Consider the following 72,089-nt stretch of genomic DNA (forward strand, 5'->3'; position numbering starts at 1 on the left):
CTTGGGCTCAGAGGGTCACGATCCCAGGGTCCTGGGATCGAGCCCCGCATCGGGCTCCCTGCTCCGCGGGAAGCCTGCTCTCCCTCTCCCACTCCCGCTGCTTGTGTTCCTGCTCTCGCTATCTCTGGCTCTGTCAAACAAACAAACAAACAAATAAATAAATAAAATCTTTAAAATATAAAAAATAAAAATTCATCTTAGCGGCTGCTCTGTTCCGACTCAGAATCCAGCCCCTTCCAAGGGTCGGATTTAAAAGGGCCCAAGCTCCACGACTTAGCGGATCCCGGGGCGGGGCGGGCCCCGTTGCCTAGGAGATGGGGGGCGGGTCTGGGGTTTAGAATCTTTGCTACCCAATGACCGGCACTTCCTGGGGGCGGGAGGAGGCGAGGGCGCGTCGCTCGACGCGACGTCCAGCAGCCAATCAGAAAGCAGGGCGCCCATTCAAACTGCGGCCTCAGAGGGAGCCGGCGGTGGAGGTTGTGAGTGGTGTGGACGTCTTCCAGGAGGTCTTCGAGAGTGGGGAACCCTGCAGAGGGGCGAAGAATCTGTGCTGTGGGGGCGTGCGGGCGGCTTTTTTACCGGCGACCGCTGAGGTGCGAGCGGAGGCCTTAGCGCGGGGTCCCCCACCGGCCCCGAAATCCCGGTTGGCGGCGAAGGGGTCCCCGGAGAACGCGCGCGGGCGGCGCCTCTGCGGGGACTGGGCAGCTGGACTTCAGGGCCCCTCGGCCCTCAGCCTCACCCACTGAAAGGCTCGCCCAGTCGTTTGGCATTAAGAGGTACACTCGCCGTCCCAGCCCTCGGAGTGACTAGCTGAGAACCCATCCACCGGGATCTTTTGGTTCTGGTTGTGACTTAATTTCCTTCTTTCTATTCATTTCACTCCTCTTTAAACTCCGGTAGCGAAACTTCCCGAACAAAAAGCCCTATCTATTTGTGTAAGTAGCAAATAGTTTTTAGCTGCGGTAGAATTTCCAGAATCTTTTCTTGCCTTTAAATTTATTTCCGTAATGGGAACATTCTATATTTTTAGTTAAAAGGTTGAGGGCAGGTGCTTATATCCTGACGATTTTTTTTTTTTCTTTTTTGGGGGGTGGTGGTGGAAATGATTATTACTTATTTAGAACTTTAAATTACTTAAAAGTTACCTTCTATTATATTCCTGCATAGCAGGATCTATGGAATAGTTTGAGCAAGTGTCATTTTACAAGTTAGAACCAGGCATGCAGATTTAAAGACTTGTTTACATCAATATTACCAGTTTGGTGCAGAGTTGACTAGAAGCCAGACCTTTTAGCTGTCACTGCTGTTCTTTTTCTTTTAAACCATTAATGCTGGATAGATATTGTTGACATATTTATATACACACCTGTCTACTTTGTTGTCTAACTGCTAGAGGGCAAGCTGTCTACTTATCTAATCTTGCATAATTTTTCTCAACAGAAGCAATTAATTTACTTATTGTAGTTATTGTCTATGGTATTTATTTGGGAATACTCTGTTTTGTGACCCCTCTCAAACTAATCTCCATGAGGCATTCCTGTATTTAACATACATTCAACAGGTGTTACCAAATGCTTTATCCAGTCTTTGATTTAGGTGCCAGGGTTTCTGTTAGTCCCTCTCCTAATCTGCAAACAGGGAGTACTAAATAAAAATCTTTGCTGACATGCACATTCCTCCTCCCCGCCCTTCCTCCCCCTCTTTTCCTTATTGTGTTAAAATATACATAACATGTATTATCTTATCTGTTTTTACGTATACGTTTTAAAGTGTATATCCTTAAATACATTCACATTGTTGTGCAGACATTACTACCATCCATCCCCATAATCCTTTGTCATCTTGTAAATCTGAAACTCTGTACTTATTAAACAATAACTCCTCATTTTCCCCTGGCCTCAGCCCCTGGCAACCACCATTATACTTTCTGTCTTTGTGATTTTAACTACTCCAAGTACCTCATATGAGTGGAATCATACAATATTTGTCTTTTTGTGACTGACTTATTTCACTTAGCATTATGTCTTCAAGATTCATCCATGTTGTAGCATATTGCAGAATTTCTTTATAAGGCTGCATAATATTTCATGGTATGTAAATACCACATTTTGGTAAGCCATTCATCAGTCCACGGACACTTGGGTTGCTTCCATGTTTTAGCTATAGCGAATAATGCTGCTATGAACATGAGCGTACAATGGTCTCTTCAAGACCCTGCTTTTAGGGCGCCTGGGTGGCTCAGTTGGTTTAGCGACTGCCTTCGGCTCAGGTCATGATCCTGGAGTCCCGGGATCGAGTCCCACATCGGGCTCCCTGCTCGGCGGGGAGTCTGCTTCTCCCTCCGACCCTCCCCCCTTTCATGCTCTCTCTCTCTCAGTCTCTCTCTCAAAAAATAAATAAAATCTTTAAAAAAAAAAAAAGACCCTGCTTTTAATTCTTTTGGTTAGATAATCCAGAAGTAGAATTTCTAGGTCATATGGTAATTCTATTTTTAGTGTTTTTGAGGAACTTCCATATATTTTCCACCAGTAGTGCTCAAGGGTACCAATTTCTCCACGTCCTCGCCAATACTTGCTTTTTTGTTAGTAGCCATTGTAATGGGTGTGATGTGGTATCTCATTGTAGTTTTGATTTGCATTTCCCTAATGATTAGTGATGTTGAGTATCTTCTTATGTGCTTATTGGCCATTCGAATATCTTCTTTGACATGCACTGTTTGTATCTTTTAAGTCACTTGGCCTCTTCGTCCTGATATAATGGAAATCTGTGTATTCCTCTAGACTAAGAAAATGGGAACAGGGTCTTGTCTTTGAAATCCATAGTATCTATCAGAGGGCCTGGCACATAATAGGGACTCAGTAAATATTTGTTGCATAATTATTATAAACTCTTTGAAGGCAGAGATTTGTCTGAAGCTGCTTGGGAACAGTATCTGAGGAGGAGATTGTGGTTTATTCTAACGTATTCATTTCTCTGGGAAGTTACTTTCATAATGGAAGGTTCTCATATTTTTTAATGCCTGTTGATAGTCTTACAATATAATTTTTTTTTTTTTTTTACAGTTTAGCAGATAATTGGAAACTGATACATAAGATATGGCTGGAAGTCAAATGAACGTCTAAAGAAGAGCTTCGGTTCTTCACCAACATTCTTTTTTAAAACAACTTGCTGCCACAATGTCAGTATACACCGCACATAATAGAAATAACAGGGATATCCTTGGTATACCTTCTTCCCAAAAGAGTTCATCACTGAATGTCCTCACCCATAGTAGCAGACGTAAGCTGCATTTGAATTCGGGTATGTCAGAATGTGAAAATGATGATCCGTTATCGAGATCTGCAAATAAAATCAGAGACATAAATAGTACTTATGTGATTTCTGCCTGTAAAAAAACAGGAGAGGTACCTCTTACCCCTGACCCTCCTGGTAGGTTGGCACTTCAGAGAAGAGTTACAAGGAACAAAGAATCATCTTTGCGTGGCAGTGAGTTGGGGGACTCAACTGAAAAAACTGCAGAAACACGTCTTACGTTACAACGTCGTGCTAAAACAGAATCTGTGGAAAAGTGGAAAACAGCTCAAACAGAATCTGTGGAAAAGTGGAAAACAGCTCAAACAGATTGTGTGAAAAAGTGGAAAACAACACAGAATGTGGGAAGCCCAACAGAAAATGATTGTGCTTCCCTGGAAATGAGGAGAAAGGTAACAATTGTAAATAATGGTAAAGACTCTTCTGTTGCATCTTTTGGACCTTTAGCCAAAGACCGAAAAGACACTGAAATGATGGCTGATGAAAAACACAAAGAAACGTCTTCTGCCCTCCTTGAGGCAAATGAACATGTCACACTTCAATACTTAAGTAATAGAGCACCCACTGATTGCCAGAGTCAGACTAAAGTTGTTCCATCCGGACACTTGGCAACAAAGCCTCTTCAGAGCAAGTTGAACATCAAAGTGCCAGGAACAGGAAACTTGCATCATAGAAGTATTGGGAAGGATATAGCAAAAAATTCAAATAAATTTGGAAGCTTAGAAAAAAGAACACCTACAAAGTACATTGTAGGACACAAATGGACACCAAAGTGTGGCACGCCACAGCTTTCGAGCCCAGCTGCATCGATACTGAAAAATAGGGTGCCTAGCCTCCAAGTTAAACAAAAGCCAAGAAGTTCTCTTCTAGCAAATGAAAAGGAAAGGTCACAAGAAAATACACTCCTTCTTGAAGAGGAAACAACAGGTCGGAACACCTCGATAGAAACAGACCCCTTAAAAGTAGAGAACAGTCAAGTGACAGTGGCAATACGTGTGAGGCCTTTCAGCAAGAGGTATGTTACACCTTTTAAAGTCTAAGGCCAAACTACTGACATGTGATGTGTCTAATTCCACTGTGCCTTTGGAAAGTGAGTGCATTCATGCATCTTCAAGCTTGGTGGTGGCATTTCTATGTAGGGAGAAATTTTAGGTTTAGTTGTAGAACCCTCATTATTTTTGATGATTGGGTGTAAAATTAAAACATTGAAATCGCCATCTTTTGCAAATGTAAATTTCTTTAGATCTGCTGCTTTGAAAACGTCAGAATGACTTAAGTCTATAATGCAGTCTGCTTTCAAATCTGCAATGTATGGCGGGCTCCTCTGTGTTTCCCTTAAAAAGAGCACTTGTTAGGTCCCTTATTCCCCAAAGAGGTCCTTCCAAAACTCCATCCAGCGTAGTATCATCCTCGTCATCACTGATATATAGTAGTTATAAATGCAGTGCTTTATTAGATTTGATGTTGATGGTAAAAAATCTCTCTCCAAAGTGATTGTGGATGAGATAGTCACAGATTACAGGTAGGGCTGAGAAAGATGGACATGACAAAATGTGAATGTGGCATCTAATTATTTTTGAATGTTTTGTGGGGTGACTGCGAAAAAAATTGAGAGTTAGTAGTTGTTAACTCTGTTGTATATCTAAGCAAGATGTGAGAGTATATGGTGACTGCTGCCATGGGGGAAGGAACCCTTAGTTTAAACCTAAAGGGTCAGTAAAGGTAAGTAATACAGTGCTTTAAAGGCTGTTCGTGAAGATGTGGGGTTAGTGATAAGTGAGAGAACTGAGGGTGAGTTGGCTGGAGAGAATGGGGAAACCTCAAAGACAGGCCTCAAGGATCATGATAGGGCAAGAGGCAACAGAAAGAACAGAGCTGGTAGGAATAAACCCCACGATGGATGACTACCCTGAAGAGAACTTAGAACGGAACCAAGTACCTGAGTTCAGATTCATCAGACAAGCCATGCAAACTGGGCTGATAACAGGGGTGGTGGGGCACTTGTCACATTGAAGAGGCAGGTGAATTCCAGAATAAATTCTGGTCTAAAACAGAGTTGGGGGCAAAAAGGGATATCTGGGCCAGACAAGGTGATAATATTTTTCTGCAGATGTAAAGTAAATGAAAGATTTCTACCTAAGTCTGAGCTGGAAGAAGGATGCACATGAAAATCCATGACTTTAAGGGAGATAATCTAACGGAGGGACCTTTGGATTAACAGTAACAGTAGGCAGTAGCCCAAAGAGATTTATGATTGAGACTTATATTTAACTGAGTTTGTTGAAATTATATTTGCATTTCATGTCAGGTTTATATAGATCTGCACCTCTGAAACATCTTTAAAATATATTAAAAAGTTTCCAGATTTGGACTGAAGAGTATAGGTAGATTATAGTAGGTGGGATGGACGAAGGGAGAGCTCAAGAGAAAAAGGAAGATGGAAAATCCTGTAAAAGTAGGATGATTTTTCAGACAACAGATCTGGGACTCCATTTTCCCTTTAAGTGGTGGCACTGGAGCTGTAGGAAATCTATATTTGGAAACCCACTATAATTACGTTAGCTGGTCTACATTTTCCACATAAAACTAAATTATCTTGCTCTGGAGGAATGTTGTATTTAACTAGTTTTGAGGTTCTTATTATATTCTATGGAATAATACTCAAAATAATCACGGTAACTTTATATTTTTCTCTGTGCTTCTTTGTAAAGAGAGAAGGTTGAAAAAGCATCCCAGGTGGTCTTCATGAATGGGGAAGAAATAGCTGTGGAACATCCTGACATGAAGCAAGTTTATAATTTTATTTATGATGTTGCATTCTGGTCTTTTGATGAATGCCATCCCAACTATGCTAGCCAGACGACTGTTTATGAGACGCTAGCAGTACCCCTCCTAGAGCGTGCCTTTGAAGGCTACAATACCTGTCTCTTCGCTTACGGTCAGACCGGCTCTGGAAAATCATACACGTAAGTGTTATTCCAAGTACAGTTATTGAGAATGTTTCAGTCTTTGGTGAGAAACAATGTAGTTTTGAAACCACACAGATCTGGGCTCAAATCTCATCCATTTTATATACCGGTTCTGTGCAAACTTGGGCACGTTACTTAACCTCTGAGCTTCAGCTTATGCAAGAGATACTGTTTACTTTGTAAGTGTCATTGGCCCATTTTACTGTACGTAATATGTCTTGTGTAAACCCAAGCCTGGAGAGGTTATTTTGTAAATATTATTGTGAGAATTAAAAGTAGCCATCTAATAAATGGTATATATATATTAAAGCCTCTGCTTGTACTCTCTCACAACTCTCTGAATTAGATACCTCTTATTTATTCCCATTTTATAGAAGAGGAAATTGAGGTTTACTGGGGTTAAGTATCTTGTTTAAGGTCACAGAGCTAATAAGTGGTGAGATCAAGATTTGAACTCAGGAAGATCTGACTTCAGAGCCTAGGTTATTAGATATTAATAACACAGTTTAATTAGCTTGCTTCCCATTCACTCCCCCAACCCATTTCCCCAAAGAGAATTTTAAAAAAACTAATTAGTTTTATCAACCCCCCACCCCTGCCATTCATTATGTATTTTCCAGGATGATGGGACTTAGTGAAGAACCAGGAATAATTCCAAGGTTTTGTGAAGATCTTTTTGCTCAAGTAGCCAAAAAACAAACTCAAGAGGTATGTTCTCATCTGTAAGCCTTCATATTAGACTAGGAAACAGTCAAATTAAAATCAGAGTCAACACCACTAAGGAAATAATGGAAGATGTAATTTTAAGTTCTAGGTCATTCTCCTGTGGAACAATGGTATGGAGGAGAGGTTGGAGATTCAAAATTTCAAAATAAATTCTCCTTTTTGGGCAGTGATAGAAGGATCATCTCTTCTGTCTTCTCTAGCTTTTTCGGCTTTATTACTTTTATGTATGTGTAGTGGTTTATAATGTGGCAGTTATATACCGTTACATGTTTGTAGTCAGGTGGGTACACAGACTTAACTAAGGACAGTAGACATAAACTTCAGAACAACGTGAAGCTGAAGTTTGAACCTAGATTCAGCTTCGAAAGCCATGCTCTTTACGCTGCCCTACACCTGAAAAGTCTGTACTGGCTTCCCTTTTCTCTTAGTCCTTCGTACATGCAGCCAGTATTTACTGGGCACCCGCCGTTTGCCGAGCAGTAGATCACTTTTCCCCAAATTTGCTTGATCATAAGAATTACCAGAAATGTGTCGGGGCAGTTTTTCGTGTGTGTGTTTGATTGTGTGTGTGTGTGTGTGTGTGTGTATACACTTGCTAAAAAAAAATCTCTCCTGGAGATTCTGATTTAGTTGATCTGGGCTACAGCTGAGAATTTATAGTTTCCGTACTTTCCTCCTAGTGATTGTTATGATAAGGGAAATTGGGGAAATACTGTGCAAGATTTGGGAATATGGAGTTAAAAGACCCAGTCCCTGTCGTTAGGAGAGTATAATGGAGGAATGAATCAGTAAATAGCCAAGTACAATCAACTTACTGCTAAATAAATTAAAATAAATACTATGATAGAGTAAGAACAGTGCGCTTTGAGAATATATAAGATTAGAGGGAGCCAGATTTTCTTAGATGAGGGACAACTGAGCTTATTTTTGAAGGAAACATAGCAGTTATTAGCTTGGTGAAGAGGCGGAAGGACATTCTAGGCAGTGGGAGCAGCATGTGCAAAGCTTTGAAAGCAAGAATGTAGGGAGCCTTTGGGAATTTATAAATTGTTTACTTTGCTTTAAGCATGGAATTTGAGAGTGGAGGGTGACAAAAGATGAAACCAGAGAGGCAGGCAGAACTCAGCTTGTGAAGGACTTTATGACCCCTGCTTCCAGGAATCTAGAAAGCTATGGAAGGATTTTAAGCAGGGAAGTCAAGTGATCATCTTTGCTCTTTAAAAAAAATATAGCTCTGGCTGCAGTGTGGAGAATGGATTGAAAGGAAGTAGAACTGGATGCAAAGAGAGCAGTTGTGGGACTTGTAAACTGTGTAAGGAAGGCATGACAAGGGGCTAGACTAGGGTAGTGACTGCACGGTTGAACATTTGAGAGATCTTAGTAAGTAGAACTTATCTTCTTTGGAGAAATGTCTGTTCAAGTCCTTTGCCCGTTTTTAAATTGGGTTGTTTGTTTTTTTTTGCTGTTGAGTTGTAACATCCTTTATATATTCTGGATCCTAGAACCTTATCAGATATATAATTTGCAAAAAATGCAAGGATTTTTAAAATAAGTTGCATGCTGTGTTTCTATTCCTCCTACTAGGTCAGCTACCACCTTGAAATGAGCTTTTTTGAAGTATATAATGAAAAAATTCATGACCTTCTGGTTTGTAAAGGCGAAAACGGGCAGAGAAAGCAACCAGTAAGATTAAAACAATTTATGATTTGTTTTTAATTTGTTTTTATAAATGCATATAGTTATACTAGTTCTCAAGATGATCTATATGGCTTGCAATTTTACTAAAATTGCTATTAGGGGCACCTGAATGGCTCAGCCAGTTAAGTGTCTGCCTTTGGCTCGGATCGTGATCTCGGGGTCCTGGGATTGAGTTCCACATCAGGCTCTCTGCTCAGTGGGGAGTCTGCTTCTTACTCTCCCTCTCTCTCTGAAATAAATCCTTATTTATTTGACAGAGAGAGCACGTACAAGCAGGGGAGCAGAAGAGGGAGAAGCAGATTCCCCACTGAGCAGGGATCCCAATGCGAGGCTCAATCCCAGGACCCTGGGATCATGACCTGAGCCGAAGGCAGTTGCTTAACCATCTGAGCCACCCAGGCGCCCCAATAAATAAAATCTTTAAAAAAAATAAATAAAATTGCTATTATATGATAGCAAATGCTTGGGATCTACAGTCTAAATGAGTAAATAAATAGTAAATAAGCTAAACATTATTGTTAGCGGAAATTAAATTAATTATTAAATTTAGCCTCTTTTAAATCAAATATTGTATCAAAATTAAAGATAAAATATTTGTTTCAAGATTTAGTTGGACCACTTAAACACTAAATCCCTAAAGCCAAAAAGCAGTAGAAGTTTAAAAATTGTATTGTTATTATAGAATATGTATCTTAATAGATTATTTAGTAAATTGGTATCTTGTACATAATATTTTCTGTGAAATAGGAAGTTCCACAAATACATAATCTTTTTTTTTTTAAGATTTTATTTATTTATTTGACAGAAAGACAGCGTGAGAGGGAACACAAGCAGGCGGAGTGGGATAGGGAGAAGCAGGCTTCCTGCTGAGCAGGGAGCCCGATGTGGGGCTCGATCCCAGGACCCTGGGATCATGCCCCAAGCCGGAGGCAGATGCTTAACCGACTGAGCCACCCAGGTGCCCCTACATAATCTTTTTTAAAAACTGCTATCAAAATGTAAAATCTTGGGGGCACCTGGGTGGCTCAGTTGGTTAAGCCTCCGACTCTTGATTTTGATTCAGGTCATGATCTCATGGTTGTGGGATTGAGCCCTTCATCGGGCTCCGCACTCAGTGCAGCAGAGAGTCTGCTGGAGATTCTCTCTCTCCCTTTGCATTCCCCCTCCCCGCTGCTTGCATGCTCTCTCTCAAATAAATAGAGTCCTTTCTTTAAAAGGATGTAAAATTTTTAATTTTGAAAAGGACATTGGAGAGCAAGAAACTAAAATCTAAAGAGGTCACTTGACTTATTCAAAATCATGTGGCTGGGCGCCTGGGTGGCTCAGTCATTAAGCATTTGCCTTAGGCTCGGGTCATGATCCCGGGATCCTGGGATCGAGCCAGGTGTCGGGCTCCTTGCTCGGTGGGGAACCTGCTTCTCCCTCTCCCACTTCCCCTGCTTGTGTTCCCTCTCTCGCCGTGTCTCTCTCTGTCAAATAAATAAATAAAATCTTTAAAAAAAGAAAACCAAAAATCATGTGGCTTACTGTTGTAACATCAAGAATCTTAAACTTGGGGGGGCGCCTGGGTGGCTCAGTCGTTAAGCGTCTGCCTTCGGCTCTAGTCTTGATCCCAGGGTCCTGGGATCGAGCCCCACATCGGGCTCCCTGCTCGGTGGGAAGCCTGCTTCTCCCTCTCCCACTCCCCTGCTTGTGTTCCCTCTCTCGCTGTATCTCTCTCTGTCAAATAAATAGATAAAATCTTAAAAAAAAATTTTTTTTAAAACTTGGCATTTTCTTCTTTGACTTAAAAGTGTTTTAAATTTCTAGTTACAAAGTTTAAAACATACAATGTAAAACTGGAAAAAATTTTAACTGTCTGAAATTTACTGAATATATTTTGGAGAGCTAATATTTAAAAGCCTAGAGATAATGGCTACTGCATGTCTTAAGAATAGGAACTAGTAAGATATTTGATGCTGCGGTGAACTGTGGCATATTGTGAAAAGTTTGTGATCCTGAAGCAGTGTCAATGCTTTACAGATTTGTGTTTGCGAGAACTTTTATATTTATCTCTGGGTCAGGTAAAGGCAAATCTCTTTGCCTTAAACTCCAAATATAGAAGAAAAGATCATTTAAAATTGTGTTTATATGAAATATTTGTTATGCCCTTAATAATGCTAATGTTTGCTTCTGTTAGCTGAGAGTAAGGGAGCATCCTGTCTCTGGACCGTATGTTGAAGCTTTGTCAATGTAAGTGTTTGGCTCAGCAAAAGCAAGGAGGAGAAAAGTAATGAATAGAATGAATGTTGTTCTCATTTGCCTCCCCAACTTTGAAAGCCTGGATACTTATTTAACCTCCTACCTTTAATAGTATTCAATTAATTTTTCCTCTCTTTCCAACTAGAGTGTTAGCTGCTTGTTTTTGTATTTGTTTATATCTTTCACAGCACCTGTAAAGTGCCTGAGTTATACTGTGTGTGAAATATTTGATTTTTCTCCCTTGTATCCCCTTTCCCCATTAAGTTAAGCTCCCTCTCGAGCTGCGTTTTATATCTATTACTTTAAGCTGAAGAGGGGAGAAGGTGCTAAAATGAGTTTAGTGTTGAGAGTGTGAATCATGCTAAGAGTCATTTACTTCATCTTTCAACACTCCAAATGCTTTCTTAAAGGAAAGGGAAAGTGATCAGGTATGGATTTAGCTCCATTCAATAAATCTGGGATTATGTTGAGACCCATACATACTAGCATACCCATCCCTACATATGTCAAGTATATGAATGCTTTCTTAAGGGAAAGGGAAAGTGATTAGGTATGGATTTAGCTCCATTCAATAAATCTGGGATTATGTTGAGACCCATACATACTAGCATACCCACCCCTACATATGTCAAGTATATGTTTTGGTCTCATGATTTAGACTTGAATATGTTAAGAGCTAAGCTGCTTCATTAATAAAAGACATACTTTTTGGTAAAATTAAAACATTTTCTACCCTTTAAGAATGGAGATAGTGAAAGATTCTGTTGAGAGTCAGTATAATCTATGAATTATTCAATTGTGGTCTTCAGAGAGTAATTATGTAATTGAAAGAGTATTATTATTTTATGAGAATAAAAGTGTAATTATCAGTAAAAACAATTTTGTCTTTTTCCTTTTAAAAATAGGAATGTTGTCAGTTCTTACTCTGATATCCAGGTAAGACTGATTATATTTTATCTTCCTTCCATTAGATAGAAAGATCATAATCATAAGTATTCATAAGAATATTTCTCCTTAATTGCTACTTGCATAAATAGGAGGTTAATCTTATTAATTCATTATGAGCTGATTTTGTTTATTAAACTTCAATCAAGGAATTACTCTTCTGAAGTAAAAATAAAAATTGCCTATCATAGCAGCTTAGTGTTATTGAAATAGTCTTTTAGAGGTGTAATTTCCTGATTCAGATATCTGTGATGGAAGCAAAACTGACAATGGGAATACAAATTATTAAATGACAAACATTTATTAATTTCATTTCATAAACAGATTATAAAGTGCGTATATGTTGCCAAACATGCTTAGTTTTGTTGTTTCTTAATTTGTTCCAATAAATTTTAGTTTGCAGTTCTGACCTCCCTCTCTTCTTTCTTGTAAGAGTTGGCTAGAATTGGGAAATAAACAAAGAGCGACTGCTGCTACTGGTATGAATGATAAAAGCTCCCGATCGCATTCAGTTTTCACCCTGGTGATGACCCAGACCAAGGTATTCTTTTTCTTGATTATTTTAAGATAATATAAGTATATGATAACATAAATATATAACATAATTGGATTTTAGTGTACACAGTAACTGAATGACTTTTGGTATATTTGGCAGTATTTTTTTTTTTTTTACTGTTTGAAAACTCAATAATATATGATTATTAATTTATTATATCATTGATATTAATATGATAATAACATTAATGTATGATATGTTTTCAATACATGGTAATTGTACAGTATTTGGAAAAACGTATCAGAAAGTCAAAGATTTTTAAAAATTCAGCCATAGGTTCCACTACTCAAAGACCCTCTAAATATTTTGGTGTATAATATTTTAGTTGTTTTACAATCACATTTAAACAAATTTACAAAATCTTCAATAATTTTATGCCATTAAAATTCTTCACCAAATAATCACTTCTCATAGCTGTATAATATTCCATGGACTACTCCAGTTCCTCTACTGTGGGCCATTTATGTTGCTTTTAAATACCTAGCTCCTTTGGGGTGCCTGCCTGGCTCAGTCTGAAGAACATGTGATTCTTGATCTTGGGGTCATGAGTTCGAACCCCATGTTAGGTGGCGAGATTACTTAAAAAAATTAAATATTTTTATTATTAATAAGTATTAATTGCTCCTCTCATGCTGAGATACATAACACCTTTGTACACTAAGCTTTTGCTCTATTTATGGTTGTTTCCTTAATATAATTGGGTAGTTGTGAGTTTTTATCTCTTTGAAGTTATTTCTTTTATTTTGGCATAATGCAAGCATTGCTCCATGTATTCTTGAATGTTTATTTTTTTATTTTTATTTTTTTAAAGAGTTTATTTATTTATTGGGACACAGAGAGAGAGAGAGAGCACAAGCAGGGGGAGCCTGAAGCGGGGCTCGATCCCAGGATCCTGAGATCATGACCTGAGCTGAAGCCAGATGCTTAACCGACTGAGCCACCCAGGCGCCCCTATTCTTGAATGTTTATTATAAATTATAAATGATCACACATTTGTGAAGGGATAGTTTCAAAAATAAATGAGTGGTTTATAATCTTGTATAACTTTCCCTTTCAAGACTTATATCGATAGCAAATCATGGACAAACTTATGACATATTATATTAATGTCCTTTTGCTGCAGACGGAATCTGTGGAAGGGGAGGAACATGATCACAGAATAACGAGTCGGATAAACCTGATAGATCTGGCGGGCAGTGAGCGCTGCTCCACAGCTCGAACTAGTGGAGATCGACTGAAGGTAAATATGAGGCTTTTCTGGGGTGCCTGGCTGGCTCAGTCAGTGGAGCATGTGATTCTTGATCTTGAGGTTGTGAGTTCGAACCGATGCCGGGTGTAGAGATTACTTAAAAGAAAATCTTTTTTTTTAAAAAATGAGGTTTTTCTCATTTTAATAAGACTTATTCCCTAGGGCATTATTTTTAGGAGATTGCAAACTAAATATATTTAACAACAACAAACAAAAACAAAAACTCTATCTGTAGTTTATAGACTGCATTGCTGTGGTTTAAAGAGAGATCTTTACTTTTTCATTATGTTTACTTTTCAAAGAAAATTAGTAAATTTTGAGTTGTAAGAAAGTTGGTAGTTTATGGAAGAAAATATTTACTCAGTAATCATATAAGGGAAGGAATATATTTTGTGAAATAAATGTATTGCTGAGCAGTTATTTTAAATTAGATGTTTTTATCTTGTGTACAGGAAGGTGTGAGTATTAACAAGTCCTTGCTCACATTGGGAAAGGTTATATCTGCACTTTCTGAACAAGCAAACCGAAAGAGAGTTTTTATTCCTTACCGTGAATCTGTTCTTACATGGCAAGTATCTTTTGAAGTACAAAGAATTGTATAAAATGTACTGAATACTATGGGGAGAAGAACAATAAACTGACTTCATATAGCCTTGGGACAGAGAACAAGTGGTTAGCAGTGTGAATTCTAGAGTCAAACTATGTGGATCTGAATCGTGGCTCTGCATCCTATAAGCTCTGCGACTTCGGTAAATCACTCAATGCTCTAGTCTCTTTCTTCATCTGTAATATGAGGATAATAACAATACCTACCTTTTAGGGTTATAGTGAAGATTAAATAACTACTATAATACTCTTAATACATAGTATGTGCTGTATTAGTGTAAGCAACTAGTACTATACTTAATGTTTTTAGTGCTTAATGTTTGAGCATATATGATACCACCAAACATGTTGCTATGTGTGTAAAGTGAAATTGTTTTGTGAGGCACCCACTGACTAGCATTTAAGTGTTCAATAAGTATTTTTGTTAATGAATATGTTTTCATTAATCAGATACATTACATTCAAATTACATCTGTATAGATTTAATATCCAATTGTGATAAGCTATTAATATATAATTCTCATAAGGACTGCATCTCTACTTGATAGCCCCGATGCGGTGCTCGATCTCAGGACCCTGAGATCATGACCTGAGCCGAAATCAAGAGTCAACGGTTAACCAACTGAGCCACCCAGGCCCTCCCAACCGCTATGTGTCTTTATAATTGGTTTATAGGAATGTAGTTGTCACCTGAAAACATTTAAGGAAAAATTTGATTTTTTTTCTTGGTGCCTTTTGAAAGCTAGGAAGAGTGAAATTCGTTCTGTATTAATAAAGATAGGTGTTTTAGTCTCATTCTATCTTTTTTCCTCTAAAAGAAGGCTTTTGCATATTGTAGAAAACAAAATTTTTGTTTATATGCCCACTCATCCTTTTCAGTATTTATTGAGCACCTGTTTCTAAAGGTTGTGGTAGCACTGGAAATACAAGATGACTAACACACATAGTTTCTTTCCTGAAGTAGCTCACAGTCTAGTCTGGGGAGTGGGAAGTGGTATCTTACTAAATATCTGATGGTTAACCATATTTTAAATCTTTGGTTCAGTTACTGTTTCATGAAACAATATAAAAAGTATAAGAGAAAACAAAATATTCATGAGATCTAAAAATAAGTACAAATACCACAAAAGTTCTGAATGGTGGTGTGCATGGCTGGCTCAGTCCGTAGAGCATGTGACTCTTGATCATGAGTTCAAGCCCCACATTGGGTGTAGAGCTTACTTAAAATAAATAAATAAAAAGTCCTGAATGGTATGTGAGTGAAGAGTATAATACTGTATTATATATCCTATTAATTTGTTTTGTGCTTTCTACATTATTACTGCTATTAGGTTGTTGTAGACACAAAGTCTAATTATAACTTCTTTTCCTTGAAGGCTGTTAAAAGAAAGTCTGGGTGGAAATTCAAAAACTGCAATGATCGCTACCATCAGTCCTGCTGCCAACAACATTGAAGAAACATTAAGCACACTGAGATATGCCAGCCAAGCCCGTATGATAGTCAATATCGCCAAAGTAAATGAAGATATGAACGCTAAGTTAATTAGAGGTGAAGATTTTTCTAAACATTTTAATTATTTTGTAACAGTTAAATCTCAAATATTAATGAAAATACACAATTTAAGAAAATTAAAGATTTTTCTTTCATACCTACTTATAATAGATACTAGTCATCATTCTACAATGATGGTGGAAGAGAGATGGAAGGACGATGGGAAGGAGAATTAGGAAGGGGAAAACAAGCAGAAAAAGACAGCAAATAGAGAGTAGGTAAAGGGGAAATAGCAAGCACAGAAAAATAATCTTACAGACTGAGTCATGGATGTGTGTAGCCTTTTCCTCTTATGATCTTTCCTCCATTGTCATTCTGTTTATCAGTTCTACTCTTGCTTAGTTCATTGATCTAAAGGACAGTGATCTAAAGGCTTGAGTTTTTAGCATAGGCCTAACTTCATTTATGCTCAGTACTACTTTCTGTGTATATCTTGGGAATCACCTGCTTAGGATGGACTTGAGTACCTGCAAGGAACCTTGATTTGAGCAGTTTTCTCTTTGCATATGTGGAACTGCCATCTTTTCACAGTCCTTTGTCCTCTGGCCCTTTTGAGCAGCAGAGGACGAATGGTCTTCAGACAAGCAGGCCAGAGAAGAACGAATTGGCTGTATCATAGTCCATCGTCTCCCTTTTGGAGTCCCCTCTCTTTCACAAATAGGGCTATTTTCATTAAAAATAAGTCTTCTGAACTCCAGCTTGAAAAATCTTTGATTTTTATCCAGCATGTCTTTATACGTAAGGTTTGCCTTGGGACAATCCTGGTTTATGTCTGCTGCATCAGTGTGATTAATAAGGTGCTTCTCAAAAGTGTCCCACTTTGAACAATACATTATATGGCCATACTACTTATGAGGGGGGAAATTCATAAAGATGGGAGCACTTTTTCAGGTTAAGACTAAGTAGAAATGTATAGGTAATGTAAGTAAAGTAAAATTGATTTCTGTAAATATTCTATTTTATTTAGTAATATTTAAAACTTGAAATAAGATTGGAGGATTATGCCTACTGTGGTAATGATTATATATCAAATGTTATTAATCATGCATCTTTTTACAAATATTTAGAATTGAAAGCGGAAATCGAAAAGCTAAAAGCTGCTCAAAGAAACAGTCAAAATATTGACCCTGAAAGATATAGGCTGTGCCGGCAAGAAATAACATCCTTACGAATGAAACTGCATCAACAGGAGAGAGACATGGCAGAAATGCAAAGGTGGAATATAGTCAATATTTTAGATGTCAATGTGTTGCCTGGAATCATTGGACTGGTGGGGCTGGGATTTGTGGAGACGGAGGACTTTAGGAGGGATCTGTGGCTCTGTTTTCGTACTTTCTGTATGAATAGAGCAGTCCATCCCCAGACTATCATATTTTAAATATTCCTAAGTGGTTTCTTAATCTTTATTGATTGTCTTTAATTCTCAATCTTATGCATCTGGATATTTTTAACTCTATTATTTTGTTTGTCTTTGGAAAGAGCATGGAAAGAAAAATTTGAACAAGCTGAAAGAAGAAAACTTCAAGAAACAAAGGAGTTACAGGTATCATTTCAACTCTCTAAACTGATTTAAAAATTAAATAAAGATGACAGTAAATATGTAAATCTAATTTCTCAAATACTCCTTGCATACTGACTCTATGCCAAGCAATACCATAAAGAGGAATAGTATAAAGAAGTGTTGAGGTCAAGATTCTAATATACTTAGAGCCCATAGCTATGTTGGAAAGTTAAAATATAAACAAACCCTAATTCTATTCACTTTGGTTCAACAAATATTAAATGTTTTTTCTGTGCCAGGCATGGGGGAAGCCAAGGTGAATAAAATGTAGTTTTGGCCCTCAAAGAGCGTGTAATCTAAAGGGAGGTTTACAATGTAAATAGATGACTGAAATGCAGTGTGACTTGACTAGGTTGAACCATATGATGCTGCCATTTTTTAGGTAAGAAATGGTTGAACACCGGGAGTCCAATATGGTTCAACCTAAGGCAATGAAAACCATGTAAAAGGAAGAGAAGCAAGAGACAGGAGGGAGTAATTAACTTCGATGAGGATGGTTATTAAGGAGGACTTCAAAGAGAAAGGGACAACTAAGCGAGATTTTGTTAGGCTACTGAAGTCAAGATTTCTAAGCAAGGAATCCCATGTTCAGAAGCATGAAGGGACAGCACAGCTTGGATGTCCACAGAATTCAGAACTTGTATAGTAATGCTGGTGACAGAGATTGGACTAGAGAGAGATGCAAGATTCAGATCATGACATAGTGAGGAACTTAAATTTAGGTGACTGGGAGCCACTGAAGGGTTTTAAATGGAAAGGAAGTGACATGAGCAGACTTGTGTTTTAAATGGATTCTTCTGGTAATGGTGGATTTGAGGGAGGAAAGACTGATGCTGGCTGGGAAGGTTATTCATCTAGGAGGCTGTTGCCATGGTGAAGGCCAGAGGTGGTGAGAGCTTGAGTAAGGCAGTGGCAGTGGGAATGGCTAGTGGAGGAGTTGGATTCAAAAGAGAGAAGGGAGTTAAAATTGATAGGCTCAGAGGGTGTTTTTGGATGTGTGTGTATGTTAAGAAAATGGAAAAGTCAAGAATGATGCCCACGTTTCTGAGATGTGCGCATTGCATTGTGAAATTATGAAGTCATTGTAGTGGTGAAAGAAGCCAGATGACAGTGGGTTGAGGAGTGACTAAGGAGATAGAGCCATACATGTAAACTCTGAAAACCTCTAGTGAGAAGTCAGAGAAAGGGGAGGTGAGATCGTGGGGAAGTTTTGTTTCGTTCATTTTGGTTTTGTTTCTTTAAAGGATGGAAGACACTTAAACTTTTTAATAGGAATCAAAACTCCTTAATGGAATGAGGTTCTAAAAGAGATTGGAGAGCTTGGGTCAAGAGCAAAGGTATTGGCAGTAAAGGAAATATTTCGAATGACTGGTAGGTAGAGTACTATAAGAATTGAGAGGAAGGGGGAATATTCCTTGGGAATGGTGAGTCCAGCCTCACGAAGAGGTGAGATTTGAGTTTTGAAGATTTGGCTTTGAAACCTGGGTAAGATTTTGATAGGTAGAAAAAAGGAAGAGTGCATTCTAGGAAAGGAAAATTGTCTGAGAGTAAAGGTGCAGAAGTTTAAGGTGTGCTCGGAAGAAGGTGTGCGGATCAGATTCATTGGAGGGGCAGTTTGTATACGGTCATACAGAGATAAAATAGGCAGGGCGTGTTATGTTTAGTTTATTGATTTTTCAGGCTAAGTGATTTGAATTTTATCTTGTAGGAAGAGAGAAGTGATTGAAATTGTTTGACCAGGGAGTTGACATTTTGAGAATACCCTTTCAGGAGAATTGATTTGGTGTAGGATGTAAGATGAACTGAAAACGATAAATTGTTGACAGGGCAATCAGGCAGCTGCTGCAGTAGTTCAAGTATGAGGTAATAAGGGTCCGAACTAAGGTGAGGGCAGCAAAGATGCAACAAAAGGAACTGATCCATTCTAAAGACCATCAGTAAGAAAAGGCACAGTTTGAGGGTGAAGGATTGTGAAGGTCAAAGAAAGGGCAACATAGCTTAAAAGTCTAAGAAGTCTGATGGTAACAGTCATGGGGAAATCATGAAAGAGAGATTCTAAGAAACCTTTATTGAGACTTCACATACAGTGATTTTAATGTTTAAGGTAGACCATTTATTTTAGATGGATTTAATAATTTGCTGCTTTTTGTTAAGGTTAATTTATTTTCTGACTTCCACTAGAAAGCAGGAATTACATTTCAAATCGACAACCATTTGCCAAACTTTGTCAATCTCAATGAAGATCCTCAGCTATCAGAGATGCTATTATATATGATAAAAGAAGGAACGACGACAGTTGGAAAGTATAAACCAAACTCAAGCCATGATATTCAGTTATCTGGGGTGCTGATTGCTGATGATCATTGGTATGTTATTCTTCTAAAAATAAAAAGGCTCCTGTTCATTTTTTTTAGTAGGCTTCCATATCTTGATATGTATGGTTTCCTTCACATGAGGCATTCATTTATACTGAGTCTTTGGTATAATCCTTCCAATGCATCTTTTAGCCAAGAAAAACAGTCTGAGTGTTTTGTAAGGAAGATAGGTTAATTACTGTCAATATGAGGTAGAATGTAATGCTCTCTATTTCTGTTTTGGTGTATGTGATCTGTTGGTTGAGGGATCATTTCTTGGAATTATAATCATTGGCAAGAAATTAAACTTCTATCCATCTTATATGGCAGGATTTTTGGTTGGATTGACAAATTTAAAATTTTTTGTTTCATGTGAATTTTGTTCGTATGAATTGAATGATTATATACATATTGTTGGGATGATAGTTTATGCAAACTGCTTTGGCTTCATGTTGTTTTCAAGATTCATTCATTTTGATGTTCTTTTATTTTTACTGCTGTGAAGTATCTTATTGTGTGCATTTATCTACCTTTAAATTATTACAGTCTGTCTCTTGATAGACATTTGGGTTGTTCCTAATTTTTTGCCATCACAATATTGCTATGCATATTCTTATACATATCTCTTGGTACAAATGTGAAGAGTTTCTCTAGAGTGAGTTTCCCAGATGATAAACTGAGATATGAGCCCTTAATGTTAGCCAGTAGGAACTTAGGAGGCCTTACCTACCAGACTAGTCATGTCTAACTGTGAGCAACCTTTCTATTGACCACAATCTGCTGTATAAATATTACAATTTTCTAATTATGCTATAATAATAATTTTTAAAGTTTGGGAAACACTCTTAAATTATATCTAAAAATACTTGAGATATTAGATTGTAGGGTATGTCTTATTCAACTTTACTTAGTAACTTCACATTGTTTTCCAAAATGATTATGAATTTTTACTTCTACACCACTGAGAGTGTCTATTACTCCATATCCATGTCAACACTTGGTACTGGCAGACTTGAATTTATGCCAGTCTAGTGAACATGATATGTTATCTCATTGTGGATTCATTTTGCATTTCTTTGACTAATAATCTCTTCATGTATTTATTGGTTATTTTAGTTTGCTCTTCTAGGACTTGACTGTTCATGTCTTTTGTCCATGTTTCAGTTGGATTGTTTGTTTTTTTCTTAGTAATTTATAAGAGTTCTTTATATATTCTGATTGCCAAGCCTTTGTTTTATTTGTTGCAATAGTCTTTTTTCCATGTGTGGCTTATCTTTTCACTCTCTTTTGGTGCCTTATGATTGATTCAAAGCTCTTTGTTTTATTGTAGTACACAGCCTCAATCTTTTTCCATTACAACAATTGTGGTCTTGTTTAAGAAATTCTTTCCACATTGAGGTCATAGAGATGTTCTCCTAACTTTTCATTTCTGTTTTTCTTTTTTAAAGATTTTATTTATTTATTAGAGAGAGGGAGAGAGAGAGCGAGAGATCACAAGAAGGGGGGAGGGTAGAGGGAGAAGCAGACTCCCCGCTGAGCAGGGAGCCCGATGTGGGGTTCAATCCCAGGACTCTGGGATCATGACCTGAGCTGAAGGCAGTTGCTTAACTGACTGAGCCACCCAGACGCCCCTCTCCTAACTTTTCTTCTACATGTTTTGAAGTTTTGTTTTCACATTTAAGCCCTTAAGTAGTCTAGAATTTTTTGTTTGGTGTGAAGTAGGGGTCTGAATTCATTTATTTCTCATGTGAATAACCAATTCTGCTAATATCATATATTAAATAGTATATTGCTTCTTTTGTGATCTGAAGTGTTCATATAAAAAATTACCAAAAACAAAGTCTTTTTCTTCTCACTAGTACTCCATAGTCTTAATTATTTGAGCTTTATAATGTCTTTATATCTGGTATGCAAATCTCCTTCTTCTTCAGGTCCTTTTGTTCTTCTATTAGTTAACTGTTTTCTATAACAAATAAGTGTAGTATTATTTACACCAGTGACAAAGATACATAACATGATCCCAAAGTGTTAGGAGTCCAGTAGGGGAGTAGGAAGTCCTCTGCTTGCCTGGCACTCTGCATTTCCCCTTTTAGTACACTTATCACTATTGTCTTACTATACCATGAACTTCATGAGTGTTGGTTTCATGTCCATGTTCATTGCTGAGACCTATCTGGCACATGGGGGCTTAATGAATAAAAGAACTTCAGGGGCGCCTGGGTGGCTCAGTTGGTTAAGCGACTGCCTTCGGCTCAGGTCATGATCCTGGAGTCCCGGGATCGAGTCCCGCATCGGGCTCCCTGCTCGGCAGGGAGTCTGCTTCTCCCTCTGACCCTCCCCCATCTCATGCTCTCTCTCTCTCAAATAAAAAAAAAAAAGAACTTCAGTACCTATCAATGTAAATTAATGTTATATGGGACTTGCCTTCTTAATGCTTAGAAGTAAAATCCACTTCTTGCTTGAGCCAAAAAGATAAGCTTCTAGCATTTAAGTTGGGCCTTGAAGGATGAGGTAACATTCTTCCTATGTTAGAGAAATGACTCAAAAGAGAGAAGCTGATGTCAAGGCAAATTCAGGGTACTGATATAGATGATTAAGAGTAAGATATGGTTCTGGGACACTCGAGTGGCTACGTCAGTTAAGCGTCTGCCTTTAGCTCAGGTCATGATCCCAGGGTCCTGGGATCAAGTCCCACACTGGACTCCTTGCTCAGCAGGAAGTCTACTGCTCCCCCTGCTTGTGCTCACTTGCTCTCTCTCTCTCTCTCTGACAAATAAATAAATAAAATCTTTAAAAAAAAAAGAGTAAGATGTGGTTCTTATGGGGAAATAATCGTGGATAAAGAATGTTGGTGGTGAAGCCAGATTGTGGAGGTTTCAGGATGCCAGGCCAAGGAATTTTGAAAGACCTAGGAGAGAGAAGGAATCAGAACAAGTAGATCCTGTTGAAACCTTTACCTGGTTAAAACACTAGACTGGTGGGAGGGACATACTGCTGAGGGGTGAGCTATTCCTTCCAGACTCTTTTCTCTAGGTGCTACAACTGAACTGTTATTCTTTAATTATAGATCTTAGAGCCTAATCAACAGCTAGAGGTTTTGGGTTAGGACTCAGCTTTTGCTGCAGTTTTTTCCCTCTCTGTCAAGTTAATCCAAAGATGAATTGGACTTTGGAGTGTCTTTCCTATTCTCCAAATAAAAAGATTCAAAGGAATATGTAACATTTACAGCTGATTTTCCATAGTGTCAGGGTCTAGTTAATTAGATGACTAAGGAGTGTGTTTTTATCTCCATCCATGCTTTTCTTTCTTCTGTATTACCCTACTTTTCATAAAAGGAAAATGTTTGTTTCTTTTCATCTTTAAAACTCATACATAAAACCAGAAATTAGAGAAATAAAACACTTAAAAGTGTTTCATTCATCTGTAACCATTGTCAATATTCTAATGTTTTTTCCTTGAATTTATTTCATTTTATTTTATTTTGGGGGAGAGGGTCGGTATTTTTTTTAAAGTAGTTATGGTTAAAATACATACAATGAAAATTCTTCCCAGCACTGATGGATGGGATTGCTCAGGCTTTTTTGCCAAAACTTCAAAATATAGTTGGAGCAAAATAAAATAATTGATATGAAGCAACACCAAAGGAATAATCCAAGCAAGATTATCTTGTATTGCCTTTTTCTTTTTCATCTGTCCTGTAATTATAACAATGTACTTCTTATCTTAACAGTACTATAAAAAATTTTGATGGAATAGTGAGTATCATCCCAGTTGGAGAAGCAAAGACATATATAAATGGAAAACATATTTTGGAATCCACAGTATTACATCATGTAAGTTAGCCAGTGCTGAAATCTAACAAATTGTTTGACTTTGGGCAAGTTGTTTAATTTATGTGAGTCCCAGTTTTCTCCTCTGTAAGATAAGGTAGTGAACTAGATTAAGGACTTTCCAGTTCTAAAATTCTCTTTTCTATTAATTCATTAATTGCCTTCATTTGTGCAAAGATAAAAGTTAAATCACTATAAACCAGTACCTGAAGAGCTGACTACTGACAGCACCATTATGTGTCCAGTAAAGAGCTGAGCTTTGGAAGTAAGCCCTGGTTATTTGCTATGTGACTTTTGAAAAAAGTTATTTAATTAGGGTGATTGTATATCACTGAAGTCAGGACACTGTTGAGAGCATTTTTAATAATTACATTGGGAGAGGGGCACCTGGCTGGCTCAGTTGGAAGAGCACGTGACTCTTGATCTTGGGGTCCTGAGTTTGAGCCCCATGTTGGGTGTAGAGATTACTTAAATAAATAAAACTTAAAAAAAAATTACATTGAGAGAACAGGCATAAACCAGTCTGTTGCAGGCAAACCAAGACAGTTGGTCACTTCATATATATCCTACCTTTTGGGGGCAGCAGAGGATTAAATGAAATAATCCATCTACAGTTCTTAACACAATGTCTGCAAATTGTAAGCTCAGTGAATGCTTGTTGTTATTATTAAGCTCTGTGCTCTTTAACTTCCTCACTCCTCAAATTGAGATAATAGTACTATCTCACTGGGTTGTTGTGAGACATAAATGAGATCACGTATACGTAAAGTGTTTAACATAGTGATTGACATATAGAAAGTATTTAATAAATGTTAGTTGCTGTGATTTTTATGTTTATTATTACTAATCTTAGACTGTCTTGAATTGCTGAACTTAATTATTTGTCCCATGTAAGTTTTTGGTTCAGACTCACCTCAAGTAGTAAATTTTTTGTGTGCTTTAGGGTGATCGCGTGATTCTTGGTGGAGACCATTATTTTAGATTTAATCATCCAGTAGAAGTCCAGAAAGGAAAAAGACCATCCGGTAGAGATATTCTTATAATCGAGGGTCCAAAAGACTTTGAATTTGCAAAAAATGAGTTGCTCATGGCACAAAGATCACAGTAAGTATTTTTGTTGATATGAAATAGTAAGAACATGAGAGAGGTCTACAAGAGAGAGTTAATCATATTGTGCTAGTCTCTGGCAGTTAATTCTTTGGGTGCTAATTTCTAGTGACATGATCTTTTCCCTTGGTACATTCATTGATTTAGCAGACGTTTATTGAGCAGATATTATGTATCTATCACTATACTAGAAATACAAAGAATACCTGAAATTTAGCTACTATACTGGAGGAATTTATCATCTCATGGGGCTGACACATAGTTGTGACAGGGTGCCATGACAGAGTCCTGCACTGTGTGCAGTTTATGGAGTGAGGGGTGACTCCTAGTCCTGGCCAGGAATCAGCAAAGTTTTCTAGGGGACAAGAAGACATCCCCTGGAATGGGGTCCCTAGAGACCGTTGGAAGTTAGCCAGCGGGATGGGGGAGTGTAACCTTTTTGTTTTCTTTGCCCCATCTTTAGCTCATGCAATATTGTAGGATTTCTGATTTAAGCAGTATCCTTGTAAACTAATAGGTAAAGTATACATAAATAAATACTAAAGCGTTAGGACTTTATCTTAAAGGATATGGAATCATTAACGATATTAGGCAGACAAGAGAGAGACCTGACAGAATCACAGTTTTAGAGCTCACCTTGACCTAAGTCTGGAAAACCAATTAGAGGCAGAGCAAGTATAGCTTGCAATGCTGTTCAGAGATTGTTGAAGTAAGAGAAGTACAGTGTGGTTGAGTCAGAGAGAGTATTAAGGAGAAAGAATCAACCACACTTGATGACCAGAGAGGATGAAGGGAGGAGGAATCAGAATGACTAGTATGGACTGGGCTAATCCTACCTTATCTTTTAAAAAGTCTGAACTTGCTTTTGCTCTTTTTAAAAAAAAATTGTGGTACAATATATGTTACATAATATTCACTATTTTAACCATTTTAAAATATACATTTCAAGGGCATTAAGTATATTGACAGTGTGTACAACCATCAAACTATTCATCTCCAGAACTTTTTTCATCATCCCAAACTGAAACTCTGTCCCCATTAAACTGTGACTCCCCGGGTGCCTGGGTGGCTCAGTTGGTTAAGCGACTGCCTTCAGCTCAGGTCATGATCCCACGGTCCTGGGATCGAGTCCTGCATCGGGCTCCCTGCTCTGCGGGGAGCTTGCTTCTCCCTCTCCCACTCCCCCTGCTTGTGTTCCCTCTCTCGCTGTGTCTCTCTCTGTCAAATAAATAAATAAAATCTTTAAACAAACAAACAAACAAAACTGTGACTCCCCATTGTCCCCCTCAACCCCACCCCCTGCCTGTTCCCCCCAGGCCCTGGTCACCACTAACCTTCTTTCTTTTGATATTCTTTTTTTCAGTGAAATTGGGAATGGAAATTTCTATACAGTGTAGTTGCTAAAACATTGATTTTATTTTTTTAATTTTTATTAAAGATTTTATTTATTTGAGAGAGAGAGAGCGACAGAAATAGCGCGAGAGAGGACAAGCAGGAAGGAGAGGGAGAAGAAGGCTCCCCACTGAGCAGGGAGCTCAACATGGGGCTTAATCCCAGGACCCTGGGATCATGACCTGAGCCAAAGCAGATGCTTAACTGACTGAGCCACCCAGGTGCCCCTAGAGCAATGATTTTATTGAGAAGAAACAAGCTTTTAGTTTTTTATACTCCTTGATGCTTTTCCCTTATATATTGAAAGATGACAAACCTAATTTAATGTTTTAACTTACCAAAATGTCAAATTATTATAGATGGTTGAAAATATACAATCTATTTTATCAGCTCTCATAACATTTTTAGAGTTATTTCAATGTTTTCCCTAACATATGACCTAAACATGAATTAAAAGTTATTGATATATGAAATACAATTTTTGTTCTAACCATTGTTAAACATAAAATACCCTTATTTGGGGGCATCTGGGTGGCTTAATTGGTTAAGCGTCCTACTCTTGATTTCAACTCAGGTCATGACCTCAGGGTTATGAGATTGAGCCCCGTTTTGGGCTCTGCCTCAGTTGGAGTCTGCTTGATATTCTCTCTCACCCTCTCCCTCAGCCCCTACCGCACTATGTGCATGCATGCGCACACACGTGCATGCATGTGCTCTCTCTCAAAAAAAAAAATTATCGTTATTGTGTTTTTTGTAATGTTAACTATAATGTTTACTGCAATGTTCACTATGACATAATATTTTTATATAACTTATTTTCTTTAAGATTAGAAAAATATAGGGACACCTGGGTGGCTTGGTTGGTTGGGCATCTGCCTTTGGCTCAGGTCGTGGTCTCCCAGTCCTGGGATTGAGCCCCGCATTGGGCTCCCTGCTTCTTGGGGAGACTGCATCTCCCTCTCTCTCTGCCCCTCCGCCCTGCTTGCGCTCTTTCTCTCGCTCTATCTCAAATAAATGGATAAAATCTTAAAAAAAAAAAAGGATTAGAAAAATATATTTACTTAAATATCAGGCATCTGCTATAGTAACTAAGAAATAAGCAAATTTTCATCCTTTTATACTGTTTTGCATAAGCCATTCTAAAAGCAATAAAAATTTAAGAACACTGTTGACAGTGTCAGAAATTAAATGTTGGGTTTTAAATTTTTGTTTAATGAAAACATTTTAATATGATTAAGAACTACTATGGTATATAAAGGATTCTTGACAATGTATCCTGTGAATATTTTGCTACTTTGTAGACTTGAAGCAGAAATAAAAGAGGCACAATTGAGAGCAAAGGAAGAAATGATGCAAGGAATCCAAATTGCAAAAGAAATGGCTCAGCAAGAGCTTTCTTCTCAAAAAGCTGCATATGAAAGCAAAATAAAAGCATTGGAAGCAGAACTGGTAAAAGGGAGAATTGGTTTTTTCTTTCTCTGCTCGTGTACCCTAAGTGATATATTGCCTGTAAAATTGAGTATATCCCTAGAAGGAAACTGGGGGAATATCAAAGACTAGAGAGTCAAAGCCAAGTGAGTCTTGGCCCTCTTTAATTTTACTTTAGGAAGCAAGTTAGTAGTAGACAAATAGCTGTTGGAAGAAGAAAAATAGAGAAGCTTCTGTCCTCCACTTACATGAGCCCATGGCTCTCTGGTTTCCTGGTCATCTTGCATTCCCACAACCCATTTTAGAGGAACGTGCTCTAGAAGGTTTGACTAGTGATACTTATTTTTTTTTTTTTAAAGATTTTATTTATTTATTTGAGAGAGAGAATGAGATAGAGAGAGCATGAGAGGGAGGAGGGTCAGAGGGAGAAGCAGACCCCCTGCTGAGCAGGGAGCCCGATGCGGGACTCGATCCCAGGACTCCAGGATCATGACCTGAGCCGAAGGCAGTCGCTTAACCAACTGAGCCACCCAGGCGCCCAGTGATACTTATTTTAAGTTATATTAGTCAAGCTGAATGAGGTAGAAAAACTACAGGGCAACTTTTCTATTGATGAGTCAATTTCTTATACATTGATTAAAGAAATGGACTCTTGTACATTTTTTATATTGTTTTTGAAAAAAACTAGTGTGTTTTTGCCCGTTACTTTTTATTATTGTTCTTTAAAGAAGGAAGAGGCTCAAAGGAAGAAAATGCAGGAAATAAATAACCAAAAGGCTAACGACAAAATTGAGGAATTAGAAAAGGCAAAACAGCGACTTGAACAGGAAATCTATGTCAACAAAAAGCGATTAGAAATGGAGACTTTGGCTGCAAAACAGGTAATTTCATTTTGTAAATAGTTGGCTCTGAGCAACAGCAGGATTTTTTTTTTTTTTAAGAACTCATGGTACCTAGGAGGAGATGGCCGAATCCGGGTCTCCTGATGAGAAGGGCTCTTCTTTTTTTTTTCTTTTTTTGGGGGAGTTAAGATCATTTTATTTATTTTATTTTTTTTTTTACGAGAAGGGCTCTTCTTGCCTGAGAGCTTACAACCTGGTAATGCTCCCAGCGCTGCTCACACATCATCACACAAACATTTTGAAAGGGACAGAGCTTATTTTGAGCTGGTTCCATTACAGTTTTCTCCTCGTATGCCTCCACAAGTATCCTGTGATCCATCAGGCCAAATAATGTAAATGAATGAAATGGTGCTAGGGTACAATGTGTAGAAGGAAGAAAGGCACAGCTCTTATACTGGGTCACATCCTCATGTCAGAATGAAGCATTATCCATCCATGGAAAGTGTGACCAGCAGTCTCCTTGCCTCAGTGACTCCTAAGAGAACTCAGAGTAGGGTGTTCGTTACCCCAGTCTTATGAGCTCAGGCCTTGAAACTTTCATCATCTCAGTGAGGGCAGAGTCATGTTTCAGGGGCTGACTCATATTAATCAAGTTCTGAAGACTGAAGTATAAAACCAGATTGTCAGTATTTTAATATCTTGAGTTACCTTTTTTAACAACCTTCTTGGGTATTCTTTCTTCTTATATTAGTGGTTGTTAAAATATGGTCTTTAGTCCAGCAACATCAATCAGCATTACTGTTAGAAATGCAGTCTTAGGCCCCAGAACTCCTAAGTCAGAAACTCTGGAGTTGGGGCCCAGATCTATTCTGACAAGTCTTGCATGGGATTTTGACAAATGCTAAAGTTTGAGCAGCACTGTTTTCATCTCTACTTTGATTCCTTATATCTTAATCTCAAAGTTTTGTCCTTGAATAGCAATTTTATTTCTCTTTTTCCCAAGTTTTGTAGTGAGAGTGGGGGTAGAAGAAAATACCCCTAGTAACCCCAAAGTTCTTATACTATAATATGGTGATAATATGCAACAAGTTAATTCTAGGACACAAAGTAGCTAGTGAACCACCTGAGAGAGTTTTAGAAGAAAAAACAGAGCTGTTTAAATCTTGAAAACAGTAATTATAAATGGGCTGTTATAAGGTCTCTTTGTGGCAAATAAGGTTTTTGTGGTGTCTTTTAAATTTAACTTTATTTGGTCAACAAATGTTCTTGAATGTGGGCTCTTTTGAGCAGTTTTTTCTCTCTCTCTCCCTTTTTTTTTCCCTAAAGGTTTTTTTACTTCCTGTCAATGGGAAGAATAAGATTAATTTATGTCATCAAAAATTCCTAATGATTTTGTTATGGCGTCAAATTTTATAAAGATATTTTATAAATCACTTTTTAAAGGCCTTGTATGCTTAATAAAAACGTGTACTGTAAAATGAAGTTTAAGTATGCTGTGTTACCATTATCAATTATAATTTCTCTCTTTGTATATTTTCATGTATGTGTCTATATGAATAAATATCAATTAGGCTTTAGAAGACCATAGCATCCGCCATGCAAGAATTCTGGAAGCTTTAGAAACTGAGAAGCAAAAAATTGCTAAAGAAGTACAAATACTACAGCAAAATCAAAGTAATAGAGATAAAACTTTTTTAAGTGAGTATATGATGATTTTAGCAGGCATTTTCTAAAGTTTTGTGTATGTTATTTCTTATGATATAATTACTAAAATGTTAGCGTTGGTTGCCTTTATATATTAAAAATGGTTTATTCTGGATGTTGCTGACCTTTTTGGATCTAAATAAATTTGTATGCCTGATTGTTTCAGAATATTCAGTTTTTAGAATATTTAGTTACATAAGCAAATAGTAAAGAAAATTTCAAGTGATACTTTAATGTGTAACATGTTTTTAAAAATGCAGTCTCTTATTCTAATATTTTAGGTCTTACATCTAGATTGGACTAAATCATTGGGTACTTCATCTTCTTTTTCACTTAGATGTTATTTTTTGTGTATAATTCTATATTGCTGTATAGAACATGGCATGTTTTTAATGACTTTTTCTCATTATGGAAAATTTCAAACAAACTCTAAAAGTAGAGAGGTTACTACAACAGACTCTTATATACTTATCATCCAACTTCAGCAATTTCTAACACATGTTCGGTCTTGTTCTGGCTGTACCCAGCCCCCTCGCCTCCCTGGACTGTTGTGGAGCAAATCCAAGACATCATATCATTTGATCTGTAAATACTTCACTGTATCTCTGCATTGGATAAGGACTCTCTTTTCTGTCTTTCTCTGTCACTCTTTAAGCATAACCATGATATTTTTATCAAACCTAAAAATATGAATAATAATTTCTTATACTCATCAGATTTCTAGCCTACATTCAATTTTCCCATACATTTTTTTATATCTTGTTTGTTTGAGTCAGGATACAAACATGATCCACACATTATGTTTGGTAGATATGCCTTGTAAGTCTTATTTTATTTTTTTATTATTATTTTTAAAGATTTATTTATTTATTTTAGAGAGAGAGGGAGAGTGCCTGCGTGAGCAGGGATGGGGGGGTGGGGCAGAAGGAGAGAGAGAGAATCTCAAGCAGACTCCGAGCTGAACACAGAGCCTGACTCGTGGCTCGATCTCAGGACCCTGAGATCACAACCTGAGCCGAAAGCAAGAGTCAGACACGCTTAACCAACTGAGTAACCCAGGTGCCCCTAAGTCTCTTTATATTTATTTTTCATTTTTATTAAGTAGGCTCCACGTCCAAAGTGGGGCTTGAACTCACTTGAGATTAAGAGTCACATGCTCTACCTACTGTGCCAGCCAGGCAGCCCCATTTTTATTAAAAATATTTATTTATTTATTTATTTATTCATTTATTTATTTTAGAGAGTGAGCAAGAGCACAAGTGGGTGGGGGAGGGGCAGAGGGAAAGAAGGCCCAAGCAGACTCCCTGCTGAGCACAGAGCCCAAAGTGACATCCCATGACCCATGAGATCACCACCTGAGCCAAAACCAAGAGTGGGATGCTTAACAGACTGAGTGACCCAGGTGCCCCTTTTTAAGTCTCTTAATCCATAAATTTGCCTTTCTTATCTCTCTCCTTCCTCTTGTAATTTGCTTATTGAAGAAATCAGGTTATTTATCCTGTAGTTTCCCACATTCTGGATCTTGCTGTTGTATCTACATGGTGTTGCTTAACAGGTTCCTCTGCCCCTATATTCCCTATAAAATGGTAGAGCTATTTCTTCAGGCCTGTCAGATTCTGATTCAAATTTTTAGCAAGAATACTTTGTAGTTGTATTGTATTGTATAACTTCTATTTTTAAATAAATCTGAAACTATTAATGCTTGTTATATCTGTTGTAAGAAGTAAATAAATACATTTACTAATACATCTTTTTATTCTTCTTAGAGCCTAAAAACAGGGTCTTGCAATGAATACTTGTTTTTTTAAGCATGTGTATAATGAATTTTATCCTTTCAAAAAAGTGTTCTGATGGAAAATTGGTGATAAATCTGGGTGATATAGAAAATATTTATGATAAAATTTTAATTTTAAATTAGGAAAATGGAATTGTGGTCAAATTATTTCCCATTTTTGTTTTGATGTCCTGAAATATGTGTTTGTTTTAATTTTCAGGCAAAATAAAAAAGGATTGTGGTTCTATATAAGTAAGGCTGTAGTATGCTTTACCCAATACTTTAAACAAATTAGAAATTAAGAAAAAAATTAATCAGAAAAAAATATTTAAAGATATTAGGAGACAAAGCATTGTCTTTGGCATTTCCTCTCTTACAAAATCCTTTCTGTATCAACTTTCTACATCACTTTCAGTTTTTTTACTGTGTCTCCACAGGTGAAAGACATCATTTTCTATGAAGAATATTTTATGTCAGGCTTGAGGAGAAGCCACTCAAATATTGCCCTTACTTTCTGCAATAGTTAAAACCATTTATTTAAAATCAATATTTTTTTTTTCAGGAGTTGTTCTGCCTAGTGATATAAGTCAGGGCTCATAGATGGTTTTTGAATCATCTCTGTGTGTTTTCTACTAGTTCAGACCAATTGGAGCTCCATGAAACTCTCAATGATGATTCAGGAAGCCAATGCCATCAGCAGCAAATTTAAAAAATGTTATGTTTTTGGCAGGTGAGCAATTTATTAGCCTAATTATAAAGTAATTCTTTGTTTTAAACTAACTGACCTTCATATGATTGCTTTCTAAATTTAATTTCTGCAAGGACATAGTATCTATATTGCCTGTCTAGGAGAGAACAGTGTCAGAATTCCCAGTGACACATTTTGACTCCCCTTTAGAGCTCACTCTGGAGTAAAAGACTTTCAACAATTAACATACCATACTAAATATACGAAGTATGTTTATAAAATAAGTAATTTTATAAACAGAATAATTTTAGGTGTTTTAGGAATTTACTTCTTTTTAAAAAAGATTTTATTTATTTATTTGACAGAGAGAGACACAGTGAGAGAGGGAACACAAGCAGGGGGAATGGGAGAGGGAGAAGCAGGCTTCCCGCGGAGCAGGGAGCCCGATGTGGGGCTCGATCCCAGGACCCTGGGATCACAACCTGAGCCGAAGGCAGATGCTTAACGACTGAGCCATCCAGGCGCCCCTACTTAGCTTCTTTTGAGTTGCAAGTTTACTAGTATTACATGTTTGGAAGGAAATATACCTAATTAGAATTTGATTTTTAAAATTTTTATATAAGAAATTATTTTTATATAGTATATGCTAGACATGATTTTTCATTGTAATAAAAATGCTTAACAATGGAAAGATTTAATCAGTGGACTGAATTTTTATGGAAGTTATTTTAATTCAGAAAACTCTTATAAATGGGTATGTATGTTTTAGGATAAGCATTTTTCTTTGGTTTTTCTTTCAGACATGACGTATCAGATAAAGGAAGTAGTTCTGACACTGCTGTTCGTGTTCGTAACCTACAACTAGGGATCTCAACTTTCTGGAGTCTGGAAAAGTTTGAATCTAAGCTTGCAGCAATGAAAGAACTTTATGAGGTTTGGAATATTATTAAAATCTCTGTAAATTTTTGAAATAAAAAATATAAAAGTGACGTGTTCTCAGTAAAGAAAATTTGGCAAATAAAGGAAAAGGCAATTTATATTACCCAAACCAACCAATATTAACAATTATGTATGTTTACTTTACTTTTGCCTGTAGATGGGGTTTTATTGATTAATATAGTTATACCTGTAATAGAGAAATTTAGTGCTGAATCTGTTCACAGTTATAATTGTGTGTTTTCAAGATTTTAGATTTAAGCTTAAGAGAAGAAGAAATTTGATAGATATAAAGCACTTTGCATCATTTGTAATTATCTTCAGTGCCTATAATGTGCATTTTTACATAATTACATTTCCCCATTGCTGTGCTTTTCGGTGTTACCAGTTGTTTGCTATTTTAATAGAACTAAAAATATCCTTACACATATTAGTTTTTAGTATCTTCTTCCTTGTTTTCTCTTTTCTAAAATGGTACCCCAAAATATGATTTTTTATTACATTTTGATGCTCAATAACAATTACTTGTCAGAAATATTGCCATTTACCAATGTTACCAGTTTGTTTTAATTTATGTATTAATAATTAGTGAATCTGAGGATTTGACTCTTTGTTTCTTTATAGGTAAAGTATGTGTTCATGTCCTTTGAATTTTACTCACACTTTTGAAATATGGGTAATGAACTAATATGTCTACAAAAGTTCTAACATATTTTGATAGTAAACCTTTATTTTATATTTATAATAATTTTTTTCCTGATTACACTTTTTTCTTGGTTTTATTTTGTTATACAGGCATTTTAAATCTGGTATATTTGAATCTTTCTATTAATCTGGAGATCTTCTTACTGAAATATAGTCCATTTCTCTGTTTACTTTTAATTTTTTGTAAACATTTACCTCTGTGAGTCACATAGAATTTGTTATAGTATATTGTGAGAGGTATGGATGTAAAAGTAATTTTTCTCCATATGATTATTTTAGTATCCCTAAAGCATTTAATAAATAGTTGTAATATGTATTAAATTGTTGCTACTATTTGTTAAATATCTCACCTTTATATAATGTGACTCTATATAGAATTATATTCTATACTACTTAGATATAACAATAATGGAGATATATGTAAAAGCTTACACAGGATGCTGTCAAATTATATCCTTAATGTTTGATTCGTGTAATGAATCAAATGAAAATGAAAAAAAACTAGTTAACTCAATCTAGAAAATAACAAAATAAAACAAAGGAAAGCAAATGAAGGAATGATTAAAAATAAAAGCAATCATTGACAAATTAGAAATTAAACTCAAGCTCTGGTTCTTTAAAAAGATGAACATGTGATTTTAGGAATGGGCAATGGCATTTATACAAAGATAACAAAAGCATTTAAAAATTATTTTACATGTAAAACTTTACGCTAATAAATTTTATAATTTTCTAGAAAGAAAAGACTTCCTAGAAAAAGATCAGTTACGAAATTTAGCTTAATGGATGAATAACCATGCAATAAATTGAAAAGTTTGTCAACAAATTAGTCTCAAAAAGAAAAACAAAAACTGTAAAGAAAAGGTGTGGCTCCCAATCAGTTTTATGGGGAAGGTTTTGGTTTTTTTTTAAGATTTTATTTATTTATTTGACAGAAAGTTACCCAGCGAGAGAGGGAACACAAGCAGGGGGAGTGGGAGAGGGAGAAGCAGGCTTCCCGCCGAGCAGGGAGCCCGATGTGAGACTCGATCCCAGGACCCCGGGATCATGACCCGAGCCAAAGGCAGATGTTTAATGACTGAGCCACCCAGGTGCCCCATGGGGAAGCTTTTTTAAACCACTGAAGAACAGGGGTGCCTGGCTGGCTCAGTCGGTAGAGGATGTGACTATTGATCTCAGGGTCATGAGTTCAAGCCCCATTTGGGTGTAGAGCGTACTTAAAAAAATAAATAAATAAGTAAATAAGAGAACAGATAAATATGATTGTGTTTCAACTATTCTGGAACATAGCAAAGGATATAAAGTGTCACAGTTATGATGCTAACCTAACCAATTAAAATCAAACCAAACAAAAACCACAAAAACTGAAAAGATGATTCATAAGAGAATTACAAACCAATCTTCATATGAACATAGCTATAAAAATCCTGAATAAAATGTCAGTAAATCAGGGGTGCCTGGGTGGTGCAATTGGTTAAGTGTCTGACTCTTGGTTTTGGCTCAGGTCCTGATCTCAGGGTTGTGAGATCAAGCCCTGTGTCGGGCTCCGTGCTCAGCTCAGAGTCTGCTTGGGATTCTCTTCCTCCCTCCCTCTCTGTCCCTCCCCCCTGCATGAACTCTCTCTCTCGCCAATAAATACATAAATCTTAAAAAAAGAAAGGAAGGAAGAAAGAAAGGTCAGTAAATCAAACCCAAAGATATACTCAAAGAATACTTATACCATGATCAAGTAAGGTTAATTCCAGGAATGCAAGGTATATTATTCATAACAGGAAATCCAAAAAGACTGAAAGGAACTGAGTGTTTATCTCTAAATGATGGGTTTGTGAGTGGTTACACTTTTGTGTGTTTATACGTGTTAATAATTTCCAAATTTCCTACAATGAATGTGGATTGCTTGTGTAATTAGAGCAACAAAAAAACTGTATTGAAGTCATTTGATCATTCTTGCCTTATCATATACATTAAAATGTGGTAGGTGACTTAACCATTATTATCTTACTTCCTACTTTCAACTCTTGCAATATTCTTTGATTATTTTTCTATATAATTATACTATTTCAAATCAAGCTCTGTATGTATAGTATTTTGCTAGAACTATAATTAATATTACTTCAAATACTTAAAATTCAGATTATTATCATGATTAATATATTCGACCAGGGAGTGATCGAATCTTAATGTTGTCAGATTATTCTTTTCTTTTTCTTTTTTTTAATTTAATTTTATTATGTTATGTTTGTCACCATATATTGCATCATTAGTTTTTGATGTAGTATTCAATGATTCATTGTTTGCGTATAACACCCAGTGCTCCATTCAGTACATGCCCTCCTTAATACCCATCACCAGGCTAACACATTGCCCAACCCCCCTTCTTTTATTTTTCTACTGAGGGTTTATCTTTTCTGTTTTTACTGTCTTCTATATCCCAAGTTTATGTTTTTTAATCATTTAATGATTTCTGTGCTTTTATTAGTAGAGCTCTTTCAATACAATTTCTAGCATCATGTGCTTGATTTTTTGTTTTGTCAGGAATGTGATATTTTTAAGATTTATTTATTAGAGAGTGCGAGTGGGGGGAGGGGCAGAGGGAGAGGAAGAGAGAGAATCTCAAACAGACTCCCTGCTGAGTGCAGAGCCCAATGCGGCGCTCAGTCTCAGGTCTCTGAGATCATGACCTGAGCTGAAATGAAGAGTCGGATGCTTAACTGACTGAGCCACCCAGGCACCCCAAAATGTGATATTTTTAGACTTCTGCCAGAGAACCTGTAATTTTGCTAATTTTTTAATTTTAAATGTAACAAATTTAAATTTTTGTTTTCTCTTAATTGCTAAACATGTTTTAAAAGATTTTATTTATTTGAGAGAGAGAGAGAACATGAGCTGGAGGAGGGACAGAGGGAGAGGGAGAAGCAGACTCTCCGCTGAGCGGGGAGTCCAGTGCAGGGCTCAATCCCAGGACCCCAGGATCATGACCTGAGCTGGAGGCAGACGCTTAACCAACTGCGCCACCCAGGTGCCCCAGTTGCTAAACATTTTTTAACCCAAATTAATAGAAACCATATATTTTATTTTTCTTAGAGTAATAATAGTAACAAGAGTGAAGATGTCTTTTGTGATCCTGAAGATGAATGGGAACCTGACATTACAAATGCACCAGTTTCTTCTTTTTCTAGAAGGAGGTAAAGACATTTTGTTATTGTTGTTTTTGTTCTGGGTATACATATATATATATCATTTCCTTATTTTAAAAGAACTATCTATTGTCATAATGGATATGTCTGTGCAGGGAACCCAGTAATATAAGAGAAATAGTATGTTACTGATCAAATTACAGCACTTGGGGCATTAAATTGTTTATATCAGTCAGTTAGAATAGGAACAAAAATGGTCAGCATCTCACCATATAAGTCTTAAGAGCGACTTAGAATAGCATAAATCGTCTACGGCCATACCACCCTGAACGCGCCCGATCTCGTCTGATCTCGGAAGCTAAGCAGGGTCGGGCCTGGTTAGTACTTGGACGGGAGAATAGCATAAATCTAATTTCCTATAAAAATGAATAGTTTTTATTACTTTTAAATTACCCTTTTTCTTTTTTTTTTTTTTTTTTAAAGATTTTATTTATTTATTTGAGAGAGAGAGAATGAGAGAGAGCACGAGAGGGAGGAGGGTCAGAGGGAGAAGCAGACTCCCCGCCGAGCAGGGAGCCCGATGCGGGACTCGATCCTGAGACTCCAGGATCATGACCTGAGCCGAAGGCAGTCGCTTAACCAACTGAGCCACCCAGGCGCCCTTAAATTACCCTTTTTCAAGAACTTGGCATATTCTATGATATTTTATTGTAAGTTATAGAACTTCAAATGCTGTCAAGTTAGCACCACAGAAGAATAAATCATGATGATAGAGAACTTCTGTATATGACAAATGCTGCTTATTAACTAAAAGCATAAAAGACTTCCACAGTGAATAGATGCTTTTCAAGGAAAAACTAGTTCCGTTTAGACCTCAGATGCTTAGATTACAGAGGGGCAAAATGGTATAATAGAAAGGCCTTGGTCTTGGAACCAATTTAGCTGCTTAGTTTGGTTTTTAAACAAAGACTTCTTTTTAAATAAATACTTCTTCATTTGGTTTTGAAACAAGACTACTGTCTGCTATTTCTTGAGGATACAAAGATGAATAAAAAATACTCTCTGTCCTGAAGACCAGGAATTGAAGAAACTAGAAGAACAGTTGATAAAGACCCAAAATCAGGTCAGGCAGAAGGACTGGAGAGGAAAGTCTGGTTTTATACATATTCAAGAGGAAGAATCAATAAGGACTTGGCTAGCTGTGGAGTTGAGGGTGATAAAGGGCTCAAGGGTGAATCCCTGTCTAACAAGGGTGACTGGCTAAGGGAAGGTGGTGTTCCCTGATGTGAAGAGTCAGATGAGTTTATTTTTGAACACGATGAGCTTGAGATTCCCAGGGAACATCCAAGTGCATATATTCAGGTCTAGAACTTGGAAGGAGGGATTTGGGATATTTCAGGATGTAAGAGTCAGTGGCATTCATCCATCCAACAGAAGCATCATCATTATCAAGAACATTGACTGGGTGCTTGCTAAGTATTATCTCATGTAGTTCTTACACAAAACTATGAGGTTAGTGCTGTCATTACCCACCTTTTACAGATGAAGGGGCTGAAGATTTAAAGAGGTTATAAGTTGTCCAAACTCACAGAGCTGATAAAGGAAGAGCTGGTACTCAAATCCAGGACTGAGTGACTCCAAAGGGCCTGATTTTCTTGACTGCTACGCCATATTGCATCTCTGTTGCATCAAAACAGAATCTTTCTGGTTAAATCTCTCTCTCTCTCTTTTTTTTAACTTCATCACCTTAAGCTGCAGCTCAGAATTCATTGGGTTTCCAGACCTTTTTGGGCCTTTCTTGTTTTTGACTATGCTTATTTTAAACCCATTTATAAAATTTCAAAGAGATGGAACTACTTTAGAGCAACTCTTCCTCCTGTTACCTCTGTTCTATTTGCTTCATGGTAACTGCTAAGGTACAGTAAGAAATAGCCAAGAAATAATAATCGATACATGTTATCTTATATGTTATGTACATAACAGCTGTGTATTTCAAGCTAAGAGAAATACAAAGCATGTCCTTTAAACAGATTCTGAGTTCCTTGAGCATAAGATACACATCTGTATCCCCTACAATGTACTATAATAAAAAAGTCACAGGCTCATGTCAGAGTCCTAGGTTCTAACTTTTTTTCATTAAGTTTTTAATTTTAATTCCAGTATAATTAGCATACAGTATTATATTAGTTTCAGGTGTATAATAGAGTGATTTATGCCGAGTGCAGCCATGGGCAAGTGACATTACATCTTTAGACTTCAGTTTTCTCATCTATAAGATGGAGACAATAATACATATCTTTTCTACAGAGCCTATTGCTAAGTTTAAGTGAGGTCATATATAAAAACAATTGCTTCTCCTGCTACTTCTACTATGACCACCATGGGACTGATGATGATGTCGTGAAGTAGTTCTAAGGATTAGAGATAAAGTATGTAGAACTCCCACTGCAGTGGATAGGTGTTGAATAAATGGCAGTTCTTATTATTGGGTGCTTGTATGTGCTAAGTAAGATTAAATCGTGGACTACAGAGGGGATCTTATTTCTGATTTAATACCAATAAACAGATAGTGATATCTTCAGGTGATTTATCTTGAGGACTTCAAAACAGTGTTGGGTTCTCCAAAATGAGCTAAAGATGGCCCTTGGGGGAAATTGGGCAGAAGGGCTTGGGGTACTTAAGCTAACCTGGAGTAACATAAACCTCCCAAAAATTCAGACCAGAACTACAAATTCATCAGACGGTGATTTGTAAATCCCGTTAGATTTTATAATACTGGTTTCTTATTATATTTTATTATAAGCAGATACAAACTTGGTGTACTTAGAATTATGGATCACAGTATGAGCATTAATAATTAATGAACATCAGGGAGTGACGGGATGAGTGAAATAGGTGAAGGGGATGAAGAGGACGCTTATTGTGATGAACACTGAGCAATATATATAATTGTTGAATCACTATATTGTACACCTGAAACTAATATAACACACTATATGTTAATTATACTTGAATTTTAAAAACTAATTAAAAATAATGAACATAAAAATTTTAGCTTATTGGGGCGCCTGGGTGGCTCGGTCGGTTAAGCATCTGCCTTCGGCTCAGGTTGTGATCCCAGGGTCCAGGGATCGAGCTCCGCATTGGGCTCCCTGCTCGGCAGGAAGCCCGCTTCTCCCTCTCCCACTCCCCCTTGCTTGTGTTCCCTCTCTCTCTGTGTCTCTCTCTGTCAAATAAATAAATAAAATCTTAAAAAAAAAAAATTTAGCTTATTGAAAGTTGGTGATTTACATCTTATTTTCTGCTAACTTCTAGGTTAATAACTAGGGAACCAACAAAAGTTTAAATTATTACCAAAAAATTAAAACTTCTTTTGATATTTTTTTAAGATGTTGAAATTAGGTGTTTTCATTTGGTAGAGATGTTTTCTTGAGAACTTCTATAATTTAAAAGTATCATATTTAAAAAAAATGAATTGCTCTTGGTCAGAGGCCTTGTATATGAAGTTTCAACCTTATAAGAATGTTTATGACAGACCTGCAAACTCTGAGAACGCCTGCAGGTAATGGAAACACTGACAGATTCTTAATTATGGAACCACTGCCAGGCAACCATATGCCATAGGCTCTCTGTGACAAAACAGACTGGTTTGGCTGCCTATAAATTTTGATACGTCCTGTGGACGGTTAAAAGTAAAATGCCCCTGAGGTTAAGTAAAAATTCTTTAAAAAGAATGACAAGCATTTTATTTGAGTTTAAACATTGTTTAACTGTGATGGTGTTGGAAGAATAAGTTTTCCTAGTTTAGACTTACTGTAATAATGTACCCTTTCCTGGGGGCACCTGGGTGGCTCAGATGGTTAAACGTCTGCCTTCGGCTCAGGTCATGATCTCAGGGTCCTGGGATCGAGTCCCGCATCGGGTTCCTTGCTCAGTGCAGAGCCTGCTTCTCCCTCTCCCTCTGCCACTCCCTCTGCTTGTGCTCTTCTATCTCTCTGTCAAATAAATAAATAAAATCTTTAAAAAATAAAAATTAAAAAAAAATGTACCCTTTCCTTTCAGACCTAAGCACAAGAAACTGTTACCTTTGAGAATTGATATTTCTTCTTCCTGTTATCATATTGAGAGTTGATATTTCCTCTCCCTGTTATCAGTCATATTTCTGTGTTTTTCGTATAGGAATTCATGGGGAAAAATATATTTGAAACATTTAGATGACTACAGATGGAATTGGTTTCTGTTTAGCAGTCTTTTCAACAAATAGTATTTTTCTTTGAGTGGCCGACGGTAATAGAGAGTTCTGTTAGGAAAAAGACTCCAAAGGATCCATCCCCTAGATTTAGATCTAGGTCACAGCTCAAGGAGCTTCACTGATATAATGAGGGCTGGAGTTGGAGTTTAGAAAATTGGCAGATGAATGGCAATCTGGAAGTAGGCTGCTTTTTCCAGTAGCAGTTAGGAAGAAGGAGTAACAGCTAGACAGCCAGTCAGTCACACTCCAGGCAGAGATCTGAGTGGTTTTATAGGCTGAGGGAAAAAGCAGAAAGAGCGAGTGAAGATATCATTCCCTCCGTTTGTGTTACTGCTACACTTCACAGGCATTCTGCTTTTCACACTGTGTAGCAAGCGCTTACTTGAATGTTCATTTACCTAGATCATTTCCTTGTTTAGAATCTTTCCCAGGATATTCTCAGGATAAAATCCAAGCCTCCTTAATTGGCATCCAGGGTCAGCCTCAGGCGGCTGGCGCCTGCACACCCCCACACTACCCCCGCGTTGCTCCTCTCCCCCGTCCTAGACTGCAGTCCTTCTGAATCTCGCTTGGTCCTTACATGCGCCGTACTTTTCTCTTATCATGGGGTCTTCCCACATCCTGGTGCCTGTGTCCGAACCACTCTTCCCTGCTTCCCAAACCTGCCTCTCCGTTTGGCTAACTCCTGTGCATCCTTCAGTGTCATTGTTCCAGGAGGCCCTCCCAACTCCTTGGGCCAGGTCAAGTTCCTCTCCAGCAGAGCATGCTCTGTTCTCGTGACATATCACTTTATTGCACTTATTTGCCTAATTTCTCTCTTTTCCTATGGACCTTAAGTTCAGTGAGCCCAGAAACCATGTTTCCTGTGTTTAACCATAGTATCTAGAGCCTGTAAATAGGAGTATTCTACAAATATGTATTCCATTTAATTAATTTACTATATTCTTAGAATAATACCTATAAATAGTGAAGTTCTTGCTTAATAAACCAAATGAATTTAACTATTTCTTGATGAAAATGTTTCCACAGAAAACACACACCTGCATACCAATTTTCTTTAGAGAATTAAGAATATTCTTTTTTAAAAAAGATTTTATTTATTTATTTGAGAGAGAGCACAAGCAGTGGGGAGGGGCAGAGGGAGAGGGAGAAGCAGAGTCCCCACTGAGCAGGGAGCCCGATATGGGGCTCGATCCCAGGACCCTGGGATCATGACCTGAGCCAAAGGCAGACGCTTAACCAACTGAGCCACCCAGGCGCCCCAAGAATATTCTGAATATTATTACTCCATGTAGTACATAACCACTAATCTTATGGTTTATCTTTTTTTAGGAGCAGGAGCTTGATGAAGAATAGAAGAATTTCTGGTTGTTTACATGATATACAAGCCCACCCAATTCAGAATTTGCATTCTTCCCATTCATCAGGTATTTTTTCATCAAATTTTCTTATATACTGAAAAAAGCATCAAGTCCTGGCTCAATTACTACCTTGTTTCATGTTCTTATGCAAATCATTTCATCTTCTACAAGTTTCCATTTTCTTTATAAAGTGAAGGGGGTGGGCTGGGTGGCCCTTTCCATGTCTAAAATTGTGTGCTATGTGATTTATTTCAAAGCCTTTTAGTAGAGTAGCTAATTCAAATGTGAAAAAACGTTTAAAAGAAAAAGCTATAGGAATTTTTCCAGTCATAATTATTTTATGTGAATATGGATTACAACATTAATTTTCCTATAGAGGGGAAATATACATTATATATATGTATGTGTGTATATATATATATATATATATATATACACACACACACTGCAAATTTGCATGTGTAGCTAGCTACCTGTAATAATTTAAATGCCTACCAGGTGGCAGTGGGTCACTACACAGCAATAAAGAAGAACCAATGACTGTTTCACTCAACAACCTGGATGAATCCCAAAAACATTATATGGAGTGAAAGCAAGCAGATAATAAGTAGATACTGTATGATTATATTTCTATGAAGCTGAAGAACTAATGTATGATGACAGAAGCCAGAGTAGTTCAGAATAGAACAGTGGCTCAAAATGACAGACACCTGTTGGAATGCCATTGTGGACACCTTGTACACGTTGATCTAAGTGGGGGCGTACACACATGTAAAAACGATAAGCTGTAACACTTAAGACATGCACACTTTATAGGCTATATACCTTAGTAAACAAAAAATTAAAGTTACCCAGGCACCCAAGCTTTGCATTTTGTAACTTTTCTTTTTTTCTCTTCCCAAATCAAATTCTTATCTTTGGTCTAGACTCTTTTTTAAAAATGCTTTTTATTTTGTTTTGTTTTTTAAGTAAACTCTTCCCCCGAACCTGGGGCTCAAACTCACGACCCCGAGATCAAGAGTCACATGCTCTACTGACTGAGCCAGCCAAGCTCCCCTGTTCTAGACCCTTATTAGTCCCCACCCTTTGCCTTTATTCTACCTTCCTTTTAGTTTGCTGTTTAATCATCTATGAACTGGACCGAAAAAATAATCTTGTTTATTAAATGAGAATCATTATACTCATGAGTTAGCATTCCAGTATAAATTATTTCATGAGGCTCCATATGAGCTCTTCAAACTATTTCCATTTACTTCTGGTTTGGACAGTGCTTAGAAAATTATGCTGAGGGGCGCCTGGGTGGCTCAGTTGGTTAAGCAACTGCCTTCAGCTCAGGTCATGATCCTGGAGTCCTGGGATCGAGTCCCACATTGGGCTCCCTGCTCAGCAGGGAGTCTGCTTCTCCCTCTGACCCTCTTCCCTCTCGTGCTCTCTGTCTCTCATTCTCTCTTTCTCAAATAAATAAATAAAATCTTTAAAAAAAAAAAAAGGAAATTATGCTGAAAGTCTGTCTCCCAGAGATGTGATATCTTAACTGTACATAATCACTGGCTTTAGCCTATTTTGATTACAGTATGCCTAGAGAAGAAATCAGTATAAAATAGAGCTATTGAGATAGTCCTTTTAATAGTTTGCTTTAGTATTGCCTACACTTTCAGCTTATGAATTAATTAGATTATTTATATTATGATATTTATATTTATTATGTCTATATTATTTTTCATGTAACTGCCATTGTTTTCACTAATTCAGAGTTTCCTAGGTGTTCCCAAAAAGTAAATAAGGAAGGAGATTAAACCAATGGTTACTTAGTTTATTTGCATTGTCTGTATTGTGGTTGAGGAACTACTAACCTATGGATTGATTCCACTGAGAGATTAATTGACTCCTTTTTAGAATTGTGTTTTCACTTTGGCTTATAGAAATAAGAATGCGTTGAAATAAGAGTAGCCTACTTTGAATTTACTGATCAATGAATCTATAATATGCTTGCATTAATACGTTTGTTTGGAAATATTGTGCCTGAAAAGTAGGCTTAAGGTGGCTATTTTCTACTGATATAGGCTTACTGGAGAAATCAAGCACTATTTACTCAAGTTCAGCAGAATCTTTTCTTCCTGGAATTTGCAAAGAATTGATTGGGTCATCCTTAGATTTTCTTGGACAGAGTTATGATGAAGAAAAAACCATGGCAGACAGCCTGATTAATAATTTTCTTAAAATTTATCACGGGCTATTTGCCATTTCCAAAGCTCATGAAGAACAAGATGAAGAAAGTCAAGATAACTGTAAGCAACCTTACTGCTTTTATTAATTTACATGAATGATTTTCTGCACACTATGTTTTCTTTTGAATGACTGTCACATTTCACATGCATTTTCTGACTATGCTAAAGTGTTTTAATGGTGATCATATATGAGTTCTTTTATCTGGAGATTATTTCTTCCAGTAATTTTCCTTCTTCTTTCAAAGTGTTCTCTTCTGATCGAGCAACCCAGGCATTTACAATCCAGGTCACATGTGCTTTTGAGCAGCTTGTGGTGCTAATCAAACATTGGCTAAATGATACTCCACCTTGTACCAGCACAGCAAGACTTGAAGATGAATTGAGACAAGAGGTTAAAAAACTAGGAGGCTACTTACAATTGTTTTTGCAGGTAAATTGATTTGCTGATTTTCATTTGAAGAATTCATTTATTCAGCAAGTATTTATTGACCTGTCAGCATCTTCCCCAAAATTAGATCTGTAGGATTTTCAGAAGTGATTTCTGTTTTGCAATTCTGAAACTGTGGTTTTCTATAATTGTTTGTTGTTTATGGCCTCTGTGCCAGGCACTAAGAGTTCTCAGTGATTTACAAATATTAACTCATTTAATTCTCGTAACAACTTCAGGAGTGGATACTGTTACTAATCACCACTTTATAAATGAAGAAATGGAGGTGAAGGATATGTAGACAGACTATCCAATGCTACATATATAACCAGTAAGTGATAGAGTTAGGATTTGAACCCAGGCAGTCTTGGGCCTAGAGTTCATGCTCTTTACTATGTGTATGCTTCTATGCTAGTCCTCAGTGATGGCGATGGGGGAAAAGGTGAAGTCTTGCTCTGGTTATGTACTGGGTTTCAGCTCATGCTGAATTAGTGACAAGCCCAGTGGTGTACAAGCAAGGAAAATATATTTTTTTTTCTATTTACCTTCTATCAAGTGAGATTAGACTTGGCTCTGAAGAAGAAGTAAGCTAAAAGCTTACTCTCTGTCATATAAAATCTGGAAGTAGGCATGGTGGCTCTGGTCCACTTTTTTTTTTTTTTTTTTTTAAAGATTTTATTTATTTATTTGACAGAGAGAGACACAGCGAGGGAGGGAACACAAGCAGGGGGAGTGGGAGAGGGAGAAGCAGGCTTTCCCGTGGAGCAGGGAGCCTGATGCGGGGCTCGATCCCAGGACCCTGGGATCATGACCTGAGCCAAAGGCAGATGCTTAACGACTGAGCCACCCAGGCTCCCCTCTGGTCCACTTCTTGAGATCCAAGCTCCTTCCAGTACACCCTTCTACCAAGCCTAAAGTATGGCCCTTTATTTCATGGTCCACCATGTTGGTGGAGCTCTGTCTGAGTTCAGTGCAGCAGGATGGAAGAAGTGACAAAGAAGAGAAGGGCCAAAGAGAAGGGAAGTTTCTGGAAATTTCCATATGACATTTCTCTCTATATATCTTTGGCCAGAATTTCATCATATGACCATATCTAGTTACAAGTATTATTGGGGAATGTACTTTTTATTCTGGACAGCTATATACCTAGTGGAAAATCAAGGATTCTATTACTACAGAAGAAATGGAGAATTTTATATTAGATAATACCTAGTCATCCACCGTTTCAGTGAACTCCTCCATAAGAATTCTTTGAATAGGGGCGCCTGGGTGGCCGAGTCAGTTAAGCATCCAATTCTTGATTTTGGCTCAGGTCATGATCTTAGGGTCATGAGATCAAGCCTTGTGTTAGGCTCTGCGTTCAGTGTGGAGTCTGCTTAGGATTTTCTCTCTCCCTCTCCCTCTGCCCTTACCCTGCTTGTGCATGCATGCACGTACTCTTTCTCTCTAAATAAATAAAATCTTTAAAAAAATGAAGAAAGAAAGAATTCCTTGAATATATGAGGGGAGCCGATATGAAAACACCAAAAGGGATAGGTTTCATTTTTTAAAATGGGTGACTTTGCTTCATAACAAAATGTTCCAGAATGTTTGAACAAATCTTGTGTTTTTGTGCCCACCAAAAGACTTTCTACATTCTATTATTGTAGTAAAAGTTAGTTGTATCAAATACTTCCTTAGTGGGCTATTTACGTGATACGATTTGGAAATGTTTGTTTGAGTAATCTAACTAGTCAAATTTAAATCAAATGTTTATTTTTAATTGTCCATTATTCTTCCCTAGGAGGTTTTTCTGGGTCTCCCCATGACTTGGTTAGGCATTTCTCTTATTTGTTTTTCTGATAATCCTGTACTTCACCTATAATGCCTTTTAATATAACATATTTATAAACCTACACACCTCAATGGGCAGTAACATTTGGGCAGTTAGAGGGGCTAAGAGTCCTTTTTTCACAAGGACTCATCATTATGATAGATGCTCGGTTGGATACTTGTTACTGGATTAATTATAAATTCACACTGGATGAAGGATCACTTTGGATATAAGCAGTGAGGAAAGAGAATGACCCTAGCACAGAGAGGCAGGCTACAAACAGGTATGGGTGAAGTGATAGATGAAGGAAATGCTTGGATAGCATAGAGCCATGAAAATGAAAGGGAAGGCTGGCCAGAGAGCAAAGCTGGGGAACAAAAACCTTAGAGTCCGACTTATGCTTGAGCCTGGAGAAGGAAGCTAGTTGAGGGGTTGTGGTGGAAAAGAGAGTGTGAGATATACTTAGTTGGCTCTTAGATTTTAGAGCCAGTTCAGGAACAGAAAAAAACCCAAAACCCACTATTGGCATTTGGAAATCCTTTTTGAATGCATGCTAAATTAGTTCTCTGTCCTTTGGCAAATGCTTAACTTTTTAAGTCTCCCCATTTTCTCATTGGGAAAATAAAAATAACAGTGTCTATCTGGCAAGGTAGAGGACCAGATGGATGGATGTTATAAGAAAGTACCTATTAGAGTAACTGGTCGGTAGTTTCTTTCCTTCTTTTCATTCTCTAGGAAGAACACTTTGAACTTAACTTAGGGGTTATGACCTATAGCCCTATGGGAAATGTTTTATGTAAGGAATCAAGGATGGAGAGAAGAGGTAACTTGAAGGGGAGATTAGACCAAGCTCAGGAGAGACTTAAGTTGGCAAAACTGAATTTAGTAACTATACTTCTTACCTAAGTGGTTTGAGAATTCCTACCTTGTAGCAGTATCATGAGGATGGCCCAGAAAGCAAGCCAAGAAAAGTATTCTGAAGAATCACTACAGTTGGCAGGTAACAGAAAGAAGAGCTTGGGGGGCACCTCCTCATTCCTCTTGGGCATGTGTACTGTGGTGTAGAAACCTTTTGTTGAAGGGTTGTTTTTCCCCCTTTCACTTCCCTTTCCTCTTTCTTCTCCCCTGAGAAGAGAAAGTATCTTTATTAACCATCTTTCAGATGGCTACTAGGACAGGAAAAGTTCAAAGGCAAAAAAGAGCCACCATATTTTTCCCTTTTTTGGTGTGGACCATTCACTTATTGCTTCTGTCTTCTATCTAGTTGATTGCCTATTTGCCTTAGGTCTCCTACTAGGGTGTAAGGTCTTTGAGGGTAGAAGCTATATCCTAGTCATTTTATTATCGTTAGTAGCTACAGGGTTGCATGTTTTCTGATTCTAACTGAGATTTTTATGAAGCATAGTCACTATATCAATGAATGCAGCATTTGTTTTCTTCAAATTGCTTTTCCGGTCTTTTCTTTACCTCTGTTTGTAATCTCATGTATCTGATATACTGATCCATTTTTGTTTTATAGGGATGTTGTTCAGATATCTCATCAATGGTAAAGGAGGCTCAAAAGAAAATAATCCAAATTGTACAACAAGCTGTAAAGTATGTGGGACAGTTAGCCGTTCTTAAAGGGAGCAAGCTGCATTTTCTGGAAAATAGTAGCAACAAGGCTGCCAGTGTTCAGGTAATTTGGTAATATTAGTTTTGAAAGACTTCATCTGAGGGAACAGTGTAGACTTCTGATAATAGTATCACTAAACATGATAAGCTGTTTTTATTTTAAAATAGTTCATACTTTTAATAATTTGGCAATATGATTTAAACCTGTTTCAATCTAAGTTGGTTAAATGTACTGGATAATTCTGGTTCACTTTGCCTTTTGGATCTTTGCTTTGATGATAGGTACCTACTCTGGAGGGTTTGCTCAGCCAATCAACACATAAAGAACTCTACAATTCTAGAAAATTTGTATTTGCTTGCTTTAAGTATTCATGCCATTGAAAACATAGTATTATATTAGAATGTTACTGTAGTCTAGCAACACAGCGTCCTAAGATGACATTCTTTTTTTTTTTTTTAATTTAAATTTTACTTAGTTAACATACAGTGCAATATTGGTTTCTGGAGTAGAACTCAGTGGTTCATCACTTACATACAACACCCAGTGCTCATCACTAGTGCCCTCCTCAATACCCATCACCCATCTAGCCCACCTCCCTCAGACAGATATCCGTTATTACATGTTATATGTGGAATGCTAGATTACAGATTTTCTTATAGACTGTTTTTATTCCAGCCTTAGTTGAATTTAATAAACTTGGAACTTACTATAGTCCTAAAATAAGCAGAAAATATAACTTAATTATTTTATATATATTTTTAAATATAAAACCTGGGTTTTCCACTTAATGCTTAAAAACTTTTTCTAGGAGGATTTCATGGATGCTCTTTGTGATGGTATAGGCTTAGGAATGAAGATCCTATTAGATTCTGGAGTAGAAAAAGCAAAGGAACTTCAGCATGAACTCTTAAGGCGATGTACCCAAAATGAGGTAAGAGGAATAAAAGAACATTCTATATAGTACCAGATGGTCTATAAAGTTGATTTTAAAAAAATAGTTTAATTCAACCAAATTGGATTCTTATAAATTTATGTATTTTAATTTGTGTCCGATTATATTTTTTATTGAAAAGCCTGACTGTGATCATTATGTCATGGTGCTATTTCCCCAAGTTACTCTGGAGTTACTGCGGCCTCTGTTCTGTACTTTCGCTAGGTCTGTCAGTTATTGTCTGTGCACAGTCTGTGGAGAAACTCCAGAGCAGAATGGAGTATGGCAGTGACATCTAGTGTTCACTTTCTGCTTGTCTGTTTCTTCCTCATCTTTTCTGCTTAAGAATGCAAACTACCGTTTATTGATCTAATATTTTAAACTAAATATTTTGCCAGAGGCATTCACATCTGTTATTTCATATCAAGGTACAGAATCAAAGATTTGAGTGACCTCCTAAGATATGCTTCCTCCCCACCCTCTCCAGCTAACTGACATTAAAGCATAAAACCAGTCGCTGTCTTAGAGATGGCACTGTGTTTAAAACCTATCTGTCATTTTTCAGTGATCATTTATCAAGTCGATGCTCTGACTCTGTTTCTTCACCTGTCATGTGTAATAATACTTACGTCCTAGGTTGTGAGTCATTTATTTATTAAATAATCTCCCAGCACATGTATGAGACTAGGTGCTCTACATAGAACAGTGGTGAACCTCCCCACTTTGCAAGGGAGGAATTATTTGTGTTCCTGTGCATTTCACTGAGCTGCAGGACCTTGTCCAGTCGTCCTGAGCCAGGGTTTTATATTCTACCTACTTGATTGACTCCGAAACTCAGCATGCTACAAAAATCAGGTTTGTAAATCATTGTTCATGTTAACTTTCTTTATTGAGAGTTATTATTAGTGAATTGGGGACTCAGAAGATGAGTTCCAATCTTTGTGGCAGTGAGTCTCAGAGCCCTGGCTGTTCTAGAATCTCGTTGTAACAACTTCTTGGTAAAACTGTCTCTGCCCTTTCCTGTCTTTTTCTGGAGTCCGTCAGCTGTGATGGAGCTGCCCGGGGGATATTGTGTTTGCTGACTCATCCCCACCAGGGTGGGTACTCATTTACATACATACTGATTGATCTAGGAAAGTCAGTCAGGTGGAGGACCGTTAGCTTCCACCCCTCTGACTCCTTTCCAGGACAGCATCGACTAAGTTAGATATTTTTTTTTCCTTTTAGAAAAACGTTTTCATTAATGTGTGTCTAGTTTCCTTATCAGGGGAGAAATCTTCCATGTAAGCCAGAGGGGATCTCCATCCCTTTCCTCAGACTAAAGGGCTACATGGGTTCATCTCTGCCCAAACTGGCTCCAAACTGGAAAACTACTGAACATTAAATTGCCCTCCTACTTCCTGTGTAGCCATGAGCTGCTTACCTGGGCCTCACTTGTTTCATTTAAAAAGTGAGGATGGGCGCCTGGGTGGCTCAGTCGTTAAGCGGCTGCCTTGGGCTCAGGTCATGATCCCAGGGTCCTGGGATCGAGCCCCGCATCAGGCTCCCTGCTCTGCAGGAAGCCTGCTCCTCCCTCTCCCACTCCCCCTGCTTGTGTTCCCTCTCTCGCTGTGTCTCTCTTTGTCAAATAAATAAATAAAATCTTTAAAAAAAATAAAAAATAAAATAAATTAAAAAAAAGTGAGGATGGTCATACGTACTTCATAAGATTATTCTGAGAATTATGTGAAATTAAGAACAGTGGACAGGAAAATGCAAGACACAGTGCCCGGCCGATCTTAGCTGCCTCAGCTTGCTTGTGCTTGTTCTCTCTGTATGTTTGCCTTTCTCACTTCGTGTTATTTTGTTTTTAAAATAAAAACGCATTCAAAAGGAGCTCATTTTGCCGTGAAATCAAGATACGTGGGTCTAGTCCTGTTCCAGGAGACGTGAGGCTGATTTCAGTTCTGTAATGCAACTTTGAAGACAGTGGGCTCATACCGCCCACTGCAGGCATCTCCAGCTGGGATTGTGCCCAGCAGCGGGACCATTTATCCCTCAAACACTATCAAAGTAGAATTTCCGCCGGCAGTAAGTGCAAGAGGGTATAGAATAAGCCCGTGAAAAGCAGAGGCGAAGTAATGCATGTGAATGTGCTTATTAGTACGCAGTAGAGCAGGGTGCGGATGTTAGCTTACCCAGCTAAAGGGTCAGGCCCGTCTGGCATAAAATTCGTATTATCGGCCTCTTCATGAGACTTCTCCCTCCCTTCCTCTCATTTTCTTTCTCTCATTTTCTATATCCCACAGCTGTTTAGTTATGGTGGGGTTTTAGCTTATCATATTCTTAGAAACAAAGAATCTGAAGAAATAGAAATGGGTTCAAACATAAGGCATTGGAGTTATAATTGTAAAGCTGGAGCCAGGGGAAAAAAAGAATTTGTGTGTTCCTTTCTTTTACCACAAAGAGGAAATTTAAGTTAGACCTAGGGAAGAACTGTGTGGGTAAAGCCAATTAAATTCTTTAACACCATCCCCTGGCAGAAATTAAGTGAGAAGTTACCTTAGGGGGGGAGCATTGAGCAGTACAAAAGCAAAGACTTCAAATTGCGACTGGGGGTTCCCACCCTGATTCTGGGTCTTAGGAGCTTGGAATCTGTTTTCTTATTTGTAAACGGAAGACAATTGCATATGCAGCATAGAATTATGATTGAGAAGCAAATAATAAAACACGGAAGTGAAATCACTCGGACATAGGAAGACAAATACTGTATGATCTCACTTATATGTGGAATCTAAAAAAAAAAAAATCAAAAAACCTTAACTCATAGAAACATGGAAACAGAACACTTTAGTGGTTACCTGAGGTGAGGGTGGGGGGTGGAGGTGGGGGTGGTACGACAAATGAGTGCAGGTGGTTCAAAAATACCAGCTTCCGGCTATAAGATAAAGAAGCCCTGGGGATATAATGTACAACATGGTGATGATAGTTAGTAATACTACTATGTTGTATATTTGAAAGTTGCTAAGAGAGTCGATCTTAAAAATTCTCATCGCAAGAAAAAAAATTGTAACTCTGAAGTAATGGATGTTAACTAAACTTATTGTGGTGATGGGACGCCTGGGTGGCTCAGTTGGTTAAGCGACTGCCTTCGGCTCAGGTCATGATCCTGGGGTCCCAGGATCGAGTCCCGCATCAGGCTCCCTGCTCGGCAGGGAGCCTGCTTCTGCCTCTGACCCTCCCCCCTCTCATGTGCTCTCTCTCTCTCATTCTGTCTCAAATAAATAAATAAAAATCTTAAAAAACAAAACAAAACAAAAAAACTTATTGTGATCATTTTGCAGTATATCGAATCATTATGTTGTACAGTTTTAAACTAATAAGAGTGTTATGTGTCAAATATATCTTAATGAAACTGGGGAAAATGTATATATAGTTCTTAGAGCATAATATTTGCTGGATATATTAGTTACCCTCTTCCAAGGGAGTCTTGGAAATTTCATTCCTATAGATATTTGAATGTTAAGACAAAATGCTGTTATTATCACAAACATCAGAGTGTGTTTATATTTAATGTAGAATCAATGTGCAATTTATTTTGAAAGAAATTCTGCTTACATGATTTAGGTACTCCAGCTATTTAATTGCAGTCCCCATAACAGAACTTGAGTCTTTTGACTTATTAGACTAAAATTCTTCCCTGTTTCGTCCCATAGAGTTCTAGGATCTTTAAACTTTTAAATAATTATATAATAAAATATGTTAATATTCTCTATAGGTTGCCAAACAGATGAAAGCTAAAGCCATGGGATTGATTGGATGTCTTGAAAACATGTTTGCTGAGTGGAAAACAGTAAGAGAAGCTTTAATGTTTACTTTTGTTTGGTGTATTTTAGCATTTCATTAGGTTTAAGTATAGATATATGTTTCTTTCAGTTTTTATCCTTAGCCAGGTAACTCCTTTGTGCATGGTTAGTTGAAGCATGTATCATAGCTCTCTAGCTACTTCCTCTTGGATGTCGTAACTTATTTGTTTTAGTAATAGATAAGATATTGTATAGAGATTGATTAATATTAATGTATTTTATCTATTTCTTACTGCTACTGGTTTAGTAACTGTCAGCTTTTCTTGGGATAGTCATTGGCTAAAAAACTGTGTTTAATAATCAATATGCTTAAAGATTTTAAAATATAGGTGAATTAGACAAATTATTTTATTTTATTATTTTTTTTTAAAGATTTTATTTATTTATTTGAGAGAGAGAGAATGAGAGAGAGAGAGCACGAGAGGGAAGAGGGCAGAGGGAGAAGCAGACCCCCTGCTGAGCAAGGAGCCCAATGTGGGACTCGATTCCGGGACTCCAGGATCATGACCTGAGCTGAAGGCAGTCGCTTAACCAACTGAGCCACCCAGGCGCCCCAAATTATTTTATTTTCATGTTACAAGTAAATAGAAAAATATAAACTCAGTATATAATCAATGTGTCAAAAAGGAGTGAAATATCTATGGCTTGAAAATTTTTATTTAAAAATAAATGGGAGATATGTAAAGTTGAACTCTAAAAAATTAAATAAATTTATCTTTTATGATATTGGATAATAAAGGCTACTGTTATTTTATTTTATTCCCATGTAATATAATAATTGGACTTTGATTTAAAATTAATTTAAAATTCTTGGGGCCCTGGCTTAGTCAGTAGGGCATGCAATTCTTGATCTCAGGGTTGTGAGTTCAAGCCCCACACTGGGCATAAAGCTTAGTTAAAAAAAAAATTTTTTTTTTAAATAAAATTAATTTAAAATTCTTATTTCTTTTAAAAACAGTAATTGTTAATATTGTATTTTGGTCTTGCTTGTGGAAACAGAACTAAGCACTGGTGAGGAGAGTAAACTCATTCTCTTTCCTGAAGATAAGATTCTGGTGATTAAAATTGTGTTGACTAAGCCTTACTGTCATGTAGCTTATTATATATTTTTAAAAATATTAACTTTATTTACAGAAAAGTTTCAGAACTGAACTACAACAAGAAAATTCTGGATACCAAGATTTGAAGAAGATGGTTAATCTTGCACCAGAATTCCTGAAGTTAAAACATTGCTTAGAGCAAACTATTCAAATTATTATTTCTGCACTGAGAGGTATATACTCCAGACAGAATTTGTAATTAATCAAAATTTTATAGTTTAAGAACTCTCAGACATCTTTTCATTTCTAGTCTAATTCATTAACTAAAGTCTAATTAATGCTACTTCCTTGACATTAATTACCAATATAGGAACTTGTATGGTCGTATTCTCACTTAATATATATAAGTACTTTGCCTAAATAATTAGATCCTAAAAAACCAGGTATTTATTTAGCAGATAAGCTGAGTAATCTTAAGTAGTTTAGATTTATCTTGACAGGGTTACTTTGACCTAAAACATATGTAGAGTCATATAAGAGTAATAAATACCTCATGAAAAATGAAAAATTTAATGAACTTTTTCTTCTTGCTTAGGATTCCACAGTGACAAAAATCTTCTCAAGAATTGTGTTGAAAGTCTTTGCAACTTGGCCAAGGATCTTCATGATGACTTGAACATGCGCTCTACTTCTCTTGACAGCTGTGAGAAGAAAATACCTCAAGTTGGCCATGGGGGACTAGAATCTCTAGTCAAGTCACTCCTCTTATGTTTTGAATCTGAAGAAAGACCTGATTTGTTGAATCCCTGGGAAACGTGTAACCAAAATACCAGAGAAGAAGGACAACAATCTAAATCAAGCAGGACCGACTCTGTTAGGAATAAAGGTGTACCAAAGCAAGTGTATGAACTCCATGGCTCGTCCCCAGCAGTGACCGCAGAGGACAGCGCACCCATTAGGATTCAGTGGGTTTGAATTCCGATATGTAGGCACTTTATGACCATCCATGAAAGAGAGAGAACACTGGGTAGGCAATTTTCCTTACGTAGGAGAATATAAAAAGCAGGAAATCAGCATAAATGTTTCAGAGAAGTCCACATCTGTTTGGTGGCCTTCCATTGGGAATGGAGAGTGTAAGCATTATGGAATCCCAATTTCAGAATGTGCATTCAGAAGTTTCTCGGCAGACGATTTTAAATAGGCATTCACGGTATTGGAACATGGTGGCAGGAGAATGAAATCAGGAGTTCGAAAACAAGTGAATGGTCATTTCTCCAGTTTCTCATTGCCTTGAATTTTAAATGTTTGGTTTTCACATTGACATATTATCTCTGGTTGGTTCTTCAGCTTGTTTGTAAATGGTTACTATAATTCTTATAAGTTATTTTCTCTTGAGTGGAAACACATGAATAATTAGTTACCTTTATGCCTGTGCCCTCTCTCCTCTGCAAACAGCTACAATGAGGTTTATGGTGAAATTGCCAATGTAGTAATAACTAAGGCAGCTCAACTTGCAGTGTTATATCTGAGACTGTTTTTCTTGAAAGGTTAACTGGTTGCCGTTTTGAATAGTGTGTTCAAGGGCAGTTTCCTTTTCTTTCCAAATAGAAGTAGTTACCTAAATATAGTATAACTAACTATATGTTAATAAAATGTCTTGCTGATATAGTAGTTCACTATGTTATCTATGTTCCATAATGGGGCTGTATGAATATAGTTTAAAACCAATTAAATATTGCCAGAATCACACTCACCTTTTGAATGGGGTTAGGAAATCAGGGGCTGGACCTTTTCTTGATAATGCTTGTTTTGTTAAAGGTGTAATGAAAGTGTTTGTACAGGATTTGGTAAAGATTAAAGATCCTTTTCCTATATCACAGTTTAAAGAAACCTTGATTCGGAATCAAGTAACAAAGAGAATATTCTCCTTTTGGGATCTTTCATTAAGGAAATAGTTTGACGTTTTTGACCACAAGCATATGTGTAGTTTGGAAAGATACTGAGTGATTCTGCTTGGGTGATATTGAGCAGTTCCTGGAGAATAATTCTTTTAAATAAACAGATCTTCTTCATGTGCCCTTTTCACTTGCAGATATCACTCGTACATTTGGCCTGACGAGTGAAAATCGGACATGAGTAGCATGAATAAATTCGGTAACTGCCTTGCTGGGAAGAGATTGTGGATAATACTGGTTACTGTAGACAGAACAATGTTAATAAACCATGTGCTGTGTTGCCAGGTGCAGTGTTAGCAAATTTGCTTTAATTTTCTTTCTCTCTCTCTCTTTTTTTTTTCCTTTTCTTTCCGGCATTTGAGTTTGTATTCTTTCTGAAGTGCTAAACATATTTTTAAATAGTCAGTGTTCTGCCAAGTGGCACCTTTGCTATCAAGTTTCATGAAGTATCGATGTACATATAGGAACTTTGCCTGAACGTTGTACTTCTTGGAAGAACTTTCTAAAGTATCAACACAGTAGTTTTCATCTTAATGTTTGGTACTTAATCTTTACTTCCTGCTTTCTAAACTCATGACTTCATTGGTCAGAAACCTATTAGTGTCTTTGTAAAATTTTGTATATATATATATATATATATATTTATACTTTTAAGTAACTTGTTATACAGTATTCAAATGAATGATGAAAATATATTTGCTATTAGAATCATGTGCACTGATAAATGTTATAAAGAGAATGCCTTTAATAAATCTTATTGGCTTCAGAATTATCTCTTGGTCTCAGGTTTTTTTATTTTATATTGATTTTCTTCTTATTTTATTTCTGACTCAAAATTGCCATAATAGCTCTGCTTTGATAATAGTTATACTAGTTACATCATAGTTATATATATACCTATATAAATATAGTTATAGAGATATAGTTATACTGGTATTACAAATCAAACAAATAATTAGGCAATACTAACCAATAATAATATTATTATGACAACCACTTAGATTTTTTTTCTTTCAACATTGTTCTGCCTCTTCGCAGCTGGTTGTCTGGAATAGCTTTATCCCCATGTGCTGTAGTGGAAAGAGCATGAGCTTTGGAGTTTGACGCATTTTTCACACACTTGAACTATGAATCCCAGCGAGGCTAGTTAATAACCAAATGACCTTAGACAAGTTGCTTGCTGTCTTCTTGCCCATTTCCTCATCTGCAGAAAGAAAAGTAATACCCATCTCATGGACTCCCTGAGCATTAAATGGGAAAAATGTAGGAATAGGTCCTGGCAAGCAGTGGACCGTTTGTAAATGTTAGTGTCTGTCCTTTCCCATTATGGGCCATGAAACCCTCATCATCACACGTACAGGTCACACTGGGTGCAAGGCTGTGCTGTGGATGACAGTCTGCCAGGAAGCCAAGTTGTACTGCAACCCTGTAAACATGGCATACTTGAAAATATATCTGCTACCATTAGGTTCTGTATTAATAAAAGGAAGTAAACAGTATCCCACCGGCCTTAAGGAAGGTTCTGTGTGATGGAGGTATGTCCTTCAGGAGGTTCCTCCGAAATTTTTGGCAAAATATTATTTAGTTAACTGATTAGCATTTTTAAATTTGCAGTGCCTAGGGCACCTGGGTGGCTCAGATGGTTAAGCGTCTGCCTTCGGCTCAGGTCATGATCCCAGGGTCCTGGGATCGAGTCCCGCATCGGGCTCTCTGCTCAGTGGGGAGCCTGCTTCTCCCTCTGCCTCTCTCTCTGTCTCTGATGAATAAATAAAATCTTTTCTTTTTAAAGATTTTATTTATTTATTTGAGACAGAGAGAATTAGAGACAGAGAGCATGAGAGGGAGGAGGGTCAGAGGGAGAAGCAGACTCCCTGCCGAGCAGGGAGCCCGATGCGGAACTCGATCCCGGGACTCCAGGATCATGACCCGAGCCGAAGGCAGTCGCTCAACCAACTGAGCCACCCAGGTGCCCGAATAAATAAAATCTTAAAAAAAAAAAAAAAAAAAAAAAAAAATTGCAGTGCCTAACTATGTGCCAATAACAATTTTGAGGTTTTATCTAAATATGGAAAGTAAGAGTTTGTTTATCACAGAAGAGGGGGAAGGTGTCAGTTTGGTTGGGTTAAAAGAAGGTTGATCTGTTCAGCTTCTTGTGCATGATTCAACAAGGAAGCTTGTGCTCTGGATTTAGCAAGTTACAGTCGTTGCATGATATAATCAAGACTGGATTTTTTTCATCTTTCTTCTTTTAACCATTATTGGCTTATGGGTTTTTTAAAAGAAGGGGAGTATGAGCATTTAGTTTAATATCATCTGATAGCTAGGTTCATTCCACTTATTCCAATAATTATTTATTCAGTGCCAGGCATACTTCTAGTGCAAAGTCATAGAAACATGAAAAAAAAAAACCAAAACAAAAAACCCTTAGATTGCCTCAAATCCCGGACTTGTGAAAGACCCTATTTGTTGGATCCCCAGTTGTTCATAACGTTGTACTTTCTCAGTGCAGAAGACCTTTCACCACACTGAAGTTGAAACACAGGAGAACCACCACAGTGTTACTGATTGATTCAAGAAAGAATTCAGGAGGATACCATTTTGATTAAGCACATGGCTATTCCCATTTCCCATTGCCAAATGGCCCAGAGTTCAGATGCTCATAGATTTTTAAGAATTTGAGAGGAAATTCACAGTCCTTTCTAAGAAGGAATCATGCTTTTGTTTCTCCGGCTCATTTCGGTGTAAACATCTGAATTTGTCTACATCATCAAGCATCTGCCCTTCAGGGGCCCTCATTTTCAAGAGGAACAGATTGAGCTATTCACTAAAAAGATGGGGAATCTCTGACATTTTGAAAATGGGTATGACCTCTTATAACCCTTCTCCTTTTCTGTCTTTCAAGGCCTCCCCTCCCCCCCCCATTTTGGATGCTGTACCGTGAAGTCACCGTTGACTTCTCTTCTCTTCCAGCCACTCCATCGCTGGCTGCCCCCACCCACCCTCCTGAAACTGCTCTCACTAAGGTCGTTGGCAATCTTCTAACTGCAAAATCCAAAGCAATTTTTCAGTCTTCATCTTACTTGATTGCTTCCTCTCTTTAGAGATTCTTTCCTCCCCTGGGGGTGCTTGGGTGGCTCAGTCAGTTAAGTGTTGGACTCTTGGTTTTGGCTCAGGTCATGATTTCAGGGTTGTGAGATTCTGCCTTGCCTCAGGCTCCGCACTCAGCATGGAGTCTGCTTGAGATTCTCTCTCCCTTTGCCTCTCCCCTCAAATAGATAAAATCTAAAAAAAAAATAAAAATAAATTATTTCCTCCCATGTCCCCTATAACAGAAAATTCTGGCTGCTTCTACCTCCCTGATTGGTTTTTCATTTTTTTCAATTCCATGTATTTCTCATCGTCCACCAATCCTTTTAAATACTAGTGTTCCCGAGGATTCTGTGCCTAGTGACCTCCTCTTTGAAGTTTACTTGCTCTCCCTAAGGACAGCTGAATAGTGTAGCTGTTGAAGATGCAGGTTCTAGAGGCTCTGCCAGTCACTCCCCCATATCCTGGCTGCTTCCTTACCAGAGGTAGAAGGTACACAGTGAGCTTTGTCCTAGGTGACTTAGTGGATGGTGGCGTTTTCAACAACAATACAGGCAGAACTAGATTTAAGGGGTGAGGGGGATGAGGTGATTTTTTAGATACATTTCAATTTAAGGTGGCTGTAGTACCACCAGGTAGACAAGCTGAATTAGAGCGCTCAAGAGAGGGGCGCCTGGGTGGCTCAGTCAGTTAAGCGTCTGCCTTTGGCTCAGGTCATGATCCCAGGGTCCCGGGATCGAGTCTTGCATCGGGCTCCCTGCTCAGCAGGGACTCTGCTTCTCCCTCTCCCTCTGCCCTTCCCCCTGCTCACACACTCTCTCTCTCCCAAATAAATAAAATATTAAAAAAAAAAAAAAAGAGTGCTCAAGAGAAAGAAATGTGAATTTGGGAGTATCCGCTCACACATGGTGGTTGAAACTGCTCAAGTGTGAAATCCATCAATAATCGTGGCTGACTTTGCTTGAGTTACCATACATTGGGTTTGCCAGGCTAACCGCTGTAGCCGCGTTATCTGTTCACCCTCACACCCATGACTCTATCAGGTAGGGACTGTTATTATCATCATTTTAGAAAGGAAAAGCTGATTTCTATCCCAACAGATTAGTTTGCCTTCTCCTTGGACTTCATGTAAATGGAATTATACGGTGTGTGCCCCTGTGTCTGGTTTCTTTCACTCAACACAATGTTTTGCGGTTCATGCAGGCTCGTATGTGAGTCAGCACTCCAGCCCTTGCTACTGCTCAGGAGTATCGAGTATTCCATGTGTTCTGCTCCCAACGGTTCAGCCCTTCACCTGTTGATGGACACGGGAGTTCTTTGCAGTTTGGCCATTTGCCCACGTGGATCTCATGTTTTTCTCTATTTCAGTGTGGGACTTCGCTCAAGCTCTACTTTTAGGATTGGAAAGGGCTCTTCTTGCATTTTTTCCTTCCAGATTTTAAGTCATTTCTGTTAATGTCTCCATTAGGCCTCCTGGGTCAGCAGGATCAAGGCTCCCCACGGGCCCTGTAGTGTTTTCTACTCCTCCTTGCACACGTTCCCTTCCACTCCCAGGCCCCCTGGCTTGCTGCCCAGAACCCACTGCTCCTATCTTCTGTACCTTCCAGGCTACCTCCCCAGTAGGTAGACCTCCCCAAACCCTGAGGGGTCTTAGATAAACCTCACCTATTTACTACTCAAGAACAGAAAAGGAAGAAAGACTTCTTCAAGCTCCTAGACTTGAGTTCAGGTTCTTTCCCTACTTCTCTGAAACCAAGCCCCCGCCCCACCACATCGTCGAGGACACAAGTTGGTTGAAGTGGACAATGAAGTCACTGAAGGGTGGAAAAAGAAATCTGTCTCAAACCTTGTCTAGGGCATGGCTTTTTTCCATGATGTAATTCACGACCTCTTTCTGGGAAGGAATTAGCATTCCTGATAAAATGCTTCAGGAATGTTCTGCTAGAACAAAATGACATTATAAACTTCTGGGAAGCCGGGGTTACTCACTCAGCTGACTGACTAACCAAATCCTCTTTAACTAGACTTTTTTTTTTTAATCCAGTGATTCTTTAACTATTCTCTTTCCTATAAAATCTCTTCACCAAAAAGATCTCTTGGTACTGACTTGCTTACAAAGGCCTCCTTCCTGGCAGCAACTCTGAAATCAAACTCTGGAATGTGCTTATAATCAATTTGAGATGTCTATTTGCCATTCTGAGAGGATTCTAGGTGAAAATTTAGATAAAGTTGAAGTTAACATAAGTCACTTTTCATAGATTTAAGCATTTAACAATTTCTTTCAAGTACTTCGTCTTCACTCCTTAGTTTATTTTTCTAAAGATTTTATTTATTTATTTTTTGTTTGTTCGTTCATTCATTCATTCATTCATTCATTCATTTGAGAGAGTGTGTGTACAGCGGGGTGGGGAGCAGAGGGAGAGGGACAAGCAGACTCTGAGCTGAGCGCAGAGCCCGACGTAGGGCTCAATCTTAAGACCCTGAGATCATGACCTGAGCAGAAATGCTTAAGCAACTGAGCCACCCAGAATCCCTGTCTTCACTCTTTAAAAGGTGAACATATAAGTCTGGGGAGAAGCTAAAAAAGAATACAAGAAGTTGGATCAGAACACAGTGCTAGGGCCCCAGCTGCCCAAACAGCTAGGAGGAAAGACGGAAAAGAGGCGGAGGGTAAAAACAATTGTAAAAACACCCCAGGGACAGGGCTGGGGAGGAAACACCAAGCAGCGAGCACAGGGAGCCAGACCTGGGCTCCAGTTCCTTCCCTGCCCTTTCCTGTGTGACTCTGAGCAAGTCACACCCTCCCCAGGCCTCAGCTTCCTCAGCACAACCAGAGAGAATCACCACCCTCGGGGGGGCTGCTGTGAGTTTAGTTGAATTGTTAGGCCGTGTGCCTTGCTTCGGACAAGGACTGGCACACGGGTTTCAGCGAGAAGCAGTTATTATTACAATGTCAGTATTATGAATGTATTAATATTACCTACCCAAGGGCCGCCTGGGTGGCTCTGTCGGTTAAGCATCCTTTGGCTCAGGTCATGATCTCAGGGTCATGATATCACATGGGGCTTCCTGCTCGGCAGGGAGACTGCTTTGGGATTCTCTCTCCCTCTACCTCCGCCCCTCCCTCTCTGTTTCTCTCTCTTAAATTAGATAGATAGATAGATTAGATAGATAGATAGATAGATAGATAGATAGATAAATAAATAAATAAATAAATAAATAAATAAATAAATAAATAAATAAATAAATAAATAAATAAATAAAATCTTAAAAAATTCTGTATTATCTACCCCATTCCCACCCCCAGGACTGGGCTGGACTGTTTCCTTCCCTGCTGACACCTCCTCACAGCGACATATCAGTCTGGCTTTGTCCGCAATGTGCAATGGTCATTGTTTCCTCTTCTTACAAGTTCCTGGGCCAACATGTTAGGCGTTGACCTTTCTGGCCATCGATCAGATTCAAACAAACAGAATCACAGCTAACACCTCCTGTGAACTTGCACTCTAACCTTGGTGAGCACAGACATCGCACTTAGTGCTTCACAAGCATGACCTTAGTTCACGTTCACAACAACAAATAAGGTACTGTTATTGCTGCCACTTCACAGATAACAAAATTAAGGTTCAGAGATGTTAAGTAACCAGTACAAGATCACACAGCTGGAGGAGGCACAAGGACTTAGAATTCTGGATTGCTGATTACCAAACCCTGTATTCTTTGCCACTACCTTACGCTGCTGCGAGGACCATTTGTGTTTATGTCCAAGTCTGGATCCTGATCCCTCACTTCTATACCAATTACATTTTAGAGGGGAGGGTATAGTTTTGCAGCATCCTTAAAATAACACAAGAGTCTCATACTAGTTTGAAGCTTTTGCACATACTGAGATCTCTGTTTTTCATCTCCTTCAGTTTCTATATCCTCCCTAACCACTTAGGACACTGCATCCCCAGTTTATCATCAGGCAAGGGGATGGAGAAATAGAAAGAATGCATCCTCATTGCCAAGTTCACATAGGTCTGGAATATGGGACATGAAACTTGTCAAGAGCTTAAGCTCTCGGGTCATATCCACACAGCTTAGATTTTGGGAAATTCCACCTGAAGTAAAATAAAATGTACTAGACATCAAGGGAAATTCACAGCAGAGCAACCCAAGCTCTTAATAACCCATGTGCAAATCAGCAAGGAGTTTCAGAGTTATTTGCAGAGTGGTGCTTTTAGTAAGGTCTTCTCGAGAAAAGCAAATAACCTCTGGGCCTTCTGATTTTTCTTGATCTTTCTGCAGCATTAAATGGTTTCATTATCCCCTGCCTCCCTTCCAGAAGGTCCCGCTGGCTTCCATTCCCTGAACACTGTTCCAGTCCCTTCCTACTTCTGCCCCATGTGGTCTCTGTCACTCTTTGTCTTGTGGTCCCTGAAGCTCAGGGCTTGGTTTCTCTCTCTCTCTCTCTCTCTCTCTCTCTCTCTCTCTCTCTCTCCTGCCTCCACACCTTTCCCTCAGGATCTCAAGCACTTTCCTATGTGGGTTTTCCATATGTGTCAGCCCAACAGGCTCCCATGTTCCAACTTTTCATCCCCACCTGTCTCTGCAAACACATTTTTTTCTTCCACAAACTTCTTTTGCACCTGACCCTCTGCTTATCACTGTCTCACGGTTCCCGAATCTTAGTCTTCACTCTGTCTCCCTGTGTCTCCCATCATCCAACTGGATACCCATTCTATTGACTCTTTCTCATCAAACTGTCTCATCTGCCCCTTCTTTCCTTTAAAATTAAAAAAAAAAAAAGATTTTTTTAAATTGCCCAATGAGGGGCTTGAACTTAGAACCTTGCCATCAAAAGTCGCATGACTGAGCCAGCCAAGTGCCCCTGTCCCGTTCTTTCTGTTCCCACTGATAAAACTCTAGGTCTCTGTTACCTTGAGCCTAGAGGCTGCTAGTGACTGATCTTACTTTTATATTCTCCAGTTCCTTTGTCCCCTACCTGCCATTACCAGGATAGTCTTCTTATATCTCTGAATTTATTTTCTTACCTCCTTCTACTCAAGAACTTTCATGTTTGCTTCTGCTTACAGATTGATACCCAAATACAGAGCTTGGTATTTTACTCTTCCTACAATGATACTCTTCCAAACTATGAACTATTCAGTGTCTCCCAGGTGAACCTTGTGCATTCTGGCCCCAAGTTCTGGCTGACATGAGAAATATCCTCTCTCTTTCTGTGCACCTCATCGAGTCCTACCCTTCCCTGAAATTCTACCTCCTCTATGAAAATCTCTCACTCAAATATTAATTGAATGCTGGTGCCGTGGCAGGCAGGGCACTGAGGCATTGGGAATAGAACGGCAGAGAAGACAGCCCAGGACCTCCTCCCACAGAACTCACATTCTAGAGGGAGGACAAACAAGTCTGCAGTGCTGACAGTATGGTGTGACCAGTGCTCTGACAGGGGATGTATGGGAAGCACCTAACCCAGAGGTTAAGATGGGATATGCAAGACCTGGAAAATGAGAAGAAGTTAGCCAGGTGAGGAGGTGGGAAGCTGGATCTCTCGGGCAGACAGAACAGCATGTGCAAAGACCTGGAGGAGAGACAGAACTTGATGCATGGCCAGTGGGGCCAGGGCTGATGGGGCCAGGGCTGAGTGGAGAGACAGAAGCAGCAGATGTCCTCGAAGGACTTTAGGGAGAAACTTGTAAGCGGTATCAAGGAGTTTAGCCGTTGAAGGGTTTAAGCCAGGAAGTGATTTTGAATTTGGATTCTAGAAAGATCCCTCTGTCTGTAGCATAGAGAATAGATTGGAGAGAGAGAGAGAGACAGAGAGAGAGACTGGTGAGGAAATGATCTCTGGGAGGCTTGAATGAAGGCATGGACACAGTGTATGGGTTCTAGAAAAACCCAGGAGGGAAAACAGGCAAGACTGGCTGACAAGGGAAGACGAAGACAAATGAAGGGAAAAGCCTGATGCCCAGGTATGTGGCTGGAGGAATCAGTCAGGCAGAGGTTGGTACAATTCACTCCGGCAGGAAATGGCGGAGAAAGATGGCGGGGGAGCGAGGTGTGTTTGTTTACACCACTGCTGCCATTAGTCCCACACCCTAGGTGTCCTAACAGCAGAAGCCTGTTGTCTCACTGCTCTGGAGGCCCGAAGTCCAAAATCAAGGTCTTGGTTCCTTTTAGGGGAGGATCTGTTCCGAGCCTCTCTCTCCGGCTTGTGGGTGGCTTTCCTCTCCCTGTCTCCTCATATTGTCTTCCCTCTGTGCCTGTCTGTGTCCAGACCTCTCTCCTTTATAAGGCTAGCTGTTATACTGGATACAGGTCCACCTTGATCTCATTTGAACTTGATTACCTCTGCGAAGACTCAGTCTCCAAATAAGGTCACATTCTCAGGTACTGGAGGTTCGGACTTCAATATCTGAATTTGGTGGTGGTGGTTGGGGTGGGGAGAGACAAAATTCAACCCATAACAGGAGACATAATCAGCTCAGTTTGAGATCTGTTGATCTGAGGGACCTTGGCACATTCAATGTACGATATCCAGTAGAAAGTTGAAAATATGAGCCTGAAGCGAGAGAGGGTGCTGCTTTATAGATCTTTTATATTTTTATACTGTGGCATATCTTTCCCTTTTTCGTGTAGATGGTACCACTCCAATACCTAGATATGTTGCCTGAGGGGAGTTTAATAAATCATTTAGTTCTTACAGTAGTTTACTAAGATAAGGATAAGTGTTTTCTCCCATTTTACGGAAGAATAAACAAAAAATTTAGAAAATTTAAACTATTTGCCCAAGATCACACAGGGAGAAATAATTAGGCCTCAAATACAGGTTTATAAACTCCTAATATCACACTTTTTTGTAAGTCTTGATGGTGGAGGGGTAGAGAGAGGAAGAGAGGGTTGGATGATGAGTGGGGGAATGGGTAGATGAACAAGTGTGTGGATGGAAGGGTGGGTGGTTAGAGGGATGTCTGTCTGTCTACTTGTCTGGTTAAATGGGTGGGAGAAGAGATGGATAATGCCAAGAGCTCACATTTGTGAGCGCTTCCTATGGGGCAATTCTCCAACTAAGTAGAGTTCTTGCAACTGTGAGTTTAATTATCAAACAACTCCATGAGGGTGATGATATTGTTATCCTTACAAGCCTTGCTGAAGACACTAGGCTTGGGGGGCGCCTGGGTGACTCAGTCTGTTAAGCATCCGTCCGACCCTTGATTTCAGCTCAGGTCATGATATCAGGGTGGTGGGATGGAGCTCTGTGTCGGGTTCCTCGCTCAGCAGGGAGTCTGCTGGAGATTCTCTCTCTCCCTCTGCCCCTCCCCGCTCCCACAAACTCTCTCTCTCTCCCAAATAAATAAATCTTAAAAAAAAAAAAAAAAGAAACCGAGGCTTGGGGTGGTGAGTCATTCTAGTGCTCTAGGGTGAGGAAATGCGTGGAGTCCATATTAGAACCCAGCTCTGTTTGAGAATTTTGAGCCTCTATGCTAATTAGTGCACTACTGTACAAATGTAAATGCCGCTCCCAGACTCAGAACCTCCCTGGTTTCATCTGAGTCCGTAATTAGTCAGCAAGCTCTTTTTAAGACTGTATGTGGGCAGGACTACACCAACTTCCTATGGGAAGTCCCTTTCTTTCTTTGCTTCTCTGAATAGCGGTCTTGTCATTCTGCATGCCATCATGAAATCATGAACTTTAAGGCATTCGTGTTTTATTTTTTTTATTTTATTTTTTAAAAGATTTTATTTATTTATTTGAGAGAGAGAATGAGATAGAGAGAGCGAGCATGAGACGGGGGAGGGTCAGAGGGAGAAGCAGACACCTTGCCGAGCAGGGAGCCCAATGCGGGACTCGATCCTGGGACTCCAGGATCATGACCTGAGCCGAAGGCAGTTGCTTAACCAACTGAGCCACCCAGGCGCCCCGGCATTCGTGTTTTAAATGTTTTCTTATTCCTAAGTGTCTTTTAATTTTTTTTTACCTGCCCTAGGCATGACATACCACCTAGCATGTTCAGTTTTCTTTCAATGAGCTTTTCAATCGATGTGAAACAAATACAAAAAATGCACAAATCACGTGTTCTGCAAGAATTTTCACCATGTGAACGCATCAATACAGCCACCACAGAGATAAAGAAACAATAGTACAAACACTCAGAAGCCCTCCTCGTGCCTGCTCCTAGTCATTGGCCCCAACAGGTGACCTCCACCCTGACTTCCAACAGCGTGATTAGTTGTGTCTGTTTTTGAGCTTTTTTATAAGTGGGATTGTATCTATGAATTATTTTGTGTCTAAATTCTTTTGCTCAGTGTTCTATTTGTGAGATTCATGATGTAGTGTAGGTCATTCACCATTGTTATATAGTATTTCATTGTATTACAATTACTATATTACAATTTATTTATCTACCTGTGGATAATTTGCATATTGCCCACCCTCCCTGTGTCCATATACCTTAGGCATGTTGTGTGCCAGGGCCTCTTACATTTGCCTGTGAGCCAGGTGTAAGTCCCTGTCGTGGCTTTGGCCATGTGACTCGCTTTGCCTAAGAGCGTCTTAGCAGAAGTGATGCAAACAGTCTTAAAAAAATGCTTTGAAGATTGGGCTTGTTAGCCCTTGTATCTCTGCTAGTGCCTTGGGACAAGCATGTGCAGGCTGGTCCTAGGAGGAGAATTAGAGACACGTGAAGCAGCTGCCATAGAGTCATGAGCTAAGAAAATGCAGTTGCTGTCTGCCATGGAGATTATGTGTCCAAGGTTAATTGACACTCTCTTCTACCACGTCATGCCATGTCTAGTTGATGTACATTTGTTTTCTTCCATTTTCTTTTATTACAGTGAAGTTGACATGGGCAGTCTTGAAAATGTCTTTTTGGTGCACGCATCTACAGTTTCCCAAATGGCTCAAAATTTTAAAAAATTAATAGAAGTAAGGTCCTCATGCAATTTCCTTTAACCATTATATTATAAAATATCTACCCCAAAAGGAAAAGTAACAACTATCTGCCTTTGTTTTCATTCAAGCCTCTAGAGAGATTAATATTAATTGCAAACAAACAATTCTTTTTTTTTTTTAAGATTTTATTTATTTATTTGACAGACAGAGACACAGCGAGCGAGGGAACATAAGCAGGGGGAGTGGGAGAGGGAGAAGCAGGCTTCCTGCGGAACAGGGAGCCGGATTCAGGGCTCGATCCCGGGACCCTGGGATCATGACCTGAGATGAAGGCAGATGCTTAACAACTGAGCCACCCAGGGGCCCCCAAATAAACAATTCTGAGACCAAAGGAGTTAAGAACTGGCTCTTTAACTGTGTGCGCAGCTGCTTACCTTCCTACAAACGGAAGGCCTTGTAGGGCCAGCAGGAACATGGTCTGGTGGAATCCAAATGGCTCTTCTCTATGCCTCTACCAGTTAAACCAAACCCACTTTGAACTTGCTCTCCCCCAGTTGGCGCCCTTGTTAGGGCCATACATCACCAGCACGCTTCCCGCAGATGACCATTTCAACTATACATCATCCAAGGGAGCGGGGGACTTGTTAACGTATGGCTCTTATACATCAACACAGTGCGCCACAGCTCCGGGAACCTATTAGTGTAATACACCATCAGGGTGAGGCGTATTGATGGAGCAAAGCTGGTCGATCTGTGAATTGTGGATATCTAGAAGTTCAGGTCAGGAGACTAATGCAGATTTCAGGTTGGATTGATGCAGCTGTGAATGGTATTTTATGATATAAACTTTACCTCTGATTTAGAAAGTAATTTAATGTGGGTGACAGCTGAGGTTCAGGCTAAGGGAGGTCGACATGGTAGATATCTGTAGCTCTTGGAAGATACATTTTAGGAATAAATTACTGTTCTTGATACTCTTATTTCATTTTGCGATATGTCATCAGGGGCACCAGAAAATTGGCCTGGGAGGAAAGTTTTGCACATAAAGCAAAACGGGCTCATTCTGCTGCCTGCCAGGTAAATAAATATGAGGTGAGTGTGGCCTCTGCAAGGTTCAGTTGCCTTCTGTCTTAGTCGGTCGGAGCCGCATTCTCAGAGGGTCTTGCTCTTGACCTAATGTTTAGATAACAAAGCAGCGGATGCAATGCATACATTGTTAACTTCAGTAAGACTTTGGTGATAAGAAGAACTGTAGTGATTAGGCAGAGGAATAGAAGTACACAGGTACGATGACCAGATGCTAATATGTGGTTCAAATCAATTAGGACCCAAATCAGGGGACACAGAGCTGTCTTTGTTGTTCAGGCAATAAAAGGCTCTGTTCTGTCCCACAGACATGCCTGACAGCTTCTGACTAGACATGGAAAAAATTTTCTGGTGACTCTCAAGACTTGTCTACTACTTTATTAAATATAAAAACAACATAGGCAATACTTATTCAATACTTATTCATTATTTTACTTAATCCTCACAACAGCTTTATGAGTTAGGTACTATTATTATCTGTATCTCTATTTATCTATTTATTTAATATTTTATTTATTTATTTGAAAGAGAGACAGCAAGAGCGAGAGACAGAACACAAGCACGGGGAGTGGGAGCGGGAGAAGCAGACCTCCCACGGAGCAGGGAGCCCAATGCAGGGCTCGATTCCAGGACCCTGGGATCATGACCTGAGCCGAAGGCAGATGCCCAATGACTGAGCCACCCAGGTGCCCCTATCTCTCTTTTTTTAAAAGATTTTATTTATTTATTTGAGAGAGAGAGCATAAGAGAGAGAGAGAGATACTCATGAGCAGAGGGGAGGGTCAGAGGGAGAAGCAGACCCCTGTTGAGCAGGGAGCCTGATGTGGGACTTGATCCAAGGACTCCAGGATCATGACCTGAGCCGAAGGCAGACAGACGCTTCAACCATCTGAGTCACCCAGATGCCCTTATTATCTCTATCTTAAAGTTGAGAAAAGTGAACCACAGGAAGGTTGAGTGACTTGCCCAAGGTCACACAGCTGGTAAATGCTGAAGATGGGATGAATACAAGTCTTTGGGGCTAGACATTTTGCTCTTGACCATCAGAAGAGGATCTCAGAGCTGGCTGCACATCAGCATCACATCAGCATCACCTGGGGAGGTCTTTAAAAATATCAACACCTGATCCCTTGACTCCCAGGTTTTGTTTTAATTGGTGTGAAGTGAGTTGGTCCATAAATACGTTTTAATGCTTCCTAGATATTTTCTATTGTGAAGGCAAAGATGAGAATCACTAACTCAGTACCTTTCAATAAATGGTACTTATTTTTATTGTGATATTTTAATGCAACTGCACCAAAAAGCAGAGGTCACTTTTCAATTAGCAATAGAAGAGGGAAGCATTTAGAGACTCCTGGGCTCCAGGTGCCGCCCGAGGAGTGGGCAGTTCATTGGCTCAATGACGACACCTTCAGGCGAAGAAGGCAAGTGCAGAGGTTCTTGCCGAAGCGCACTCTATGTCTTGTCTATGTTAAGACGTCAGCGCGCCACAAAGTGCCTTATGTAACTCAGAAGCCCAGCCCCTTTTTAAAGTAGAAAAGGTTTACTTTGAAACCTAGCATCAATTTTTAGAAAGATTTTAGAAATTCCTCCTTATCTCAAAGGCAATGAGTATTTTGTTCCAACTGAGATGCCTTTCATAGTTCATTCCAGTCATGACAAGCAGAGCAGGCAGCTGGGACAGAATCCCGTGCTGTTGGGCAGGGGGCTCCCTTCCCTTGGGTGTGCCTGCCAGTCCCTGTGCAGGGACTCTTAATGCTGTCTCTGTTCTCGTTCTCACTGGCGGAAGGCTGGAGTCGGCACTGCAAGCCAAATGGAAAATGGCACGAGACCAGCTCATTAGCACATCCATTTGGCATTTGCAGTGAAAATCAGGAAACAGTCCTTCTTCCAAGGGTTTTCTATTTAATGAAGGCAGGACACAGATACAAATTAACATCCTAATATTGCAAATTTTTTTGAATAATGTATCTATATTTTACATTCGTCCAAATATATTTTTTAATTGAAGTATAGTTGACCTACAATATTATATTGGTCTCAGGGGTACTATATACTGATTCAACAATTCTATACATTATGAAATGTTTAACACGGTAAGGGTAGCTACCATCTGTCATTATACAAAGTTATTACAATATTATTGGCTGTATTCACTATGCCATACTTTACATCCTTGTGGCTTATATATTTTATAACTGGAAGTTTATACCTCTTAATCCCTTTCACCTAGTTCACCCA

At 38.4% G+C, this 72,089-nt stretch overlaps 1 protein-coding gene across 3 annotated transcripts; it reads left to right on the forward strand.

The window, feature by feature from the left end:
• The first annotated feature begins 433 nt into the window (after positions 1-433).
• Positions 434-57,517, forward strand: KIF14 (kinesin family member 14). Of its 3 annotated transcripts, none has more exons than XM_045877077.3 (30): positions 434-776; positions 3,063-4,327; positions 6,024-6,278; positions 6,902-6,989; positions 8,592-8,690; positions 10,885-10,937; positions 11,852-11,882; positions 12,325-12,432; positions 13,571-13,687; positions 14,149-14,264; positions 15,679-15,851; positions 16,922-17,069; positions 17,334-17,397; positions 19,597-19,781; positions 23,500-23,602; positions 24,543-24,703; positions 27,400-27,547; positions 28,255-28,407; positions 29,940-30,066; positions 32,483-32,576; positions 33,335-33,467; positions 37,260-37,360; positions 42,897-42,991; positions 44,989-45,213; positions 45,399-45,583; positions 48,913-49,071; positions 49,817-49,939; positions 53,697-53,771; positions 54,919-55,057; positions 55,420-57,517. In XM_045877077.3, the coding sequence occupies exons 2-30, from the start codon at positions 3,177-3,179 to the stop codon at positions 55,797-55,799; spliced, it is 4,989 nt and encodes a 1,662-aa protein (XP_045733033.1). In that variant the 5' UTR covers positions 434-776; positions 3,063-3,176; the 3' UTR covers positions 55,800-57,517. The 3 variants fall into 3 exon arrangements, with proteins under 3 accessions (XP_045733033.1, XP_064450107.1, XP_064450105.1); XM_064594037.1 differs by having other exon boundaries at positions 442-593; XM_064594035.1 differs by lacking the exon at positions 434-776 and adding an exon at positions 793-935.
• Positions 57,518-72,089: the final 14,572 nt, after the last annotated feature.

This window comes from Mirounga angustirostris, unplaced genomic scaffold (genome assembly GCF_029215605.1).
Source record: "Mirounga angustirostris isolate CCGP_5_RB_7025 unplaced genomic scaffold, mMirAng1.0.hap1 SCAF_6, whole genome shotgun sequence".
Lineage (NCBI taxonomy): Eukaryota > Metazoa > Chordata > Mammalia > Carnivora > Phocidae > Mirounga > Mirounga angustirostris.

Coding starts and splice junctions, on each gene's coding strand:
- KIF14 (XM_045877077.3), top strand. CDS start 3,177: ATGTCAGTATACACCGCACATAATAGAAATAACAGGGATATCCTTGGT. Junction 32,577..33,334: donor AAATGTTATGTTTTTGGCAG/GTGAGCAATTTA, acceptor TTTTTCTTTCAG/ACATGACGTATCAGATAAAG. Junction 55,058..55,419: donor TATTATTTCTGCACTGAGAG/GTATATACTCCA, acceptor CTTCTTGCTTAG/GATTCCACAGTGACAAAAAT.